The sequence below is a fragment of the Mycena indigotica genome (assembly GCF_014461135.1).
Source record: "Mycena indigotica strain 171206Taipei chromosome Unknown Mind.scaff0005, whole genome shotgun sequence".
Classification (NCBI taxonomy): Eukaryota; Fungi; Basidiomycota; class Agaricomycetes; order Agaricales; family Mycenaceae; genus Mycena; species Mycena indigotica.
In genome coordinates, this window is record NW_023503004.1 from 199,674 (window position 1) to 269,801 (window position 70,128).

General features: G+C 55.3%; 7 protein-coding genes across 7 annotated transcripts; 3 read left to right on the top strand and 4 right to left on the bottom strand.

Moving 5' to 3' along the window:
- Positions 1 to 1,048: 1,048 nt before the first annotated feature.
- Positions 1,049 to 4,242, bottom strand: MIND_00563800 (uncharacterized protein; the record flags this gene model as incomplete). Its single annotated transcript, XM_037362411.1, has 9 exons — positions 1,049 to 1,701; positions 1,747 to 2,302; positions 2,347 to 2,443; positions 2,498 to 2,673; positions 2,717 to 2,846; positions 2,894 to 3,122; positions 3,171 to 3,372; positions 3,424 to 3,923; positions 3,984 to 4,242. The coding sequence occupies 9 exons, from the start codon at positions 4,240 to 4,242 to the stop codon at positions 1,049 to 1,051; spliced, it is 2,802 nt and encodes a 933-aa protein (XP_037220332.1).
- A 5,745-nt stretch (positions 4,243 to 9,987) lies between these two features.
- Positions 9,988 to 11,084, bottom strand: MIND_00563900 (uncharacterized protein; the record flags this gene model as incomplete). Its single annotated transcript, XM_037362412.1, has 2 exons — positions 9,988 to 10,810; positions 10,858 to 11,084. The coding sequence occupies 2 exons, from the start codon at positions 11,082 to 11,084 to the stop codon at positions 9,988 to 9,990; spliced, it is 1,050 nt and encodes a 349-aa protein (XP_037220333.1).
- A 7,270-nt stretch (positions 11,085 to 18,354) lies between these two features.
- On the bottom strand, positions 18,355 to 21,919 carry MIND_00564000 (CxC2 domain-containing protein; the record flags this gene model as incomplete). The annotated part of the gene is made up of 5 exons (XM_037362413.1): positions 18,355 to 20,260; positions 20,313 to 20,458; positions 20,509 to 20,874; positions 20,932 to 21,583; positions 21,639 to 21,919. The coding sequence occupies 5 exons, from the start codon at positions 21,917 to 21,919 to the stop codon at positions 18,355 to 18,357; spliced, it is 3,351 nt and encodes a 1,116-aa protein (XP_037220334.1).
- A 17,906-nt stretch (positions 21,920 to 39,825) lies between these two features.
- On the top strand, positions 39,826 to 43,068 carry MIND_00564100 (C2H2-type domain-containing protein; the record flags this gene model as incomplete). Its single annotated transcript, XM_037362414.1, has 8 exons — positions 39,826 to 40,695; positions 40,744 to 40,785; positions 41,045 to 41,223; positions 41,278 to 41,416; positions 41,461 to 41,636; positions 41,685 to 41,781; positions 41,830 to 42,361; positions 42,407 to 43,068. The coding sequence occupies 8 exons, from the start codon at positions 39,826 to 39,828 to the stop codon at positions 43,066 to 43,068; spliced, it is 2,697 nt and encodes an 898-aa protein (XP_037220335.1).
- Positions 43,069 to 50,242: 7,174 nt separating this feature from the next.
- Positions 50,243 to 53,851, top strand: MIND_00564200 (CxC2 domain-containing protein; the record flags this gene model as incomplete). Its single annotated transcript, XM_037362415.1, has 8 exons — positions 50,243 to 50,566; positions 50,616 to 50,828; positions 50,877 to 51,275; positions 51,333 to 51,634; positions 51,684 to 51,698; positions 51,751 to 51,826; positions 51,872 to 51,896; positions 51,948 to 53,851. The coding sequence occupies 8 exons, from the start codon at positions 50,243 to 50,245 to the stop codon at positions 53,849 to 53,851; spliced, it is 3,258 nt and encodes a 1,085-aa protein (XP_037220336.1).
- Positions 53,852 to 54,758: 907 nt separating this feature from the next.
- On the bottom strand, positions 54,759 to 56,051 carry MIND_00564300 (uncharacterized protein; the record flags this gene model as incomplete). Its single annotated transcript, XM_037362416.1, has 3 exons — positions 54,759 to 55,299; positions 55,345 to 55,951; positions 56,006 to 56,051. 3 exons carry the CDS (start codon positions 56,049 to 56,051, stop codon positions 54,759 to 54,761), a joined length of 1,194 nt encoding a protein of 397 aa, XP_037220337.1.
- Positions 56,052 to 65,935: 9,884 nt separating this feature from the next.
- MIND_00564400 (uncharacterized protein) lies at positions 65,936 to 67,494 on the top strand (the record flags this gene model as incomplete). Its single annotated transcript, XM_037362417.1, has 3 exons — positions 65,936 to 66,185; positions 66,229 to 67,109; positions 67,162 to 67,494. 3 exons carry the CDS (start codon positions 65,936 to 65,938, stop codon positions 67,492 to 67,494), a joined length of 1,464 nt encoding a protein of 487 aa, XP_037220338.1.
- Between the last annotated feature and the right edge of the window lie 2,634 nt (positions 67,495 to 70,128).

Below are 70,128 nucleotides of genomic sequence, written 5' to 3' on the forward strand. Positions count from 1 at the left end.
TATAAAGCCAAGAAACAGCACCAGAAGTACCAGCCCATAGATCGCAAAGGCTGCAGTGTTGTAGATAAGATGATAAGGGTTATTGAAAATAACCCTTATTTTCAAGGTAATGATATACCCTTATCTTGTGGCTAGTCCAAGATAAGGCCCTTAATATGCTTATTGATTGCATCAAGTAACAGGTCACAGCTGCACAGCCGCCTGTCAGCATGGGTGCTGGGCCACATGGGTTGGCTAATGGAGCTGTTGCTGGCAGAATACAGTGGTAAGGAACTTGATGATGGTGCAATGGAGGGCTCAGGCAATGATTACAACCTTTAAATGAGCTTCAAACCTTAGTGTCCCAAAAAGGAAATTCCCTTAATAAGACCCTTATTATCAGGACCCTTAATAAGGGCAAATTCCACAATAAGCCCTTATCTTGGAGACTGACCCTTATTAAGACCCTTATCTACAACACTGAAAGGCTGCCACGTTGACATGGGCTGCAAGCAAAGTGAGCCACGCAGACGCCGTGGAAGCAATGTCAGAGGCGTGATATAGGCCTAGGATGATGACGAGTAGGGCGTTGGAGGCGCCCAGAAGCCACACAATGGTGTTCTCCATCTCGCAGATGGATGTCGAAGGCAAGATGCGTGTGGCTGTGTTGTGTCAGGTGACGCTTTCGTAACAACGCCGTCGCCGACTCAAGGGAGAAGTCACCTTCAGCGCGCGGCAGTGCTCCTAGCGGTAACTGTGTGTGTAGCGGCAGTGTACATGTGTGTAGCGGCAGTGTGACGGTCCCGCTGGGGTGCCGCACCACTGCCGCACCACTGCATCAGTAAAAGTGCACAAAAGTCTTTCAGATCTTTAGTCTTTGGGGAGGGTCTTTGATCTTTATGGCAGGGTCTTTCTGATCTTAGGTCTTTGGTAGATGATCTTTGAGCTTTCCTGGTCAATCTTTGGTCTTTCCAGCTGGTCTTGGATCTTATTTATAAATTGTCTTAGTAATTTGGAAAAACAGGGTGATAAATTAAATATGAAAAGGAACTTGAGTATAGAAAATAAGCTAGTATGCAATTTCATGTGAGTGATGATCTGCATACTTATTTACATAATAAGCATTGAAACTGTCAAGTGACAGAGAAAAATGAAAATCAGTAGGTAGAGGATCTTGACCAAATATTGGAATGAGATGTGCTGCACGCACAATGGTGTCAAGATGGATGATGTCCATGATGCGGTCCCCAGCATCATCAAGGTCAGGTTGAACCATCCACATACCCACATCTGGACAAGGCATATCATCTGTTGGTGAGAACCAAGTGACCAGAGCGCAGGGGTATTCGACATGGCGGTGGGTGAAGGACATGAAAAGTAGCACCCGGGCAGCAAGCAGACCACGGAAGCCCTCCTCATCGCTACCAGAGGCATAAACACAGTCAAATCGGGGTTTGGCACCACGCCATGACCGCACCGCCCGGATACGTTCCCGGAGAAGGCCTGCCGAGTTACAGACATCACTGGGTGCATGGAATGCAGCAATTGCTGAGGGAAAGACTTTGATGCGAGCCGGGACGTCTGGATAGGAAAGGGGATCAACAAGATCAAGGTCGTCATCCGGAAATGTCTGGCCATGCAGAAAACGACGGATAAGGGATGGGAGCGTGGGAAAGCCAAGGAATTCGGAAAGGTGAAACGGGTCCTTGGGATATGTTCGGACTGCCCAGATGTCAGTTGAGTGTATATTACCAAAATGGTACGCACAATGACGCTTAGCCAATACAACAGTCGCCTCGACAGTATTTTCCATCTCTGGATTATCGTCATCATCTTCTGCTAGAAGATCAGGGCGAGTGGGGTTAAGGGTAGGAAGAACTGGATCGGGATCGGTCGGTCGGAGAAGTCCACGTTCCTCGAAATCGACTCGGGTTGCGGCAAGAGCGTCAAGGCGATTATTAATGGTGAGGATTTGCTCGATTGCTTCGAACTTGCTCGACCGGCGCCAGGGCTCCTTGACTGCCTTGATATGTTTCGACTCCGTAATTGAAGAGCACAGTCCATTTGGGGCCGCAAACTCGGTGATCAAATAGGGATAGTGACTAAGCGAGTGCTGGCGTGGAAGTGAGAATCCATTGGGACAAACACCACTTTCCTCGAAAATAGTGCGCTCCTGATGATACCGGGCCAGGGCTGCCTCGATTTCGGCGAGCGTTTTTGTGGTAATAGTGTTGCGACGGACAAGATAGCAAAAGTCAAGGAACGCGCTCAGCGCTCGAAGCATCTGCGCAGGGACATACCCCTCGACAGCAGGCAGGTAGACCTAATCTCATTCAGTAACTAAGCTGGATCAATACTGCAAATTACCTTCATTAGAGCCTTTGAGTCATCTCCAGTCCACTGCTTGAATCCCCGTCCCTCGGGAAAACGACGAAGTCCAGGGAATGGTGGCACTGCTGCGATTCTATAATTTTATTTACTTAATTTCAAAAATAAATTCTGCAAAAAGAACACAGACCGCCGGTCAATATCAGCCATAATTTTACTTGCATATGCTTTGCCATGTTGAGCATCCAGATATTCGCCGACCCATGTCACGAGATGGTCCTTAAATGTCCCCTTGATGACTTGGTGAAGAAGGTCCGGTGAGAGCAGTTCATAGATGTCTGCACGTGGAAAGTCCCACGTATATGGCTAATCATAAGCGAGTAAATGAATGGGAAGGGAGAGGGCATACCAGCACATCCGGAATGATTCCGTAGTCATTCCAAAGTGTTTTGTGGTCAAAAGCGTCGAAAAGCGCTTCCGTATGTGCCTGTGTTCGTCTTCCACCAATACCGTCAAGATTCTTATTTGACGCGGTACATCTGCAAATATCTTGGTATCTAGATTGGCTGTAAACTGCGAGACACACCGAGCACACCACCCCTGGACAACACACGCCAGCAAAACTTGCTCAGGATAGTCTGCAATATACGGACCAAGACAGTAAATAACCCATCGATAGTGACCATCACCGAAGAGCACGAGTTCGGGCGATATCATAGCTGGCTTTAGCGAGCTGAATATATGGTTCAGCGACGCATGAAACAACTGCCGTCGGAACGTCCGAAACTCTTTGCTCTGGTCATGCTCGCGGTCGGCTGCCAGACGATGAGAACTGAGAAGACGAGTTATGAAGTCAGTCTTACTTTTCGGAATAGCCAAGAATCCCAGAAGCGACATCGCATTCCGATGGGCTCGTCTCACTGTGTTCGGGGTCAGGCCATTACCCTCATAGAGCGGATAGAAGTCGTTCTGGCCCGTTGCGACCGAGGTCGTTGTCTTGTCACTCCCCCCAATGACGGGTACGATCACAGCGCCATGGTTTTGAGGATCTTTGGCCAATTCGTCCTAAACGCAAAGAATCAGAAGAGCAAGATAGGAAGATAAGGACCAACGAACCGCCTGCCGCCATGCCCACTGCCCCGACATAAAGTCTTGATATACCCGCCCTCCATCCGCATCGTAGACCTGTTTCGGCGCGTAGTCTAACTCGTTTTTGAAGTCGGGATTCCCCAGTTGACGATGCATAATCTTGCGGGCATCATGGTGGTAAACTCGATATGACTTTCGCTTCCATGATGGCGCGCCGGGTTCGTTTGCATCAGGTCCATCGTAAGAGACGTCGAAGGCGAGCCACGGAATGTGGCCGGTCTCTGTCGCGTCGATTGTGTCGTACAAATCATCGTGGTCACGGAAATGCGAGAATCCCCCATCCTCGCGAGAAATCTCCATGAGCTCGTCAATCTCGCCTGCGGACATTTGGACCTTGCGATAGACGAAGTCCGCCATTCGAAATGCGCCGACTGTCTCATACGGCGATGTGTTATTCCTCGGAGGGAACTGTTTGTGCGGCTTGGTGGTGGGATCAACGAAGTTCCCCTCCTTATCGCATGGACGTCCTGCAGACATCGAGTCAACGACGGCAGGGAAATGAAGGGGGGGGAATATGATTCACATACCATTGAGATGAGGATGATAATCGACGCGTACACCAGGCTTGTGACTCGCATCGGCATTCGCGTTGAGCTGGGCGTCGTCTAGCGATTCGAATGGCACTCCTGCTTCTGGTAGCTCGGAGCCAAAGCGTAGAGGCGTAGGTGGAGAAGGCGATCGAGGCTTGCGGACACCCAGATGGATTGCGTTAACATGGTTGGTTCGCCCAGATGATTTTTTGAAGAGCTGCTTGCAGCCTTGCTGCCAGTAAGGGCACCGAAGCATCGGAGGAGATGACGGTGCTGAGTGAGCGAAGAGACAATTTCGTCCAAGTCAATCCGGGGATAGTCGCCCCGAATGCCCGGTCTCCGTAACTTCACGGATGAGCTGTGCACTCGCCAAGCTTGAGCCACGGCCTCCAATCACCGCAAGCAGAATGCGTCATTCGGAGGTCGATGTCTAGCCAGCTGCCGCCGCCGCGCCGTCAACAACGTTAAGCGTTCATAGTAGCGCTCACTGTGAAGACACAGGACACGGCACAATGAACGCTTCATGGCTGAACGAGCGAGCAAACGGGTGAGCCTGCGCACGACTGCGGATGATCGCCAGCACCATGCTGATGGGCCCCTGCAGACTTGTTAGAATGCTCATCCCTTCGCCCTTTTGCCGCCACTTTCTTCCTCTCCTCCATGCTGAACGTCCCACCGCCTGGACGGCGCTATGGCACGCGCACAACCAACCAGGAAACCCGCCCAGCTATCAAGGCCGGGCTCGTTCGCGAAAATCCGACCCCTCGTCGTACAAGGGAGGAGATCGATGCGGCGGAGGCCGCCGCCGACGCGCAGCAAGAGGCAAAGGAGCGAGAGCAACAGGCCAACGTCGACCGGGTTGCAGCCTTGGAGGACAGCATCCGGCTAGAAGACACAGTAAGCAGCATGATATATGGAACCAGACCACTTACCGATATGAAGGCCCGCCGTACTGCTGCGAGAAACCCTGCCGGTCCAAAGACCGCTCCACGAAAACCCAAGACGACCACTTCTTCTGTCGAATCTATTCCTCCGTCTCCTGCGATTGAAACGACGGAGTTTCTGGTTGAGAATCAAGGTGCGAATGCTGTTTTTACGGAGCACTGCCTGACTTCAGCGTAGATGTCGATATGCTGTCAGACGGACTACCCAGCGACGAAGAGGATGTCTACACAGAGGAGAGTCAGCCGGAATCCGAGGAAGAGCTGCCTCGCGACTTACCTGCGCGCAAACCCAAGAAAAAACTCTCCAAGGCCCGCCGCACGGACGTCAACACAGCGCGTCGCGTTTCGGACGCAAGCGGCACACCCATCGTTGCTGGCAGCGCAAAGCGCAAAGCTAGTACTGCAGAGTGAGTCGCATTACCTCTGTCGTCGCCCAATTACGCACCTGAATACCATACAGCGAGCAACCCCGCAAGAAGACCAAAGCAAAGCTCAGTGGGCTTGCTACTGCACCGAAAAAGGTCCCCGCGCTTGCTGTCCCCGAGCCGGGTAGTCGTCCGGGCGGCCCCGCGCTAGACGACGACGAAAATGAGGTCGTCGAGCAGCCTGCTGGCGGCGTTGTAAAGAGAGGCGTGCCGCGTGTCATTGTACGTGATCATCGCCGTCATTGTCCACTCATGTACGCTATGAGTAGGCCGCGCGAATAACTCAGGAAGCTCGTCGCGGGGGAACGAAGAAGTGGGTTAATGCTGACACCCATGCTGATGAGCGCGCAATCAAGAACGAGCTCGTGCCGCTCATCAAGGAGCGATTGGGGGAGCTTCATCCCTGGGATAACCTGTCCCTCTCAGACGTGCAGCATGCTCTTGATGCCGTCTTTGGTCGCGGGGTTCATAAGGCTGTCCAAGGCGAGGTTTGGTATGGCTTGGTATGTGTTTCTTCAGTTATTTTCGGCCAAATGCTGACATTGGAGTCGAGATGGGATATAGGGCGAGCGACTGGCGCCGTGGCTTTATGGACCAAGCCAAGAAGGCGGTTTTGAGCATCATCGACTATCTCGTTGGCATAAATACGAGCATCAAGGAATCTAACGCGGAAATTCGCGCTGCAAGGGCTGCAAGAGATTTGCGTCAAGCAAATGGTATGGCACCTATTCTTGCATGCAGTAACTCACTTCGATCGCAGGCGAACCCCCATTTGAGGGTGACGAGGACGAGGGCAACTTCATCGAAGACCCCGAATTAGAATTCGACTTGTCGACCAAGGAGGGTATGGCAGGCTTTGTCAAGCTATGGCTCTCAGATGCGGACACGAAGCAGCGCACAAAACGATTTCACTGGAACAAGTATCAAGAAACCGAGGATGGCATTCGGAAATCGGTGAGTTTATCCTTTCTATTAACTTTCTCTCATGGCATTCCAGGGCTTCCTCCGCTCCAGCCTCATTATGTCGACATTCTCTTACCATCTTACCACCCTAGACGCCATTCCGAGCCAATATGCGCGGTCAACAAAACGTCCTTATGGGGCCATGCTCCTTTCGGTACAAGCTGTAAGTCCCGCTTTCTTAGGAGCCAAAACTGATGATACCGACATGTCGAGTGTGTCCTCCGGGCCTGGTCTACCGGCGAGTTTGTTACCCCCGACAAGCCAGAAGCCTTCTCATACGACAACTGGGGTGATATCCCGAACACCGAGCATGCCAACCGAGCTTCAAAATTCCTTCCTACGATCCGGGACTGGTCTGACGAGGCGTGGGCAACCTTGATCAAGGATGCAGCTGAATGGAAGGAGGAGCCTCGGAGGCGGCGTGGTTGTGCTAGCTCGGCTTCGAGTGCAGCTGAGTCAGAAGGCGAGCGTATCTCTATTCCTGAGTTCATTGTCAGCGAGGATGAGGATGTGTAGTAAAATATACGCATTTGGAAATATATTACTATTTTGGGAAGTCTTTATAATTATATAAGAAAAGCTTTTTGGGTCTTAAACTTGGTCTTTGAGTATCTTAACACTGTCTTTGGGAAAGATGAGTAGGTCTTGTAGAAGACACTTGGTCTTTTTCAAGACCAGGACGCTGCTGGAATAAGACCTATGGTCTTTTGGGTCTTTCAAATCTTTTAGATCTTTCTGGTCTTGGGGCAAGACCAGAAAGATCTAAAAGACTTTTGAGCACTTTTACTGATGCCGCAGCACGACCGCCTCATGACCGCTGCACTGCCGCTGCACGACCGCTGCACTGCCGCTGAAGGTCCGATGTCAGCAGCGGCAGTGGGATGCGGCAGTCAGCATCTGCCGCTGCAAAGTGCCGCTGCGGCCGCGTCAGAGCCGTCTGCGGCTGTTTACTATTGTTTGTACCAAGTTTGATGAGGCATTTTTCTAAGGTTTAAACACAAGTGTACTCTATTCTAGCTGTTCATACAAGTGTAGATTGAATCATTTTATTCAAAATGTAGCGAAGTATAAGGATTCAATGTATATCAACAGCCTACTTGAGTTGCCGCTCACCGTGGCTGTGCAAAGTGCCGCTACAGCGGCTGCTGCGGCAGTGCTGCGGCCGATTCGCGTACCCCCCCGACAACGTATGGGATCTAGAAGATGACTATGTGAAATGGCTGCTGCGCACTCATTGCCGTTGCCCTAGAGTCTGGTGCGCCTATAAGTTGGGGAGAGGCAAAGTGGCCAAGCCGATAATCTGACACGCTAAGACGGGAGCAGCACAATCCGCATCAGACCGCCATCCGGCTCGCTCATGCATATCATTCTCCGCGGTATCTAGAGTACAATTGTCCAATACACACGGGACAGTGCGCCGAGTCAGCGCCATACCCTTTGTTATGCAGTCTGCCCGACCTGCGCACGGGTGCTTGACTTTGTGGCCGCCGGAGAGTCTGCCCACAGTCTGAGTCGTTGGGCGTCCGGGAATCGCCCTGGGGCAGTTACAGTGACAAAGTCTAGCAGGGGGATGCGACACGAGCCTTCAGAAAGGCGTAAAGGGGGCGCGGGACGCAGCGGCATACAGGCTCGAATTGACGGTCGACACAGAGACTGAAGAGGGAGGAGAGCATCGAGCGTTGCCTGGGAGGCACTGCCAGTGGGGCCAGGATGTCGCCGACGAGCTGCCTGGAAATGGAGCCTTCCACGCGCGCTGGCTGTGGACATTGTTTTCCAAGAGCGCTATGGAGTGGGTATATTGCGGAGCTACTGAAGCCAGCGTGTGCTATTGTCGTCGCCTACTATCTGCCTCATTGGACGCTAGCCTTGGTGTTTTCCGCACCGACGGCGGTCCTTGAGCGAAAACGGCAAAGCCGGTGGGCGTCAGCAAGTGCGAAATAGAGGTCGTAGTAACGCACCTAGTTTGGCGCATCTGTCCTCCACGCAACTCGTCCCGAATGGGCCCGTCGGCCTTCCCGCTTCCAGTCCCTTCCGTCCGAGCAAAAAAAGATGGCGGCTTGCATCCATGATTAGGGACGGCAGCGCTGGCAATGGGGCGGGCGCACACATGTAGACTTGAAGGGACTGGCCAGTAGACCGGGAGTGGGGGCAGAGTGGGTGCGGGCAAGAAGAGGACGGAGATTTGCCCGTGATTGACGTGGCGCGCACGGACCATGCCGTGTTGCACGTGCCACGTCAATCACGTCTTGGTCTTGACTTCCATCTTCTTCCCGGCCCACGACCCTTCTCCAAGTGCGGCGCCGCGTGCTGGGACGACACGGCGTCCCCGAGATCGGAGGTATTCGACTAAGGCTGCTGTCTCGGGCATGACGCCGCCAGTACTTACTCCGCCTGGAATCTGAAGACGCGACGCGCTGGCAGGATGGAAAGTGCAGAGGGCAATGAGGAACGATGACATGTTTGCGGAATGGTGTGTCTGCGATTTCTCAGCAGTTTTAGCCTTCTTACTATGGTAACAGCCGAGGGCGATGAGTGTGGATTCTGGTGCCGACGAGAAGGCTATCCGGAGAAGGGAGAGAGGTGCGTCTAATTCGCCACTATACATCTTAAAATTGGCCTTACCAAGGACGACAGATTCCTCTGGCTGTACTTCCCCACAAAACCCCCAGGCGGATCCAGCGGATCCAGGCGCCAACGCGTCGTGGAGCGGAACAGAGAAGGTGTCCGCGCGGCAGCTGCGCTCGCCTCCGGAGACGAGCACGCGCGGGATGGGGCTTGCGAAACGCAAATGGCGCCGGCGTTGCTGCTCCTTGCGAGCAATTCGGCGAGAATGAGATGGTATGGTGGTGAAGATTGGGTAGGAGAGGGTTGTGGTAGCTCGAGGTGGGCCGCGCTCAAAGCCTATTTCACCGCAGCTTATCTCTTTATCGTTACTCGCAGATTACGCTATGAGATGTACCCAAGAACCAGGCGCAAGATGGTGAAAGGGTCGGCACACGTCTTATGTCCAACGACACGTACAATGGCACACGTGTAACCGCCCTTCATTCTGCGCCGCGTTGTCTGGCTCTCTCACGCACTCGTCCCCCGCTGCCAGTCCGTTGCATCCAGTTGGTCGTCCTGTGGGGCGTTCACCCGCGTTTGGTACCTGTCGCTCCTCCGTGTCACCTCGAAAGAGCGCGCCAGTTGAACAGGGATGGATCCTAGCCTGTCCGGAGCCCGCCCATGTTTGCCTTCCATTCACCACACCTGATGAATGCCTGTGTCATTCTCTCACAAACCACATTGGCTCGGCCTCCGCCCGAAGGCAAACGAGCAGCGAAGAGGGCACGACGCGGCTCGAGTCATGAGCCGGGGAAAACTGACGAGATTCACGGCGTTGGGACGTTCGATATCGGACGGCCGCGGCGCGTGAGCGTAAGCCCGATTTCACGTTGTAGGGCGCGGGACGTCGCGCGGAAGCTTGCGAAGGATCAAGTGTTCGGCGAGATACGGGGAGCAGGAATGAGAACACTGGCAAACGCGAAGGATTTGAGATATTAATAGTATTAGGAATCTCATTTTTGTTTTTCTATTCAAGGGACATTATATTGAGAGCACTCCAGTCGGAGTATGCAAGCTAGAGAGGAACCAACAGTATGAACGGCCATTGTTGATATATGCCTTCAATCAATCTTCGCCGACGTAGGCGTATTCCGACCGCCAGATTGCTTCCAATTCGTCCACTGTCTCCTCACTCGCATCGACCCAGCCCTCCTTCTCCGTTTGCTCAAGCCATTCCGCCCCCACTATGTCAAAACGATGCCCCGCCCAAGGACCTTGATGAATCTTCTCATACCGCATGCTTACCGAGGGGTCAAGCGACCAGCAGATCTGGCAATAGAGCAGGTCTCCGAGGTGGGTCTCCCACAATAGCACCGATGCCTTTGTGTAGAACGGGGCGCGTAGCTCTTCGGACTCGCGGTAGCGGGCCTGCATCTCCTCGAGCGCTGCCTGGCGCACGTATTGACATGTTGTGAGATTTCGGAGGACGGCAGTACGCGGTTGGAATGGAGGATCAAATTGCACCGCGACATTGGTGAGCATCCCCGGCCCATGGTGAAACAACCAGAGTGCATCGCCGCGGAAGCCAACACGGTCGAGGAGGGGGAGTCGCACGCGGGACTCGATGTTGAGCAAATCCCAAAAGTCCATACAGTATTGGACATCCAGTGCACCCTCTTCGTATTTAGCCAGGCCATTGGGGAAGAAGTATTCGGGCAGTTCGTTGAGCTCGGTGTACTCCCCGACGACAGCCAGACGGTCGCCCGCCCATGAGCACATCAGCAAGCCTTCGTCGGCACAGAGTAGCGCATATACTTGGCGGCGGCCGACGTCCCACAGAAGTTGGCACGTCATGCCGAGCACGAGCGCGTCAATGAGATCGTCGACGAAGCCGAAGATCAGGTCGAGAAGCTCCAGCGGGAGTGCGACAATTCCCGTGGCCGTTTCCCTGTCTTGGAAGTGAGTAATATATGGCTAAGAGTGCGTGCCACACACCGCGCGTTGCGTTTTGGCAGCCTCCGACGTGTGGTGCCAACCTTCACATATTGCCCAGGAGTGTATGGCCCAACACAGACGTCGAGCGGTGGCAAATGGACCTTGCGCAAGTAAGAGAGCAGCTTGCCCCCGGGATGCCCCCAGAAGAGGATCTCCCCCAGCTTGAGTGGATCTGTATAGGCATCACAGTGTTTCGAAAAGTTTTTCAGCTTCCAGTTTTGGCCCATGGTGGTTGAGAAGAAAGGAGAGAAGTGTCACGCCACTGTGACGACAATGGCAAATCAAGGTGGCAACCAATCGGGTAGGTCGCGTTGAGCTATCTGGCGGCGAGGGGTTTCTAGAAAATTATGCATTCAACGCTGCCAAATACAGAGTGGTAGCCCCCATCCTCCTGCTGTTGTTCCATCGCACATTGTTTAACAACCACTATCCAAGGTCAGTAAGAGTGAAGAAAGACGATTGTGGCTGCGCGCTTGGAATCGGCAACCCTCTCTCCTTATGTCTCGCCGTGCGCCGCGCCTAAGAACGGCTGAGCAGAGCATGTAGCTCCGAGTCGACTGGCCGGACTAGTGGCGAAACATCAGCGGCAGCACGGAACAGAAGATTGTAGCGCACCTGTTTGGAGGCCTATATCTCAGTCGCAGCTGTTTCCCTCGTTGACGAGCTTCCATCTCACTCACTGGGAGTTCGACCCAGCCAACCAAGTACATCGAACGAGGGATGCCGCAGCCGATTATTTGGCAGGCCATGCTATGACACTCGGGCTGGCAGCAGCAACGCGAACTAATAGCAAAACATCAGCGGCAGCATGGTACAAAAGATCGTAGCGCACACGTTTGGATGCATTCCACAGCCTACAGCCGCGTTCGTTACCCTCGTCGTCAAGGCATGTCCGACCGCGGCGATCTCAGTCAACCCCTTCCAGCAGGAGAAGAATATGGAGCGGGTAAGTAGCGGCGCACGGGTAGGCGTTACACGTAGAGAAGAAGTACAAGTCAGATGCTAGCGCTCGGAGCAGTCAGTCGTAAAAGAATAGTCCACAACAGTGACGGGGACGCACATGCGGAGGATTGCAGACAACGACCAGAGAGGATCGCCAGAGGGAGAAGGGGGCAAAAGGAAGGGAGAGGGACGGGATCTGCCCGTGATTGACGTGGCGCGCACGGACCATGCCGTGTTGCACGTGCCACGTCAATCGCTTCTTCCTTCCCGACTCCCATCTGCCCGTGGCGCAAGTGTCTGGAAACTGCCCCCGACGTCTGTATACTGGCTTCTTAACGAGCCGCGGCTCATACGTCCGCCATTTGCATCCAGGTCCGACTATAAACGTCATCGTTGCTATCGGGGTAGAAGATTTCACGACTTCCGCTGCCTGACTCGCGAAAAGACGAGATGGAAGGGAATTTGGACGATGGGGGCGGGGCTTCAGGGCCGCGGGCGCAAGGTGCGTCCGCTACAATTTCTGTCCAGAAATTTGTACTTACACACGCGGCTTGCTCTCTCTCAGATTGGCTGCAGGCTCCAGCTATGCGAGAAAGTCAACGACAACGAGCATGTGGCGTTGATTCTTCTGGCACGTATCAGAGAGGCATGATGAGTTGTGCGTCTGCCGTCTTGCTATTGCTTTTCCTCTGCGCTGACCAACGACGACAGCTGAGTCGGACCATCTACAAGGGAGGTGCGCTACATAGTGCATTTTTGGCAAAGACAGGGAAGGTAACTAGCTCATGCCCCGCGCATGTTTGGGCTCATCAGCCCGTTCTTCTTTGTGCCTAGGATGTACGCGAGCGTGCTGCGTCGACCAGCGTGCGTCTACCGTCTTATCATTCGTCTTCCCTCCTTCTTACAAGCCGCGAATAGCATTAGGTGGAAGGGGGAGATATCCGCGCCGGCATGGCGCTAGGTAACCACAGATTTAGCACGCGCGAATAAGCAAAGCATGGGCACCACGCACCAGTTTAATCAAGAACTTCCGGCGCGTCTGCACTCGCAAGTGCCCATGCCTCCCGCCCTGTAGCCTATTGTCGCCAGCTCGTGCTCTACATCGACCTAGAGGAGCTCTTCAGCCATCTCGTACACCGCCTGCACGCGCGCGTCGAACGCATGCGGCAGGGCACGCCAAACCCATTGCCACATGGAAGTCGGGAGGAAAGAAGCGGATGACGTGGCACGTGCGGCCGGCGTGGTCCGTGCGCGCCACCTCAATCACGCGGATCTCTTCGCTTCTTTTCCTCCTTCGCACTTCATGCCCCGCAACGAGGACTGCGACAGGGCCCAGCGACGGACAAGGACGCCTGGTGTTTGTGCCATGGGCCATTAGCGATGGCTGCTGGAGGTGTTTCGCCGGCGCTAGCTGTGGAGACGGCACGGATTAGGCTGCGGCAAGGGTGCAGGTGCGTTTCCCAGTGCAGCATACTAATATACCTCTTCTCCAGTGGCGGGATACTCTTTGCTGCCCACAGCGCGCTACTCTCCTTGTCAAAGCCGACGCCGACCGTCGAAAAACAAATGCAGGATGACAGGACGGCGGGCGGATGAGGGCTTGCCCCTCGCACCCAGTCACCCACAGTCACCCATTGCCTGCGCTGATGGGCTTTTCGTCGATGACCTCAAGCTTGAGGCAAAGGAGTTTCATTGGCGCATGGGGTTGTTGCGTTGCGTAATTCTGCGCGGGCCGAACTGGGGTGGGACAGGCTGCGGGGACTCGAGTTATGGTTGGGAAGGTGCGTGCGCTCCCTCGCGTTTCGTCTTGGCACATTAATATACCCTCGCCTTTGCTAGCGGGATACCTGTTGCTGCCCGCGACGCGCTACTGGGCTGCCGACGCTGACATTCAACGACAACCACTTATCCAGCGTAAGGCGCGGTGGACTAGCGCGCGGAGCGCTGTGGTTTTGACATGGGGTGCGGCAAGGCGAGGGGGGCTGCGGAGGTGGGGAATGCTGGTGGAAGCGGAATAATGGCGACGAACGGTGCGTCTCCTCTCCTGTGTGGCGGGACTTTCAACGTCTAATTTGCCGCTCGACCACATCAGTCATTCATCTACACGATACTCTTCGCGCTCCGGGGCTTCGCCGCCCCCCGTTGCGTACATCTCCGCCGAGCTCAGCGACGTGCGTTCCCGTTTCCCTCCGACACAACACAGGAGCTCGCTGTCTGGAGCTCTGCCAACGCTGGCGTCGCCGCCCGGGTCCCCGTCGCCACCGCCTGTGTCGCTGCCGAGCGCCAGGCCAACGGCAGCACGAACGGCTGCAAACAGGCGCATCGTGGCCCTCCCCGTTTAAATTCGTCCAGGTTGGGGACGTCGTGGTCGTGGTAAGCAGAGCTCACACAGTCGTGACGACACCATAACAAGACTCGGCTGCTCTACCCGCTCCACTCAAAATATGCATGTATCTCATGGTACATACATGATATCGAAAACTAGACAATAAATCGAACGTCAAACTCCTGTCCATTCGCCGCTTGCAACGCCTGAAGCTCGTTCAATCGGCGAGCGAAGTCTGACGTCCCCACTCGGATCTCCTCCCAGCGACGGATACCAGCAGCCACACTCCGAACCGACTCCGCTGCTGTCCGGCGGGCCCGCGTCCAGGAGAAGACATAGCCTGCCGTTCCGGGGTCTGTGAACATCGTTATCGGAGTCCATGTGTTGTCTGCTAATCGCCACCAGCGCGCAGCGGGAAGCGTGCAGACACCGAGAACGGGAGATGCAGCGCCCCAGCGGTGGACCCATGCCGCTTCGGAGTCCAGTTGCTGCATGTGCTGCTGGAGCCGCACAGTGCTGTCTCCGGCACGGGATGAACCGACATCAACCGCCGTGTGGAGTGCGTGGTCAATATCAAGATGGAACAGATGTCCCATCGTCGGGAGCGCAGAGGCCACCGACTCCACGAACGCCTGCAGCACGTGGCGTCGTAGAAATGGAGGAGGGAAAGAAGTTACGCTGGAACACGCACCTCTCTCGTCCTGATATCGTCCGAGGACCCGTCCAGCACCGCGTCAGATGGCCAATCCCGCACTTCCACGGCGAGAGACACCAAGTTCGGTGCCGCGCGTGAAAGCAGGCGTAGACGTAGTTTTGTTTAAAAAGTGGGGTTCTAATCAAACATTGACAGTTTTTAAAAAGTCCAAGCAACTACGACTTGGCCCCCAGCGCATGACCTCGCCTGGCTGCCGGGACGGTCAGGCGCCTGCGCATCCCGCCTGGCGCATCCCGCCTGGCGCATCCCGCCTGGCGCATCCCGCCTGGCGCATCACTGTTGACGGTGGTCAGATCACTCGATGCCATCAATGAATTCCCCCGCCCATATGTACCGCTCGGAGCTCCCGGAGCTCCGCTCGGTCGGTCCTGCCCGCCCCGCCCCACCGCCTTTCCCGGTCCCGCCCGCCTGCCCATCGCCTTCCCGGTCGGTCCTGCCCGCCGCCTTTCCCGGTCCCGCCCGCCTGCCCACCGCCTTCCCGCCCGTTCCCGCCCATTGCGCATCCACCCGCCCGCCTTCCCGCCCTGGCCTTGCAGTGCTCCCCCCATCCCCTTCTGCCTACACCTGACGCTTACACCCACCCGCCTTCCTTGGCCGGCTCACGGTAGCCGGGTCCCGGTCGGTCACCGCCTTCCTTGGCGCCGGCTCACGGTAGCCGGGTCCCGGTCCCGGTCACCGCCTTCCTTGGCGCCGGCTCACAGTGGCGCAGTCCCGGTCCCGGTCCGGTCACCGCCTTCTGGCTCACGGTGGCGTGGTCCCCCCCCCGCCGCCGCCGCCGCCGCCTTCCTTCCTGCTTGCTCCTGCTTTGCACGTCTTCCGCCAAGGTATCCTGCCTTTCGCCTTGGTCATCTCCCAGGCACCAGCTTTCCCATCGTTCCAGACCACGGGCGATCACGTCTAGGCCGCCAAGTAATTCCAGACCAGGGGGCCATCAGATCCAGTCGAGGCACAAGGAAGACCTTCATTGCAGTAAAGAAATATCAGCAGTACTGTAGATACACCAATAGTGAAGTTAAAACTAGGATTTAGAAGGGCCCGCTTTCTTTCCTCGTGTCAATTGGCGCACAAGTTCTCGATCCTCATTTTCACGAGCAACATCGGCGGGAGTTCGGCTAGTTCGGGCAACATCGGAGACAAGCATGGGTTCCCGGCTTGGCGCTCCACAGGATCGCTTGGCGCGAGGTGCTGGGGCGGCGTCTAACAGCGGTCGTTTGCCATTGGCGTTTGCGAAAGCCTGGGCTCCACTAGGGACGAAGCCTTTGGGCAATGGAATCACCACCAAGTCACTTGGACCATCGGGATTGTGCAGTGGATTTCGTCGAGGTGATTTTGGTTTTGGATCAGCGCCTTCTTTTGACAAGATGACAGATTGTCGGCCGACCGGAAGTAAAGTATCCAGAGGAAGGGGAATCGGATTCCCCTCGTCGTCGTAAGTCTGAAGGAACTTCATTCCTTGGTCTGCTGCGCTGACGAACCCTCGGCGACCATTACCACGACCTCGGGCTCATATATTTCGCCGCGCACCGCCGCGCACCTACCGCGCACCGCCGCGTCATCGCCGCGCACCGCTGTCACGCTGCCGCGCCAGTCACAGCGGTGGGTGCGCGGCGAACTTCGAAGTACTTGATCTGACATCATCATGTACTTCGCCGCGCACCCTTGTCGAAGCCGTTGCGTCTAACCGCGTTGGAGATGCCGCGACAAGTATGGATATGCATGATAGGGACCCCGACCAAGAGCTGAATCTCTCCCACAGTCTGTAGCACGCTCCAGCGCTGTCATCGCGCGTCCAGCGCCGCCGCCCAAGGGTGCGCGGCGATGTACTCAATTTTTATCATTTGAGGTTTTAGTGTGGGATGATAGCCTTTGGTGTACTGTATGCACTACTGAAAGCCTCAGTGCAAAATTTCAAGTTGTTCTTTCTTAGTTGCCATTCTAAGTCATCATATATTTTTGAGGGATTGTTCAATGTTGCCATATAACTCCAAATTTTATATGGATAGTGTCACAGGGGGCTAGATGGGGTTCATGAGGCTGCATTATGGTCATTGCACTTTGTGCATAGGGCAAGTAAAGCATCACAGTTGAACAAGGGTAATGTACCCCTGTCTACATCACTATGCCAGTGGGGCCTTCGAACAGCGCCGCAAACACATCCATATAGGCTGCCAGTATCAGTAACAAGTATCCTTCATTTGTGGTGCCATTGCTCAGCGCTGCGGACTTGCCACGTCGCCGATATTCACAGCTGCGTTGGGGTGAGCGGCGAAGTCCTTGTTCATGTTAGATTTTTGGGATTTTCATGAATATTGTTAGCTAGAAGTATGGTATACACAACAGTAGAAACAGAAGTCAACAGTGCGGTCACACGGGTGCAGGGCGTCTCCAATAGCAGCACCACACTCCCTGGCCGACCGGGCCTGACCCTCTTCTGCCTTCAATGTTGCCGTCTGCGCAGGACGAGCACGGCCGCGCCTGCTCACCGAGCGATGCACCATCCTCTAAAACAGCTTTGCAACCCCCAAGTCGTCGTCATTTCTGGGAAAGAGCGTAAGCACAGAGTCATGGCAGTCGCCAAATGGACCTCCCATTGGATCTGAATGGCGCCACATTACAGGAGCTAGTCGAGGGAAGGCTCTTGCCGTTGCCATGGGAGAGAGACCACACTCGATGCAGGGGGTCTTTTTAAAAAACCCGTCACACTGCCATCGCGAACTCTTTTAAAAAAACGCAGTAGTTTGTCACCCACCCTTTTTAAAAAAGCCTGGCAGCCTACCTGCACTCAGTACCTGGGGCCAGCATCGACAGCGGCGTTGGCCAGCAACGCTGCTCATCGTCAGAGGCAGTGTGGAGACGAAGCATCACTAGGCCTGTTGTTGCGATCACCAGGATCAAGTTGGCGGACCAGGGTCCAGATACCGACCACGTGGCTGCCCGGTTACCCAACTCCGGCCCTTGAATACCCGACTCCGGCCCTTGAATACCCGCTCCCCGCCCGCCGCCGCCGCCCCCAGCTCTCCCTGCGATCCCGTGACTGCCCGCGATCCCAGCGACCGCTGCTGGCTGACGTCATTTTCGCCGCCCGCCCGCTGTGCTTGGCCGCTCACTCACCCATGCGGGCACCCCTGCCCTTGAAGCTGCTGACGTCACCTTCGCCGCCGCCGCCGCCGCCAGCTCTCCCTGCGATCCCGTGACTGCCCGCGATCCCAGCGGCCGCTCCCCGCGCTCTGAAATTACCCGCTGCTGGCTGACGTCACCCTCGCCGCCGCCCGCTGTGCTTGGCCGCTCAGTCACCTATGCGGCGCTCCGGCCCTTGAATACCCGCTCCCCGGTTGCTGCTGACGCATTCCTAGCGATTGCAATTGTCCGCTGCGCCCACTGCTGTGAGTGGTTCCGGCATGGCTACGTCAGCCATTGCCGCTTGCTTGCGTGGCGGATGGCACAAGTCGCTGCCTTTCATCGGTCACAGGGAAGAAAGAGTCATTACATATGCGTAATTACATGACATCGGAAATCAATTTTGGTCCGGACGTTCTGGAACAGCCTGGAACGCCGCGTCATCATCAACAGTCATCGAGAGCATCCCCTCCAATTGGCTCTGCGCATCGATATGGATTTGCTTCACCTGCTTCAGGCCAAGCTCGAGAAAGGTGGGGATGTCCCGCCAATTGCCTTCAAATTGAGTGCGCAAGGCCACTTGAATGTGTGCCTGACGATCAGCGTAGGCCCGAAGACCCGATGTGATCGCACTATCCAAGCCTTGGCCTTCGCGACGGTTTCGTCTCTCCTTCCACCACCCAGCCCTCCATGAGCAGAATACGAGCACCCTTCTCATCTCCTCCTGCAACAACTCTACCTCCTCTGCCCACCGCTTTGCTCGGGCGCGCGTTTTTGCCCATTCAACACGGAGCCCTTCATTAGTGGCCGCAACGGCAGCCTCCGCGCTTGACGCAGCTGCAGCACTCAACGAATCCACCGCTACCTCGACGGGGACACTCCCAATGCCCATCCTCCAAATCCACGACATTTCCTTCGGCGTGTCATCGTCCCCTCGCTTGCGCTTGCGATGGTCAGGGTCTGCAAAGAGAGCACGAGGCATGGCTCGCACATCGGCTTGCTTGAGGTCCTTCAAGACCGCTTTCCATGTTGTGTTGCCCACGACTTCTGTTAGGCTCAACAAAGCGGTGCGCGTTCTTCTATAATCCTCGGCAATGTGCCTGATCCTCCCATCGATAGCTTGGATCGCCTTTCCTGCTCGCGTGTGCCCGGCAACCCCAGAGGCATGCTTGTCTTTGGCCTTGTACTTTTGGGTTCTAACCAGCAGCAGCCGTCGCAGTTCCTCGAGAAGATGAAGAGCTCGGCCCTTCCTCAGTTGGAACTCGTACCAAGCGTGGCTTGGCCGGACAAGAACACCCGAACGCGATATGAGGGAGGAGGGCAAGAGTAGTTGCATGTCGTAGAGCGTTGAACCCCGGGTAGTTTCGACATCGCCTGAGTTAGCGAGGCGGCTGTCGTCTCCTGCGCGTACAGCGGCGACTTCAGGTGCGAAATTGATCTGGATATCGAACCAGCTAACGAATTTCCGTTGCAGTTTGGCCTCGCGTTCCGAAATGGAAGCCTTCTGGATGGTCGTTGCGTGGATTCCAAGCTCGGCTGCATCGCTGGCTAATGTGTGGCGCTGCTCCTCCAGCGTCAGCGCCATTGCGATCAGGTCAGCGGCATGGAGGTCGTCATGGATGTCGTCGAGGGTGTTGAATGCTGGAGGGGCTTCATAAAATGCCGACGGCGAGGGATCTTTCAATCTGGCGCGTATGTCCTGTACAGACTCCACTTTTGACGTAACGCTGAATGGATTTGGTTGTGTCGCGTCTTCTTCCCACTTTTCCATCGCCTCGTGCCAGCTTTGAACGACACCCATGGGCAGAACCGCCTCTAACTCCGCCAGCTCCATCCTCGTTTCCACCATCTCTGTTATCGCCGTCTTCATCTTCTCCAAGAGCGATTTCCCTATGCCAAGAATTTTCTTGTGGTTCCAATCATTGAAGTGGTCGTCAATGGTGTCGCGGCGAGCTCCAGGTCCCATCTCTCTCGTGCTCGATGCAAGGGGATTTGCATTCGCCCAACCACGCTCCGGAGCTTCTCCATCCGTACGGCCAACGTTGGGTGTCAGATCAAATGAGTAGTCGACGTTGCAGCGCTCAATGTGGGCCGGAAGATGGAATTTGGGGATGAGGAATACGAAACGACGGGTGGGATTTCGCAAGGCTGCGTCGCGTAAGGGGTCGTCGTACTTGGCAATGCGGAGCCACACATTTTTGCTCCACTGACATGCAATGTCGTAGGAGACGATGATATCGACCAAGTCGTTATATTGCGCGGGGTTAAGGCTTTTCCAAAGCATGTAATCCATATTGATGTATCTGTACAAGCAATTAGGTATGCTCAATAAAAGTGGAACATCAAAGAACAGACCGTTCGCCTTTTTGAAGGTCTCCGACTGCGTTTGGCCGCTTCATGTTGTGGCGGGCGCAATCAACAGTTCCGATTCCGGATGATGCTGTCCCGCGCGATTCGCGGTCGGGCTCGTTGACCGCATCGTGCGAAACGCAAGTGCTCTTCTAAGTATTGATCAGTTCTTGTACTGAGAGAAGCAGACCGTAGAGCTTACCTCTTGCTCGAGACCCCAATGTTTGCGGACATGATCCATATAAGTAGAGACATCACTAAAGAATGCCGAGCCTTGGTTGAGGCCAGGATCGACACCTTCTGACGAGACTTGTTTTCGTTTCATTTTGAAGTTCGCGTCAATTGCAAGAAACAGCGAGTAGCGAAATCTTTCGTGAGGAGGACCATTCTTCCAGCTGCCGTCGGCGGGCAAATTCTTCCCGGGCTGTGGGCAAGCAGGACAGAGGAGAGCGCAAGCGCCGGCGGGAATATTGCGACACCCGCCAGTCTCGTGTCCCTGCCCGGCGCGCTTGACCATCTGGATGAAGCGCCATTCACGAGTCATGGTGACAAACTCGCGATAACGATCCTTGGAATAGTGTCAGAAAATGGCCGTTCACGCAATTGCGGCAGGACATAGACTTACTCGAGGCTGAAAAGTGCCGTTGTTGTTGGTAAGCCGGGCCAAGGCATTGTAGAATTCGAATGGCGAGCATTTCGCTTCAAAAGAGACAAGATGGAAGAGGCGAAGCACTTGAAAGCTCGCCGCAGTCCGCGGTCTAGTAGACGTCGCCGGGAATAGGCGGGCACGAAGCAATTGAGTAGCTCGCTCGGGGGCTGAGGGACAAGTACATATGTCGAGAGCAACTTCGTGTATGCCATTGCAGTCGATAATACAGAAATCGTCGTGTTGTGGAGGCCCTCCCAATGTACCACGAGCGAGAGTGCCGGGACATTTTTGACCTGGAGGGTGGCCGAGTTGGATGCGGAGGCCGAGCTGTTTGAGGGGTTTGAGTTCAAAGAACGACCCGTTCCAGAGCTTATGCCAATGAGTCAAAAGCTCAATCAGAAGAAGAAGAAGAAAAGCGTACCTCGGGGCGATGGAGCGGTAGGTTTTGATGATAGTGTAGTAGGCATTGTTTGCAGAATACACAGTCCATGAAGCAATCTCGACAGCGGAAGGGGGCATTTGGCGATTGACATAGATAGCAGGATGAGCCTGAAATACCCTCCAAGCGCAATGACTCGTCCAGATAGGTTGGGAGGTCACGCTCATGCCAAAGGGTAAGAGGTCGGTCCTATCGAAACCTGTAAGTCTGCGGGAAGTGCTAATAATGAACAAAACCTACAGACGGACGTGAGGGTAGTTTTTCTTGAGGGTGCCCTTCGTCAAACTGGAATCCTCCTTCTGCCCACGGGTCGTCCCCGGCCTCTAACATCCTCATGATGGTGGCCGACTCGAGTGGTATGGTAGGCAGAAGAAAGGACTCCTGTTGATGAGTGGCGGAACGCTTGCGAGGAGAGCCTTTCGTTTGATTGTGTGCGTTTTGACCGCAGTTGACCGTCAGCAACAACGGTGACGTCGTGGCGAAGGTGAACAGTCCGTGCTTGTGGCGCTCGATGGCTGTTGTCATCGCTGTCGCTGTCGTCGAAAACCGTTTGGCTTGAGCGAAAATGAAGAGGCGGCATGGGTAGCTGGATGAAACCAAAACCAAGCTGGCGGTATAATTATTGTCTTTTCCTTGCAGCCAACCTTCTTCTGCTTCTTTTTTAAAAAAGAGCTACAGCTCAACGCACATTGAAGAGTTTAGGTGGGTCATTGTCACCAGTTCCGGTAGATCAGTCGGAAAAGCAGATCATGTGCCATCACATTTTTTAAAAATCGGTCTTGACCTACAGCAGAACTGTTTACGCTGAGCGCATCGCCTTCTCTTATCAAGGGGCTCATGTGGGGTCTGTACATGTGGCGACCCATCCCTAATCTTGCCTAGACTGTGGTTTCCCGGTATATTTGTACCGTCAACCAGACCGACAAGCTCAAGCACTCACTATGGCCGACCTCCAAAAGGGAGAATCTTATATAAACGTGGACTACCACACACTTCAGCTGCTGGGTCCAGACACTCATTTTCGGTATATTTCCGGATCTTGTACCGTCATTCTGTTACTGACAATCCTGTTGATGTTCATATGATTCTTCGACCAGAGCTAACAACCCCTCTCCTGCACCAGATCCAGCCGAGGTCGTGGTTATCGACTATGACGAAATCCCGGACCTGGTCAGCAGTGATGTCGAAGGAGATGGGTCGATTTCGGCAGTTAGTAGCCTTTCAGTCCAGCCTTGCCAGTGGTACTTGTCTTCGGAAGCTGTGCTGAGCACCGATACGTGAGTCTTTGTTTGCATAGCTTCCACTTCTAATGGTTGCATCGTTCAGGAAAGCTATCCAACATCCTACATTCGTTGCAGCTAGCTGGGATATGGTTGTGGCATATCTGCCTTTGCTGCCCCAATTCTGCGACCATTACCAACAATCCGATGGGTTATATACCCGCGTCAAGCGCCTCTTCTTCGTGGTGCAAGGAGAGAACAGGATTTTCACTGGGAGGTGAGTCGTAGCCACTATAACATTCGCCTGCTTATCAGTATCTAGCTTCGCACCTTTCTCCCCCGTCCAAATGAAGAGTCTTATTCACATCTTCCCAACACAGGAAGAGGCAGAGCAGCTGGTCAACGAATGGAGGGACCACGCTTGAGAGGAGACCTTAGTTCGCTGTACTGTATGGACAAAAGAAGAATCTTTCGCATCTTAAGGCTACTGTCAGGGGAAACCCTGATGCCGTCACTTGATCCCATCAAGCGCCGCGTCTCCGCTCGCGTCTCCGCGTCTCCGCTCGTGTCTCCGCGTCTCCGCACCCTGACGCTCTCCCTCCACTGCCCGCACCACATCCCACATCCAGTGATCCCCAGTCTTCGACTTCCCTGGCCACCCCTTTCCGGGAGTCTCTCCGCCGGCGGAGTCACCATCAGGGATCACTAATGCCATCGGAGACCTCTCCGGATGTGGACGCACCACTTCCCTCCGAGACCTTGAGCCTATGGCCTTCTAGCCTCTCTGGGCTGTCACTTATCAAGGTCTCCCTACGATCTCTACCTGCTGGACCTCTTGGGTGTCCCCAACCCATGTCAGCGTTCGGGCTTATGTTCGGATGGCTGAGCCTTGCCATGGCTCCGCTCTCCACTCCGCCACCACGGCCCCCGTCATCGGGCCTTCCCCTGGGTGAGGCCTACTGCCGTTAAGGCTCGTGCCTACTGCAGCGCCCCAGGCTGCACGCCCTCACACCTCCACCTCTCTGGAGACGTCCGGGGACGTCTCCGAGTGACCCCCTGTCGCTACCCTCCAGTGGTCATGGCTGGCCGCCATTCCCATTGGTCCTCTTCGACACTCCCCGGCCCTTGGGCTAGACCAGACTCCTTCCCTTTCCGCTCCACGCCTTCCCTCTCCGTTTCCGGCCGTCACGTCACGGTCACACACCCGGAGTCGATTCCGATTCCGATTCCGATTCCGGTTGTCACGGTCACGGTCACAAGCGGAGACGCCCAGAGGCAGCCTGGACCTCCCGAAGCCCTTCTTAGGCCTTCTAGGGATGCCTGGGCCCCTCCCTTGGCATCACGGTCCCAAACCTGCCTCTCCGGAGCTTCAAGGGCTACTCGACACTCACCTAGGGTCCATTAGCGATGCCTGACTTCTCCCATCCGTCATCCGTCGCTATGCAGTCACTCTATCATTACTCCAGTCACTGGTATATAGTAGTGCACCTGGGCAGAGGGCTCCTTGGCTTGTTCTCTAAGGATTCCCCCTCTGCTCAGGTGAGTCTGTAGCGTCCCTTCCTGTTGTAGTAGTTCACTAAGGATTCCCCCTCTGCTCAGGACTCTGATTTCGAGCCTCGCGAGGTTGCCCTTACAGCTACATTAAGTGTACGACTTAGTCTAACAGCAGGCAAAGCAACATAGTGATCGAGTAACAGAGATATTGGAAGAGAAGGGGAGATAGGAGCACAAAGTAGTTGGAAATGAGGGTAATATTGTCCGATTGGAAGAGCAGGTGGGAGCACGAAAGTAGTCGGAAAGGAGCAAGGAGCAGAGATGGAATGACGTGTAGGGAGAAGAGTGGAAAGGGAGGACATTGAGGAAAATGAGTCGAGCCAGCCAGTGTTGTTTCATCCCCCCGCCGTTACCAGCATGTCGCTTCATCTCCTACAGGACTGGACCGTTGCGAAGTCGTTTGTTATCGAGGAATGTCGCCAAAGAGGAGGCGGCGAAGTACGATGTGATACTAGAGAGTACGAGTCATTAGGGTATCACTTTCATGTAAGGAATTTACATACCTTTGAAAGATGAACGAGGATACCGCCAATGAGCAGGAGACGCAAGGACAGATCGACGACATCATCGAATCGACTGCAAGAGGACTCTCGGCATAAATCAATAACTTCTTCGAAAGAGGGTACATGGATAGCGCACCAGGATCAGAGAGTGTCGCCTCCTGGCGAGTCCACAAAGCCACAAAGGAGAGTGTTGTTCGCTGGCTGCCTGGTCGGTTGGTCGGTGAGGCCAAGGCAAGATATGTAGACGAGAAAGCCTACCAAGGCTGTTGCTTCCTTCTACAGCTTCCAATGGCGGCCACTTCGCATTGCGGTGACAGGTCTCCCTTGCTGGGTGGAGACAGAAGAGGAGATGAGGGGGAAGGAAATCGATGAGCTGGCAGTGACCATGTGTGACAGTCTGCTTGGCTAAGCACAATCTTCGGCGCCGATACCGATACACGGGCACTTATGCAGCGCTTATGACGTAGCTGCCATTTGTGGTAGAAACTAATTATCTCGAGTATGTGCAATTGAGCACGCCGGATACTTCACAAACACACAGAGAAGCTTTATAACAAGACACTGCAACTATTCCCACCAAATTAGAGAAAAACGGAGGGAAAATCAAGGTCACTGACAAAATTATACACATTTATCTCAAGGACTACACTATCACTGGACCTGAAAATGTGATATTCATGATGGGAAGCAACAGCGCAGTCGATGTACGCAAAAATCCCCGGCTAAATACAGCATCTGGTGAACAATATTGAGTTGGCTAAACGCGAAGTGTGTGTGTGACAGTGCTCGCTACCGTAATAGTCATACCCTTCTCTGTGCATTTTCATCTGCCCCTGCGAATGGCAAAACGCAAACGCCCTAAGAGCACATCAGGTATCCGATTGTTGGACCTCCTAGTTACTAACTCATCTCTTCACAGCGCCCAGCAAACAGCGGCTGGGTACAGGAAAGCCCACAAAGCAGGAAGCCTACCGCCTCCGGTATGTTGTCAGTTGCATGGCCTCGATTGGTTCCCCATTGTCTTCTTTAGCAACCGCGAAGAGATTCGAAGACGCGAGAAAGTTCAAGCTGCTCAACGACGGTACAACCTCTGGCATACAAGTCTATTTTCTCATCCGGATGATCGTCTAGTGCCCAAACCAAAAGCGCTCGGAATCTGCGCAAACTCCCCTTGCTCCGGCGTCAGGCTCAGGCACTATTATCCGAGTCCCTGCCACCCTCAAGCATTTCCAGCTCGAGCCACAACTGTCTGGATTCACAAGATACTGTCATGGCTCAACGCCAACAGAGATTGCAGATGGCTGCTTTTCGGTGCGTGTAATAACTATGCCGCATATTACCCACTGACACTTTCTAGATATCGGACTGCTTCAATTGGTAGCTACCATGAAGCAGTTCCTATTGCCGATTCAGCCTGCTACGACGACATCAGCGTTCTTCTACCATCCGATATTGTGTCTGATGGCCGGTGGGTGCCCTCCCCACTGTTCCGCTCTCACGGAACAAGCTTAACAGTGGCGAGAGTTTAAACGACACAACAGTAGAGTCTTTCGATGGCCTGGCACTGCGTCTCGAGTGCTGTTGCCCACTTGGAGATGGTGTTGGTCTTGACGTGGTTCCGAGACACAGATCATTATTGGCAGAAGAGTGCGATTGCCCTTTGCAAATTACGATAGTCACTGACACGCAATAGCTATCGGGAAGCCCGTCACCGTTGGCGCAATCTCCGACCTCGTTCTCGTGCATATTGGGCAAAATCGTTTACTCCCAAACTGGTATACCAGCTGATGGTTAACTTCCATCAGCTTCCCCCAGGTATTTCACCACTGACATCATGCCAACGACAGAAATGGATCCGTGACCACGAGCTCACATTGAGCGCAGTCCAGTTCATCCAAATGCGGGTCTGGGTGCTCAACAATGTGTGGATCAAGGGTGTGGATCCGACGCGCGACGACATGATATCATGGACCAGGCCCCCAGTATTCTCGCCATCATTCCTTGGCACTCAACGGGGCAAGCAAGTCTGGGAGTGGCGGAAAAATTTAGAGTTGTAACCTTCTCTGGTCAATCAATCACGCAGATCTTAGTGTAACACATGTATTCAATCACCACCGCTTATCGTACACGATCTACATCGAGCGACTAGTCAAAGCCTTGAGGACATGGACCCATTGCAGCTTTGAGGTGCAGTCTGCGCAGAGGATGTCGGGCAGCTCGAGGTGGATGGTGAGTGGACCATGACCGGGGCTGACAACGAGTCACGAAGTATTACAAATCAAAAGGAAGACAAACATACGTTGGGGCCTTCTCGAATACACGGGCGCTACCCTGTGCGACTGGTGCGGTGCTCGGCCCTGGCTGCGAGGTGCTCGGCCCTGGCCTACGCACAATCAGAAAGGGAGATGGCATTATACAATCAGAAAGGGAGATGGCATTATTCGACTAGGGTACTCACACTGCCGGGGCCGGGTCCGCCTCCACCGTATGGGCCTCAATCACCTTCTTGACATGGCCTCCTTTGAAAGCCGCCTTGTAAACAGCTAACGCGGCGGCAAACCCTTTGACCTTGGTGCGAGCATTGCCGGGAATGCCCTCGACAAGTCGCGTTGCGTCGCTTCTACACATTGGCTGTATTAGAAATAGCATTCAAAAGCAAGAGCAGCAGCACGCGCTGGCGTAAATGCCTGGTTCGCGGCCGACAGTGACAACTTGGTAGGACACATCAGCCGGCGTCGCAAAGCCCGCTGCGACTTGTTCGGGAGAAAGGGCGGGCAGGGTTGTAAAGCCCTCGACAGAGTCTGCGTAGCGTTAGCCCATGAACTGATAGGGTAGATCGGGCACTTACCGGAGGTCGTCGCATAGTCAGATACTAAGTAAAGCACGATCAACAACTGCGCGGGCTGAATACGATAAAGCCTACCGTCAATGGTGCCCAAGCTAGATTGATCTCCCGGGCCATCGAGGATCTCGGAGAGAGCGCTGGCGACTATGTCGTCGACCTTCATCGGGAGAGATCCTGCCGAATGAATCAGTGAGCTGGATACCAAGAATGACAAACTACCTTTGACGACATCGATACGCTGAACGAGGTCGAGAGCTATATGGGCCAGAGTTTCCAGCTCCGCGACTACAGCAGCCACGTCGTTGGGTGCTGCACTCGCCGAGATAGAATTCATCTGCGCCATGATGATGCTGGGGTACTTTTGGGGGGAGAAGGCAAGAAAGAAACGGTAGATCAGCTGCCGTTTTGAGGAGCACGATTCACCTGGATTAACTTGCGTCCGCATGACCTTTCTCTGATTGCAGAGATGCTGCACCCGCACGCGCCCTACATCCCCTAATTTAGTCTGATATGTGTGCACTGAGGAAAAAAAATTTGCTCCGCACCACCAATTCGATTATCCAGCCCACTCCCGTATCAATGCCTCGTCGAGGACGTCAAAGCGTGTTTAACACCGAGCAAGTCGACTGGCTTCAGGAGGGAGTCCCAGGGTTTCTCGCAAGCCAGCGAAGCCCAACAGGCAGTCCAGGGACATATGTCCGCGAAAAGTGGCATGAATGGTCGAAAATATGGCCTATTGCAGTCAGCAGCGATCTCACACCAGGCTCAGCTGAGTACAAAACCGAGTTAGGGACTCTAGAGAACAAGGAACTGAGCGTACGTGTTGTCCCATCGTGTCTGCTGGAAGCTTACCTAGATATACCAGCGAATCTATAGCTGGTTCTATAACAACTCGTCAAAAACCCAGAAAAAGCAAGAAAAAGTCACCTCACGAACCAATTCTGGTGTCCTTGCGCTCTCTCTCTTCCGCGCCCTGGGGAAGCACCGAAAGCTGAAAGAAATCGAGGTTTATCATCGTCGCAACAAGGACAAACTCGAGCCCCTTATAAAAGCCGCCGTAGAAGCCGCCGCCAAGCAACGCAAGCTTGACCGTCTCAGTCGCGGCGCCAGCAAGGATAAAGACGACGATGAGATCAGTAACCCCGAGACGGATGACGAAGACACCAACTCTCAAGAGCCCGAGTCAGCGAAAGAGGCAGGTCATTGCATCTGGACCATCGCTTATATATCTGACGTCGAGTTATTCAGGCTTCCGCTGCAAGAATGCGTATTCGTCACGAGGTCATCCAGGCCAGCTTTGACGAAGAAGATGAGGAGGAGGTCGACGCCGTCAGAGAAGAGTACCTCTCACAGTTAGCCGCCAAGCAAGAGAAACCCACAAAAACAGTCGAGACGATGACCCCCGAAGAAATTCAATTGTGAGTGTGACATGCACCTTGGAGCCGACCACAAGCTGACCAGTTTGTTGCAGCGCGATTTACCAGCTAAAGGGTGTAATCAAAGAAGTCCACGAGTGTGCCTCTTCCCTTACTGGTTTCAAGGGAGTAACGATCCTGGGTGGGTCGATGCCGGAGGAAGGAGGAAAGATTGTAGTCCAGACGTACGTGACATTCTCTCACGACAGAGAGCTTTTTCTCATCCACTGTCATGAAGATTCTGCAGCGGTGTATGCCCTGCCGGCGCCTCTCTGGCTGAATCTCTCCCAATCTGGGATACAGTCGTTAAAGGCACAAACGAGTGGTTGAAGCGATCGATTCGTGCGTGTCCAGCATATTGAATCGTACTGATTCATTAACCATTGTCCAGCGAGCGACGTCCGTGAAAAACGAGCTCTCCCGACGAGCTGGAAGATCCCCGAAGGCTCTATAACTACACACTCACGAAAAGCGCCCACTAAACGAGGCAAAACAACCCCACCCACGAGCATTCCTCCTCCTTCCCCTGCGATTCCTCCTCCTTCCCCTGCGATTCCTCCTCCCCCGGCACTCGACCCTCCCACTGCCCTCGATAATTCATCCGACATATGCTTTGGCAACCTCTACAATGGGGCCGACACCGCAAATCCGATGCTGAGCAACGAACGACTTGCATCAGTAACCAGCATGGACAACTACTCCCTGCCACTCATACCCGACATACACACCGCACCAAAGATGCCAAATGTCATGCCGTCCTCGCCAATACTCCGCTTTTCTGGATCCCCTGAGCCGCAGACTCTGGAAACGAGCGGCACAGGCAACGCGGAAATAGATGCTTTCTTGGCTCGTCTCGAGAGTGCAGAAGGCGGTTTTCCTTTTACATTCGACAACAACTCCGCGATAACCACTAAAACGCCTGCTCCACCATTCGACAATAACTCCACGATAACCAGTGAAATGCCCGCTCCACCATTCGACAATAACTCCACGATAACCAGTGAAACACCCGCTCCACCGTTTATTCCGAGCTCTGGAGCTCTTTCTTCCCCCACGCATAACGAAGGTCGCAGTAATAGCCTATTCCCGTCGTCTATATCAACAGACACTGCGAACGACACTGCGAACGACGAACCCTTGTCACTGACTCTTCGACCTTCACCCGTCCCTGCATATACTCCACCCAGCCCCAAGGCATCAGCAGCGACACATCCTCCGGTTCCTCCTCTGAACCATATGCTGCACTATCCCAACATGTTCAACACTTGCCCGGACTTTCGCTTTTGCGAGAAACTTCATGACAGGTCGTCATGCCCAAGAGGAGGAACGGCCACAAGACGATGGATCGCTTGCCGTTAACGTGGAGCCCATTAACGCCCCGCTGTCAAGCGTTCCTGTTTCTCGACCACCGGTCAATATTCCGGCCACAACCAGTGGTAGCCGGGGGGGTCTAGCGAAGAGAGGGGGAAGGGAAGGTCATCGTCGCAAAGGTCGTGGGCCCAGCCAATCACGGGACCGGTGGTGGGCCTGGACCCGGAACTATGGCGACAGCCGCGTCTCAGGGAATGACGTATTTGCAGACTTACGATGACGCCGGCAATCCGATCCCATTGCCGCTTGACACTCTCCTTCCCCTTGGCCGACAATCATTCGTCATCTCGAGGACCAAAGCACCTGGCGCGAACTCGAGCCAAGGAAACAATTACTTCAGTCCGCTCTACAACCCAGACGGACCAAGCCCGTTAGTAATCGTACCCCGCCCGAAGCCGAAGCGCAAACGCGAGGAGTCGCACGAGACGGTGAAGGCGACAGAGGAAAGCAGAGAAGGCCGAGAAAAGCGTCAAAAGAAGGTGCCAAACCGTGAGCCTGTCTTGCTGTCAAGTGCTGCAAGAAGCGCTGCAGATCTTCGGGCAGAGGCTGAGGACCGACAGCTGCTTAAGGAGTTGAATCGTACGCGCAAGAAAAGTACCCAGTAGTGTAGTTTGATCCTGACAAACTTTGCATACTCGTAAAATTACAAGTGAAAATTACAAGTGATAACATCTTGTACAGTGAAAATCTGACTCGGGAGATATCGGGAGCTCCTGCCAAGCCGGGTCGTGTGGCAGTGAGTGGGAATCTGGTCATCAGGCTGACCAACGTTACCGGGCCGGGCAACCGAAGCTGGAGGGCGTGAGGACTGTGAGCGGAGGACATCAGGCAGCATGCGTGTTGGCTTCTTACAGGAGGGACCATCGTGCAGTGGCAGTGGCGGAGGGGATGTGCCGGAGGGCGGGCATGCGCCGGAGGGCGGGCATGCGCCGGAGGGCGGGCAAGCGCCGGAGGGGCGGGCAAGCGCCGGAGGGCGGGCAAGCGCCGGAGGGCAGGCAAGCAAGCGCGGTGGTACACATTGGGCAGCATGTGTAGCATCGCCGAAGGGATCAGACTCCTCGAAGGAGAAAGTTTCGGGCAGCGGCGGCCGCGGCGGGAACGGGCGAAAGGGGAGCGCCGGAGGGAGGGACGGCGGTGGACGGGCCGCTGAGCTGAGTCATCAGACTGACCCGGTCAATGGATCAGGAGCATCAGTGAGGCTGATCTGGGACTGATGCGCCATGCAAGGGCGGAGACGCGCACCGCCCGCCCAAGGCCTGCCGCGCGCGCCAACGGTCCAGTGGTGGCTAAGCGAGCGGGTCTTGTAGGCCGCCACCATTTTTTAAAAACCTTCTCCGTGGTACTGGGACCATCTTTTTTAAATAAAACCCCGTATACGCCTGGAGACCATGCGCCGCGCGATGTTGCTTTGCGACGAGACAACCGGAGCCGAACCTGCACCTGGCTCCGACATCGCCCTAGAGCCGATTCCCATTAGCGCGGCGCCAACGCAGTCGTTGCGAGACGTGGAGATCATGATGTTGGACACTGCATTGAGTCTACGGCGCAGGCAAAGCCACCCAGATAGGTGAAGCGATTCAACCGAAAGCGTGTCTCGTCCGATGACGAGCCTCGGAGCTGATACCCGTCGAACGCCTGTTGCGCTTGCGGATCGGGGAGTTTCACAAAGGTGGGCGACGCGCGGCGGCGGAATGGCGTACTAGTAGCCATCGCACCCGCCGCTTACCTAGAAGGTATGCTCGCCGAGCCGCTCCGAGTCACTGCTAGACTGGGCCGCGCACCATTCACCGCTATAGATTATGGCGAGAGCCACCAAGTCAGCTTTCTCAGTGCCCGTGCGCCTCGAGTTTCGCGCGACAGAGGTCGGCGAGCGCAGAGACAGCCGCCGGCCGGATTCCCTTCAAAGTTTCAGGATTTGGAGCGGGAATAGGTCCCCTGAGGTCGTTCGGACGTGGCCGGGGCACGTCGGGGCCTGCGATAATCGTTGTGCAAATAGCGCTCAATCGGCCGAAAGAACATGTGCTGGTGATCATGGATAGAATCTACTGTAGTGATGCAATTTACTCACGGCAGCTTGAGAAATTCAGCGCGAAAAAGCGCACAGATCGACAGACCCCATATCTCTGCTGCGGGTTGCCCGGCGACTAGCGCGGGAGAGAGCCGGCACGTCTTGGACTTGGACTATGTATGCACGTGGGCCTCTGCCAGTGCAGCACTGGCTGGTCTGCTGCCGCGAAGTGTTGGGCAGTTCTGGCAGGAAATCAGTCGGGATGTTGTTAAGAGAGAAGCCGCGAACCCAGTCAGATGCTGAAAGAGGTGTAGGTTGCCGTGTGCGAGCGCCGACCGTGTTGAACGCGGCACGCGGCAGTGTCATGTCGAGCGCAGGATGGGCGAGCGGTAAGTATACAGGCCACGTCGCAGAACAGCAGCCAAGGCGGTAGCGGAGGGGCAAAAAGATTTCGCCGCTTTTGGGGTGGGCGGCTCGGAAGCGGCAGGTGGGCGGCTCTACCAACATTTTAGTAGACGATATCTCTGTGAATACTTGTCGTAATAACAACATCCCTGAGCCATTCCATAGCCCCCGATGAGCTCTTTCGAACGTACCAGTGGGCGGCCTGAGCGGTCGCCTCGTTGTCGAGCACTGGCCTTGTACTTTTTTGGGTGGGCGGCTCGACGCGGCGGTGGGCGGCCTTTTGCCTGGTTTTCGCCGCCCTCTTTTCGCGGTGGGCGGCCGGTGGCAGTGTTGCCGCCGGCGGTGGGCGGCTCTCACACAACTGGAAGCGGCTCTCGTGTGACAGAGGGCGGCTCCCAGCGACACCCGGAGGGCGGCGATAAACACTGCCGCTAACCCCAGTAAGCGGCTGCTGTGGCGTCGCTCTGTTCCATCGACCTCACTCCTTGTCATCGCAACACCGCTGCCTTCGTCGCTGGCTACTTCTCCGTGTCGTGAACGCATGTTGCGTTGCTCGCGCCGTCGTCGTCGCCATCAACGTTCGCCGGCGGCGTTGACACTGACAGATGGTGAGTCATCCCCATCACCCCATCTTGTCTTCGCTCCACCACCACCATACAGACATGCCCTTGGTTGCTGTGCCTTATACTTGGGCTCGATGAACATCGACCTTGCCACCAGTGCCCGCAGCACAGGGCCGCCCCCCGCCGCCGCCGCTTGGTGAGCGGCTCAGTGAATTGACGCTTCTCGGTGACTCAACCCTTCTCGTGTCAACAACGCTACTAGCCATAAGCCGCTTGCCTTGGACTTCTCGGGCGTCAAGCTGTGCTCAAGCCCAAGCCCCGCCGCCACACACTCTTCTTTCTCCCTCAACGGAACCACCTATCTGAGACTGTGTTAACGCGTTCGCTCCAGTGTCTAACCACACCTGACTGCCGCGCTGTTTCAAAGCGCTCGTTCTCGCTGTTTCGCTGCACTACTGTTCCACAACGACTCAACCACTGGCAACGTTATCTCGGGCTCTTTGACCCATGACTCTTGGTTGGGCCGGGCACGAACCTGAAGGCGGCCCTGGTCAGTGAACCGGACAGTCGTGATCGTCAAGCTGGGGCGGGATGGAATTGAGCATGTGGCTCGGCGCAGTGGTGAGCGGCTTGGTTACGGTACGGGCTCGGTGAGCGGTTAGTCATATCTGATTCACTGCGCTGACTTGAGGTTGGCGGATAAGTAGATAGCGAACAATATAATACTGTTCTGCTCTAATACTCGGCACTGGGCACCATAGGCCGAGACAGTCCCACTCCACCTCATATCCGACAGTTGCTGTTCGCGTCGCTGTGCCACTATGGCAAACATCTTTCACGATGACGACGACGCCGGCCCGGGTGCTCGAGTTGCGCAGCCCGCGGCTTGCCTCGCCCTTCAGCACTCCGAGTATGGCTGCCGCGCCGCGCTCGCCTTCTTCCGAGTCACAGCAATATTATGCCTGTCTTCGCTGTGCGCGGCTCAGTGAGCGGCTCGGCAAGCATACGGCAAGCATACTTTCCAGTTGAGCGTCGGTGCGGCGGCGGCGGTGCGGGGAGGGCAACAATGTATGTTGCTGCTATGCCACTAAGCGGCGGCTGGGCTCCCTTGCATCAACGTACCTCGTCATCGCACAACGTGGTGCCCAGCGCAAATGACCGCCGCGCCCGTATGCGCGTTCCGCCGATGGTACTGCGAATGACAGCAGCAGGCCCACCCGGACGACGCCCGGCGAGCCCCATGGTTACGCTACATAGTACAGGGGGGACGGCGGAAGAGGCGGCACCGAGGAGGAGGTTTGGGTTACCGTGAGCCCAGGTGACGACCCGGGTACTTGTCAGATGTCGCTGCTGTAGATTGTAAACCACCGGATTTCCATGCTTATCTAGTTGCTGGACACTGCAATTCTCAAAGATGAGGGTTGTTCATCTGATGTAATATGTCAATTTAACAATCCCTAAAAAATTATCATTACTTAGAATGTAAATAGCAGCACAATGACTACAAATTATGCATTGGGGTCTTCACTACTGTGTACAGAACACCCAAGAGTATGTAATTCAACAAAAATCCCGAAACCTTAAAATTGAGTACTTCGCCGCCCACCCCTGGGCGGCGCTCTGGGCGGCGCGTTGACATGGCCGCCACGGCCCTGAAGGCAACGGAGACGACGCCAGCCATCAGCATGAGTGTTTATCACACAGATCTATCGTCCAGCACCCAACCATGGCACCCACCACCAACTTTTGGAGTCCTTGTGACGTTGCTCGACGAGGGTGGGCGGCGAAGTACATGATTACGTCAGATCATGTACTTCGCCGCCCACCCCGCCGCCCACCCACTGGTGTGACTGCCGCGGCAGCGTGACAAAGGTGGGCGGCGATGGGGCTAGGTGATGCGGCGGTGGGCGGCTGGTGGGCGGCGGTGGGCGGCGAAATATATCTGCCCGTAGCGGAGGCGGCGATGTTGTTGAGGAAGGGGGGAAAACAGTCAGGTTTACATAGAGCTCAATACTGGGAAGCAGCTGCAGTAATCGGCACTCGAAAGTCAGAGGGGTCGGTGTCAAAGGTGTGATGTGGATGTTGCGGCCGGCTGTTGTAGCAGGGACACATAACGGAGACTACAATCGAGACCAAAACTGGCACTGCTATTTCGTATGTAAGCACTGTTTACCTGGATAAGCAGACATCCGACTCGGAATGAAACTGAGGAGGTACAGACAAGCACGGCCACCAGCGGCTTCAAGCAATCTTCTCCTCTGCAGTCGTACAGCTGGCGGAGCTCCTGCGCCGCCTCCCTCCGGACCGGTGTAAGCACGTTGACCAGCCAGAAGCGAGCAAGAGCGCAGTCAAGACAGCGCAGTGCGGCGGCCAGCTCTGAATGGCACGTCACGCGATGACGAGGTAGGTCGATGCAAGCTGCTACTTGGACCTTGCTCGCCGAGCCGCGCCGAGTCACTGCGCCGCGCACCATTCGCCGCCACAGGTTATGATGAGAGCAAGGCCCGGGCGCGGCGTGGCGGCAATAGTGCTGCGGGCAAGCTGCAAGCTAGCCGCTATACAACTTGAGGCTCCCGGCGTCGTGGTTAGAGATGTTGGTGAAGTTCCAGGAAGACATCAACGCACGCGGGCCCGGCATGCCCGGTGACACTACCCAGGTGTTCCGTGTGTTGGTCGTGGTGGAGCAGAGACAAGATGTACTGTAAGATTTTATTCAATTCGTATGTCACATGTCACACGACCGATTTTATACGAAATTTTTTCGTATGTCACAGCAAAAAGTGGATTTTGGCTTCCCAAAATGGTAATTTTTCACAATTCCGGCGCCTTTGGCGCGCGAAATTGCCAAATGGGGAACATCATACGAATGTTTTCGGACATCAATGTGTCACAGCCCCCCGGGCCATTCGAATTGAATAAAATCTTACAGTAGAGTCTCGAGATCTCAATCACCGATCATCTGTCAACCTCGACGCCGGCGGCCAACGCTGATGGCGATGACGACGACGGCGCGGGCAACGCAGCATGCGTTCAAGAGGAGATGGTGGGAAGGAACGCAATGGGCTCGGTTGGCAACCCGGTAACAAGAGGACGGAGGTCAACAGACTGCATACTCAGCCTCAGCTGCCGCTTACTTGGGAAGCGGCTGTACCACATTACCGCTCTCCTCGTTTGGCTGGGAGCCGCGCCCTGTCACACGAGCGCCGCGTAGGAGCCGCGCCGCGCCGCGCAAAAACTGCCACCCGCCGCGCACCACCAAAAGTACGCGGCGAAATACAGGTTGCAAGCCGCTCACCGCCGCATCGAGCCGCGCACCCCAAGAAGTCGAAGGCTGGTGCTCGACGACGAGAGCACCGTTCGAGCCGCGCAGTAGCACGTTCGGAAGGACTCGACGGGGGCTACCGAGCGGCCCAAAGACAATGGCATTAGCTTAAGAATAAACAAAGATATTGTCTACACAATATTTCACAGAGCCGCGCACCTGCCGATTCCGAGCCTTGCCCCACGGCTACCGTTGCTACCTGCAGCCTTCTTCTTGGCCTTTTGTGCGGCACCCGGTATATTCACTGGCGGTCGTGAGATGGGAAGTGTCGATGAGGATGCATTGGGCAGAGAACGTGGGGAAGGGGATGGATTATTGACCGCAGTTGTCGTTGTCGCACTCGTTTGGGGTGAATCTGCGTCTGACGCAGCATTACCAGTGATGAATTGGCGTGCAAAGGTGAATTTGGGTTGTCGCCGGTAGAGCTCCGGATTCTGTAGCATGTCTTTGAGTCGGGGAAGGGGTGTCGTAGCCGTTGGCTGGTTTTCCGTTGATATTGTTTGCACAACAAGCCCACGCAACTCGTTAGCTTCGGGTACCGCGGGTGGCGCTGGCCTAGCATCAGGAAGAGGCGGTGGAGAGCGATGAGGGACCAAATCTGCGAATGAATCGACAGACCCCATATTTGGGGTTGGAACAACTGGTGAAAAGTCGGCCAGCTGCAATTCGTCATCTATTTGCGACAAATCCACATCAGGAAAACTCAATCTTCCTGGGAGCCCTGGTGCTATGACATCCAGGGCATTAACAGGTATCCCAGCCTGCCAGAATCTCTCTGGCCCCATTAATGACATAGCAAGCTCCAATCTTCATTCTGGCCCCAGAATCTTGCCAGGTCATTGTCTAGGCTGCATCCAGACAGTTGTCCAGGTAACGACAATATTTCTTCCATCATACCAATGAATATTAAATCGAATTTATTTGTACTTAGGTAGTTAAATTGTGGAATATTACTCGGAGCTGGTGGTCATCTCGTCGTCAGTTTGCACTGGTGTAGTTTGAGGTACATCATCATCATCATCCACCTCTTCTTCATCATCGGAGATGACGATGTCGGAACGGGCATTGGGACCACTGTCGGCAGGTGAAGACGTCGACGCAGAGGGAGTCTTGCGAAGTATATGATGAGCAAGGGTCCAGATCTCCCCCCACTTCTGGTTGGAGAGGCCACGGATACCCTCAAGGTATGCTTTGGCGTGGTCGGCCCACGGGTCCTCGATAAAGCTGGCGGCTTTTGGTTTGCCCTCGCGGGTGACACCGTCTGTCTTTCGGAGACTCCCTGTCGACCAGAGTTTGAGAGCGCGCTCAGCCTGTCAAGTATCAATAATATGCCTGACACAAGCAGATTCACTCACTGCTGCTGCTGCGAGAGACAGGGCTCCAATTGGCTGCCCGTATGAGACATGTGCCTTCCGAGTTTGTCGGCAGTGGACAGCGAAGGTTGCAATTATGAAGTCCGAGCGGTATACCCCAGTCTCGCGACAATATGAGTATAATGTTCACCCATATAGCGAGCACGCACCTTCTTTTTCGGATCTTTGTAGAGAAACGAGTTCCCCGCCAATGCCGAATTGACGTAGTCGATACGCTCCGCATGTGTTTTGTTTTGAAGCTCACGATTGAGCCAGTGGAGGGCAGCCTTGCCGACATCGCTCCGGTACGAGAATACGTGGCTGTTAAGCTAAAGTAGGATATGAGCCCGGATTATCGATATCCAGAATGACACACCAAGAATTGGGTGATCTCATTGTACGCATATGGCGAGTCTTCATCGCTCGAAAAGTGGTCGTGGTAGAGTTTGATGACAGTCGGCCAGAAGGTGGGCAAGTGGTGAACAGTAAAGATGTCGGCCTTGGAGCCTACGTAGTCGATGACCGAATGCTTGACCTCTTCGAAGACCACAAGGTCGTTGCGAGAGAAGCCAACAAGATCCCCGTAGTTGTATGTGGGCTTTGCGGTCCTGCGATTAGCTTTGGGTTTTGCGGCCCGTGGAAACTGTCGACGACGCGCGTGTAAAGCTGATGCCCATCTGAAGTCCCATCATTAAGCTTCACACGTTTCTTCACTTGACACTCACCTTCGTCGTCATCTCGTCCTCGTCCTGCGTCCCCATCGATTCAACCTCGCTATGGCGGCCATCTTCTTCAATATCGGAAGCTTGTGGGGTAGAAGAGGCAGAGCTGCGGGAGAGCGACCGTGTCCAAGATTGGGCTTGCGACTTTGTGGTGGTCGGCTTTGGAGCGCCGACTTTGTCTCTCCAATCCGGATTGAGCCCACCCATGGCTGCTTTGGGTCGCTTTGAGGCTCTAATACATGGGTGATTTGCCTGCAAACACGGTAGCGCGGAAAGACATACGTGGTGGGCTCATCCTCAAGTCGTGTTTTGCGTTTTGCTTGTGGTGCCGTCTGGGGGTTGGTCATGGGCAGCGACGCCAGATGAACTTCGCGGCGGACACTCCCCTGGTGTCGTATAAATGGTAAGTATATGCAAAACCACCGTGACAACGCTCACCTTTACCTTTTTTCTCTTCGCAGCCTTTTTCGCCTCCAATGCCTGGATTTGCTCATCAATATCGTTGCTGGAGTCCTCGTCTGGGTCCGACTCGGCGTCGACAGCCATTTCCACATAGCTGGGGTCCTTGTCAGAGTCGTCGCCATCGCCATCGCCGTCAGCCTCTCATTCTAAAAACTCGGATGGCCGGTCCAAAGCCTCCTCGCTGTTGGTGGAGACGACAAGCGTTGCCTATAATGGAGCAAGTGGTGGTTCAGAAAGGCGAGGGGAAGAGTTACTCACCTTGTCCGCTGCTGCAACGGCAGCTTTGTTCAAGGCTGTCGCAACGAAGTCAGGGCGGTCACTGGCAGCATGAGCAGCAGCATCCTCCGCGCGAGCTCTCTTTTCGGCTTCGGCTGCTCGGCGGACAAGTGCCTGGTGCTTGTCCTCCTTCGCCTTCTCTTTGGCTGCTTTCTTGGCTGCCTTTTCCTGTCGTTCAGCGGCCACCACATCTGAAGAACGACGGGGTTGTTGTGCCGCTTTTAGGATGTCGCCTGGCCTTGCACCAGACGTCTCCCGGCGGTTGCGCTTGTCCATGGCGGCAAGGGGAGGCAAACGAGACGAGAGGAGGAGAGGGAAGGATGCAAAGAAGTTTTTTTGCTTGTCGATCCCGTCGACTGCGCCCGGCGGTGATGCTAGGCCGTTCTTCCGAAACACGTGGCACCCCTTCCCCAATGCCTCCATCCACTCTGCCGCAAGACACTCTAAGACGCCGAGTTTGCCCGCACCCTGGGTGCAATGCACGCCCCAGAACCGCCCGTGCGCTAACCTACCACCTCCGCTCAATCCACGGCGATACTATCATTCAGCGCACATCGACGATCGACCATCGATCGACACCCAGCCCCGAACCCAATGAAGTCTTTGACTTCGGTGAACCAGATACTATACCAGCCTCCCCGCCTCCGCCCCCCGCACCCTTCTTTGGCGACAAATGCAGGTGCAGGTCATCAACAAGGTCAACGACTGAGGCATCCATTCCTCACAGGTGTGTCCTTTGCTGTGAGATTTGCCACGACACTGATTATCCAGCAGGGCGCCCGTGCAATGCAAACGGCGACTATCTTCCGCCTGGGACACCGCCTCCACCTCGCACAGCGGCAGAACCTAATGATTGGTCTCCATACAACGACGAAGTACGCTTCGAGCTGGCCGACTTACTCTTTCGAAAGCAGCAGTCCTCCCAAAAGCATATCACGGAGCTTTTGCGGATTTGGGCCATCGATCGACAAAGACTGGGAGCAGAGCTGGGTCCCTTCCGCGACTACCAGGAGATCTATGACACAATTGATTCTACACTTCTCGGCGATGCACCATGGAAGTGTCTTGTGATGGACCCGCTTACCGACGACGCCAGTGCCCCCACATGGGCCCGACGGTCTTACGAGGTCTGGTATCGCGACCCGGCGACCATCATCAAGAATATGCTCGACAATCCCGCATTCGATGGGGCTTTCGATACTGCTCCCTATATCCACCTCGATGCTGATGGTAAACGACGCTGGCACGATTTTATGTCTGCCAATTTCGCATATCGCCACTCTGTGCGTATACGATGCTCAGGGAACAGCAGCGACTAACTGTTTGGCTAGACTACCATCTATGAAAGCGACCCATCGACGGAGGGGGGCGATGTACGTGCCGTTATTCTTCGGCGCGGATAAAACAACTGTCTCGGTTGGGACGGGCAATGTCGAATATCATCCGGGGTATCTTTCCTTGGGGAACTTTCATAGTAGTATGCGCCCGCGCACATCGAGATTCAATTATTCCCTTCGTCTTCCTCGCTATTCCCAAAAGTACGACTTAGTATTTGTAATTCATGATCTCAAAACTTTCTCAGGTGAACGAAAGGACGACAATGACCCACAGTTTCGATTATTCAAAAAACAGTTGTACCATGCATCGTTGGCCAAGGTCCTTGAGTCATTGAAGCCAGGGATGACAACCCCGATTGTTCTTCGTTGCCCTGATGGCCACTACCGTCGTGCGATATATGACTTCGGCCTGTTTATTGCGGATTATCCCGAGCAGGTAATGCTTGCGTGTATTGTCCAGAATTGGTGTGCAAAGTGAGTTTTCTCTGTTCCGTTTTGTAATCCTTGAAATCTTCCGTTCTGCCATAGATGTAGCGCTTTGGCTACAGAGCTTGATGGTGATATCGGTGTTCGCCGAACTAAGGCCCGGAATCGTGAACTGATTAGCATATACGATGGAGACCAAAAAACGCTGTGGGACTCATATGGTATGAACATCGATGTCATTGTATGTACAATCCTCCGATCGTCTTCCGACTAATGCTTGGGTAGCCTTTTACGCAGGACTTCCCCCGAGCGGACATTCATGAGATGCTCTCTCCCGATCTTCTTCACCAAATGATCAAAGGTACATTCAAAGACCACCTGGTGACTTGGGTCGGCGAATACCTTTATCTTACGCATCCTCCTGCTGTTGCCGATGGTATCATGGATGAAATTGACCGACGGTCAGACACATTAGCACAGGAATACGGACTTGACTGAATTCTAGACAGCATCGCTGCAGTGCCTGGTTTCCCAGGTCTGCGTCGGTTTAAAGATGGTCGCCGTTTCAGCCAGTGGACTGGCGATGACTCAAAAGCGCTCATGAAGGTCTGCTGCGTTACATATTCAAGCATCATCATCATATTGATTATTTAGGTGTATCTGCCTGCGATCAAGGGTCTTGTACCTGACCCAATTGTGCTGGCGCTACGTCACTTTCTCGATTTCTGCTACTTAGTTCGTCGCTCCGACTTCAACGAGGACAGCCTAGCAGCAATTGAGCAGACGGTCATCGAGTTTCATCGCTGTTGCGAGGTCTTTCGTCAGCTTGGAGTGCGAGAGGAGTTTTCCCTTCCACGTCAACACTCAATGAAGCATTATGGGGCAGATATCCGTGAGTTTGGAGCACCAAATGGTGTTTGTTCTTCAATGACGGAGTCTCGCCACATCACTGCTGTGAAGGAGCCTTGGCGCCGTTCGAGCCGCTTTGAGGCGCTCGGTCAAATGCTGTTGACAAATCAGCGGCTGGATAAACTCACGGCTTCAAGGGCCGACTTTGTCGAACGTGGAATGCTGGTCTCCGAGGTGAAGGATTTGCCCGACAATCGAACCTTGGAGGATGACAAGGAGGAGGATGTCTCAGATGAGCTGCGCGTTGATGCTCATGTTCTTCTTGCTCGTACAAGAGGTAATGTCTACAAGAAATGTCGTTAGACACTGACTTTGCTCTTAGATCGCTCATACCCTCAGAGAATCCATTCTCTGGCTGAGCATACTGGCTGGCGGCAGCTTCCGCAGCTTGTCCAAGCATTTCTTGAAGACCAACTCTACGATGGCCGACCACCTACTGCCTACAACTCGGATTCTGATGATGACATTGATGTCAAGGACCTGACAATCTCCGTCTTCCATTCCGCTGTCGCTTCATTCTATGCACCCAGTGACATTTCCGGTATTCGAGGTATGCGACGCGAGTGGATTCGGTCCACTCCACGTTGGCGAGGATCTGGTCAACGCCGAGATTGTGTGTATGTGGTTGAAGATGAAGCGTCGAGTGGGTTCCGCGGAATGAGCGTGGTGAGAGTGCAACTACTCTTTTCATTCATTTTTGATGCTGTCACCTATCCATGTGCCCTGGTGGAATGGTTCAAGAAGGTCGGCCGCTCCCCCGATCCAACAACCGGCATGTGGCTGGTTGAGCCCGAGCAACAGGGCAATTCACGTTTGGTCACTGTTGTGCATCTTGACAGTGTGCTTCGTGGCGCGCATCTGATCCCAGTCTTTGGAGAGCGGCGTCTTCCCATCGATTTCCAACACACATACTCCTTAGATTCCTTTCAAAGCTTTCATGTAAACAAGTATATAGATCATCATGCAAATGAGATTCTATTTTAACTAGATACACTCTGGGAAATTAGATATTCTGTGGGAGGCCTGGAGATATTCTGGAATTCAGATAAACTCTGGACAGTTCTGGGATACCTGTCAACAGATCTCCCAGGGTGCCAGACCTCCCAGACCGGCCCAGGTCGATGGAGTTTTGCTGATGCACGCGGGGGCTCGTAACAGACATGTCGTCAGTATCGGAGCGCGTTGAGGGAGTTTGAGGTGGGTACTCCGATGTCAGAGCGTCCATCGAAGATGTCCCATCGTCACGTCCCACATGCGGAAGTCGAATTCTGCCATGTCGTTAAATTCTGCCATGTCGTTAAATTCTGCCATGTCGTTATGCTCCCACCCATTGTAGTGTTGCTTGTTGAGCAGGTCATCGGGCAACCGAAGTCGTAGTGGGGGAGGAGATGTGTTGAGAGGGAAGCGAGTGAGGAAGTCACCGTCGTTGTCGTCCATTGAGGGAGGAACAGTGATTGGGGGTATCGCCGCCGTTTCAGCGATATAAGGACGATGGAAGGATAAGGGAGGGGGGACATTTGGGGACATCGTTTCCATTTGAGTCAAAGAAGGATGAAGAAACGGGGTGGGGATAATTGGGGAATCATTTGCGTGTGGTTGCTTGCTGGCGGTGGTGGGGGGGGACGGGCTGCTGCTTGGAGACGAGTATACGATGGTGTCGAGCCAGTTGTTGGCGGTTTCGAGGGTGGGAAGTGCCCGTGCCCTTCTTCGCATTTCGCTCGCTAAAGCAACCAAGTCAGAAAATGTGCGAGCTTTCAGCCCAAAGCACGCACAGTATTTCAGTTTGAGCCACTCGTTTGTTACTTGAATGACGCTAGGCCATATGTCAATCGCCTCGGCGAGCGATACACCAGCGAGGGGTGATGGACCCGCAGGAGTGACTCCACTGCAGAAGCTGCATGAAAGTGTTTTAGAGAAAGAAAGAGTTGTGACATTATGGAGTAACAGACGTTTCGACAACTATCTTGCCTCCTTCCTCTGGCATCGGACCCCCCAGAAGCGTGACCCCCATCCAGCCCGTGGCACGAAAGATGGCCTCGTGGAATTTCTTGAGTACCCCTCGCATCTGGTTGATTCCACTGATACAAGGGTCAACAAAGAGCGAATCTAAATGAGCTTGGCGGACTTACATCTGAATCTCCTCTGGCGCCATTGTCTCGCTACTCGTGCTTTCTCCATCGTCTAACTCGGGCTGCGCCAAGTACTCCTCTTGAACAGAGGCCTTTTCGGCGTCAGATTGGGCGTCATAGCAGTCTTGAATCACTTTGCGTCTGGTCGCAATCATGATAGCTGCCAACTAGAACGACGACTATGTCAGTAAGTGGATGAAGAAGAGATTATCGCTAACCGTGTCGGTTTTCTTTTCCGAGGCGCCCTCATTGTCGTCGTCATTGTCGTCCAAATCAACAGTTTTTGGTCCACCACTTGTCATCTCTGCCTGCTGTCGCGCTCGATATGCTTCACGAGCGGCGTCGATAGCAATCTTCACGAGCGGCTCGAGCTTGGCCTTATGACGACGACCATATACCTCTATCTCCTGCAGTCGTCGCCCGCGCTTTCCCAGCAAACGCAAGACAGTCTGGCCCAAGGGCCCTTTAACTGTTGCCGTAGTGGTAGGTTCGCTGTTTTGTTTCTTGCGCGCGCGGGAAGCTGCGTTATTGAACCAATCGTTAAACTTCTAATAGGCGTGTCAGTCTTCGAAGGCCAAAAGACATCTCGTTTAACAAACTTTCTGTGTCGCGCGCTCGAGGAGACCGACACGGGTCAGCTCCTCGTCGACAATTTTGCGCTGCTCCGGTGAGAGTGCTTGCATCCCCTCCTCGTTCTGTGGTATATCGATGTTGGGTTGTTTCGGGACAGGCCAAGCAGCCGCGAAGCTGCTGTACTTCTTCTGCAAGAAGTTTCCGGGCTTGAGATTCCGTTGCGCAGCTTGGAAGGCAGGGAGCTCTTGCTTGAGCCACTTGAGTTGCTGGGGAGTAAAGCTGCTCTGCCGTCCGCGCAGACCAGAGGATGAAGAGGAGGAAGACATTTTCGCAAGTCGATTATGGATGAGAGGGATTAGAAAACCTCAAGGCAAGCACGCATTTTTTCTCTCTTTTTTTTATTTCCGGAAAATCCATCTTTCCTCGTTGATCTATCTCTAGCCTTCGTGTTCCACAAACGCACAAACACACAAACGCCCGATCGGGCTAGCGTGAAGGTCGGTCATCTGTTGCCTTCCATCATCCGATGTGACCGAAATCATGTGGCAGGTAAAGCCAAGTACAAATTCGAAAGCTGAAAGCTCGACCGCTTACCACTTTCCCCCACTATCTTGCTCCTGATGACGACCCAGACACCCACCTCGGCCACTACACCATCCAATTACAACTTGGTTGCTGTAGTTGCCGAGCTGGCGGACATCGCGGAAGTCGCTATTGGCCTTGCCAAACGTTTGGACATCGTCAAAGGTCTGCGCTGCAGCTGTCATAGTCATTTCCTGACCACACCGTCCAGTTGTTCTCCCAGAAAAAGTCGACAGTTTCGTGGCAAATGCGCTATCGGAGGCGCTCGACAGCAACATCTTGGTCAGCAGCATGGGCAGCACCATCGACGGTAAGATTCGATTGTTTTCCTTCACGATTGGTGATTTACCCGATCCCAGTCTCCGAGGCAGCCGCCAACACGTCAAGCTCCATTGGCGACTTCGAGCCTGTCGATGCGGCGGACCTCGCGCCGCCGCGATCCTTCGTCCAGACTCTGACCGCCTCGTAGGCCTGATGAAGTTGCTCGTGATTTCCAAGGCCCCAACCCTCCCCCCGACATCTGGTACCAAGTCGTCACTGTGGGCCGTGAACCCGGTGTCTATATAAGCGCGTAAGTCCTTATTGGCCGAGTATTGCGTGTTTTCATTATCCAATAATCCAGAGCTGAGGCAACTCGACTTGTCGAAGGCATCCCGGGCAACTCTCGTGCCAAGGCGAAGGGCTTTGCCGCAGCAATGGCGACCTACACAGCGGCATTCGAAAAAGGCCTTGTGGAGAAGCTTGTTCTAGCCCACGAGGCGTCGGTGGATGACTTGGTTTTGTGAGTGCTTGACAATGCCAAAGGGTATCTGTATGCTGATTTGCAGTAGGCCCGCGCCGGCCAACGAAACTACCACTTGGCCTCCCGTCCTTCCAGCTGCGCCAGGCCCCGCAATGACCCCAGCACCTGCACCCGCTGCTGCACCTGCGCCTGCACCCCCTGTGCCTGCCGCTGCACCCGCCGCTGCGCCAAGCCAAGCCAAAGCAAAGCGGTATGTGATCTCACCCATTGTCATCTCACTGTTTTGATACTCGGATAGTGACATTCTCTCGATTGAGGTTCGCCTCCCCAACGTTTTCTGTGCTGATTGCACGGCAAAGCTCGAGCGCTTGCATTCGCTGAAGGCCGAGTAAATAGTTCACATGTGTATCTGGTGTCGCTCGTATGCAAAAAATTGTTACAATGTTGGAACTCCGGGAGATCTACATATTATGCACATCTAAGATGGTATTGTTCCGCCACTCTTCGATGCTCACTGCCTTGCTCTCCTGCAAATATTTGACCGTAAATTGGGGCACATGATTCCAGCCATCAGTATCCTGCTTGGTGAGTGCAAAACCTCGAACACGGACATTGTTGAGAACCCACACTCGCATCTGATCATACTGAGTTCCTGTCAATGTGAGTTCACCAGAACGCTTCCACTCGTTGTGTTGTGTCGATGTGACCGGGGTGATTCCCGATGGAAGGCGATCGAGCCGGTGCATGATCTCGACAATGACCCGGGGCGTAAAAACTTTAGCCCAGTGTGCTTGGGAACGTCGTCCGAGATTGCGCCAGCGTCGTCGTGCAACAATGTATCTAATGTGAAGACCGATAAGTAAAATGACAGTCCCGGCGCTCGATGGGGACTCACTCGACAGGGTCTACGTCTGTTAAGCGTGGAATTACATCCAAGCCTACACTCCCAGATGGCTCGTGGGTCATGCGCAAGGCCAGGCCCTCGAACGAAGCGATAGAGGATGCGTTGGAGCCAGGATCCCTATTAACCTTGCAGAATAGATGAATGAACCATTAGAGCACCTACACATCGGACGCAGCTTGAGATGCTGGACATGAGAGGATGGTCTCATTGTCACAACATGCGGAGTCTGCAAGAGGTGCCAGCGGTCGAAAGCTACAGACAGTGGACTGTCTAATTCACGATGATAACCTGTTAGCATACTTGAAATATGTCGGAATGAACACTCACGAACTCGTATTGCTCGGTTTCGCCTCGTCTTCGCGCTGTGAATGCAGAGCACTGCTGGCTTCAGAGCTATCGACAGGACTGTCCATGGCATTTGCATGGGTACGGCGATGCCGAGGAAGCTTGCAAAGGATTTGAGTTGCTTTCATGGTCTGGCTGGAAAATCAGTCCATGTTGCGTGCATGGCCGGCGCCTCTGTTAAACGCTCACCGATATCTTCTCTTGTAAGCCTTGTCTCGACACTGAATAGCTGACTTGTGACTGAGAGCGGAGGATCATGAGCTAGGGTAATGGGTATGAATTGTAGAGCCGCACCGAGCACGGTAGACCGCATGCGCTTTGGCTTTCTGTTCCCCAAGATGCTTTGCCGGAGTCCACTCCGCTTTCTCGTACTCTGTGCTTGATTGGCTCAGCGTTTGAATGAGAACAGATAGAATGGTGTGACTTTGCTGCCGACTAGTTCTGTGAGCGGTCATGGTGATGGAGTATGGAAGTTTAAGGAAGAAGGCAAGTGTTACACTGCTAAATCAATTCTCATTACGACTCAATTGTGCACCCTCAAAACAGAGTCAACTCTTTAAACAGTGGATTGTCGCATAAATTTTTAGACCAATCGACTGCGCTATATCCTGGGAGCACGTCCCTGACAATTTTAGCACCACTGCACAATTTCAAACGGGTGAAATATAGGACCCATTTTGTCGGCGAGAAAAAAAGTCATTGGATTTGCTCAGTTTTTTTTCTGTGTGCGGCATATGTCCTCTGGGATGCTCGATATATGGCTATTTAGCTTATTTGTGGATTTACAAACGTGCTGAAGTGAAATCTCTCATATCTGAAAAGGGAAACGCCGCGATAAGCGCTCTGGTCACACCGGGTCACACGGCCTCGTCACCTTCCTCTTGCCAGCTCATCGTCATCGATTCCTCCTCCCATCTTTCTGTCTCCCGTGCGCAGCCCGCATGGGTCGTTGAAACTCAAGGTGCTTCCAGCCATGTATTTCGTGACTTCTGCTCACCCTTTCCCCCCCAGCTTGTTGTCTTTCGACTCTGCTTTGCACGTCTTCCCCTCTGTCGGCCTCCTTCTCTGTTTATAAGGTGTGTCCAGCCACGTATTTCGTGACTTCCGCTCACCGTTTTCCTCAGCTCGACTTTGCTTTGCACGTCTTCCCCTCTGTCGGGCCTCCTTCTGTGTTTATAAGGTGTGTCCAGCCACGTATTTCGTGACTTCCGCTCACCGTTTTCCTCAGCTCGACTTTGCTTTGCATGTCTTCCCCTCTGTGGCCTCCTTCTGTGTTTACAAGGTGTGTCCAGCCGCAGATTTCATAACTCTCGCTCACCGTTTCACCCAGCTCATTGTTTTTCGACTCCCGCTCACCGTTTCCCCCCAGCTCGTTGTTTTTCGACTCTGCTTTGCACGTCTTCCCCTCTGTCGGGCCTCCTTCTGTGTTTACAAGGTGTGTCCAGCCACATATTTCATGACTCCCGCTCACCTTTTTCCCTCAGCTCGTTGCTTCTCGATTCCGCTTGACCTACTCGATATATGGTCGTGTCTCCCCGGTCCAGCGGCTAGTATGGTGGTTACAACCTGAAGTGCGTCTACCGCTTCTACTCACGGACCTACTCTGATTGTTTTCAAGCTCGTCCTGTCTTCCCCGAACCCAGAACGACCTTTGCTGCGGAACAACCTTTAACTTCTTTCCTCCCGCTGCCGCCTACATCGTTACATGCTTCCCACACGCTGTGTCTTACATATCGAAGCCCAACGCTACTCATCCACGTACTTCGCTGACATTGTCGTCTAAACGTCGTTGATTACAATCTACATGTTACTTTGCTCCATAGCTAGTGCTGCTATGTGCCACGCTGTCTCAACTGCCTCATAGCTCCTCGAGCATGCCAATGCCACCACTGCCTCTGCCTGCTCCCTATTAGGATGGACACGGATCGTGTGCGACGAAGACGGACTAAAGCTTGGCATTTGTCAGCGCCATTACACCAGACATCGAATGCTTACTGGCTGACGAAGACTTCATTCTGTCCGTCGACAGAGAAGTAGATCGGCTTCGTCCCATGGAAAGCACCTCCAACGTCTATGAAATGACCGCGAAATTGAGGGAGTAGAGGCAGATAGGCCAGGACCGAATTCCAGTTCGCTGCAACATATATAGGATGGCGAGTAAGCTGCGATAGGCCCTGATCGTCAATGTCGATACCAATAGCACTCTGTTGCAGCGCTATATGTCTATGCATGGAAATGAGCAACGAATGAAAAATCCATAGATGAAACAAAGATACATATTCGGGCTAAGTACCCCGCTCGATGACAGATACCAAGGTTGGTCGGAGTCGTGGCGGTTACATGCTGTTGCCCCCATCCTATCCACAGGCTCCAGTGCTGGAATCTCATCGTCAGAACCGGTGCTGGTGTCAATGGTATCCGCGTTCGAGCTGTCGCCGCCCAGGCAACCCAGGGGAATGGTGCCATTTACAGCGTCGTAAGAGTATCTGAAAAACAATGTCAATGCAGTCCATTCGAGAGGAGAAAAGTCGAGAGACACACCCCACATGAAGACCAGCCTGAGCAGCAAATATGTAGTCATGATTCACGTAGCGCTCGCCGATTTGGAGATCGAATCCCATGTGTTGTGGCACGGTCATTTGAGGGGGGGTGAGTCACTCGGGTTCTCCAGAATTTAATCCCCCCCAGTCACAGCATGCCGACTGGGTCATGGGGCGGCAGTATACCGAGCATCCGAGAAAAATCAAACAAGCATGCAGCAGTCTGAGGTCGTTTTTTAAAAAGACGCGACACTTGTGACATCTACATGTGATCGTGCCACTGACCGCCATGCCATGATCATCGTACCAAGACTCGAATGCCTCTTGACGACGCCTCACCACCATGCCTCCCATCCAGTTCCGAGCCTCCCGAGCGGTCTTCGACAGTGACAGCGACGAGGAGATGGCAGCAGCTCCTCGTATGGGCAGTTTCCGCCACAATATTTCCATTGCTACTGGTGGCCAGCTGAAAACTAGAACGGAGAAAGTTCCCGCAATGGTCTCACCTCAAAAGCGACAGCCCCGGATTCACGAGCCCCTGCAACCGGATGAGCTGACATCTCGCAGCATTTTTGCTGCTCTTGAGGCTGGCGAAAACCCGTGGATGAACGAGGGTTTCGAGTTTGATGAAGGGCATCCAATCGAAAAGCGACTGATGCGCCCCTCGGTATGATTCTTTGCACTGACAGTAGTAAGTGCTGATTGATATTCTCTAGGAACGGCCACTGGCTGTATGGGCACAAACCGACGTTGACTCGTATCTCGACGAGATAATGATTCTGGAGGGAATACCACCAGCACATGTGTGCTTTCGCTGCGGGAAGGAGGCCATTTTGCGATGCCGCGACTGCTTTATTCCTCTGAATGCGGTTTGCTGCACCGACTGCATGCTCCACCAGCATCGCAACTTGCCATTTCATCGCCCTGAGGTGTGTATTTCAGGTTTCTCATCGTGTTGGTGCTCAAGAGAATCTTAGCGATGGGGTGGCTCTTTCTTCGAGCCAATTACTCTCAAATCCCTCGGTTTACGCGTCCAGCTCGGCCATGCAAGTGGTGTCAAATGCCCGGGGACCCTCGCTCGCCTGGCAGCTGGTGCAGACATCTCTGCTACCGATGACGACTTCTTCATCGTCGATTGCAATGGTATTCATACCATTTCAGTCGACTTCTGCACTTGTCCCTCTGCTCGGGAGAGAACGATACAGCTTCTTCAGGCACGTTTGTTCCCTGCAACCTCGACCCGACCTCGTACGGCCGCAACATTCCAAGTTCTTCGCCTATTTCACCTCATCTCGTTCGAGGCGAAGTCCTCCGCTTACGAGTTTTACAATGGACTCGCTCGATTGACTAATAACAATGGTATCTTTGTACCCCGGGTGCGTATTTTCACAAAATCGATGAATCCAGAGTGACTGACGCTTGCTGCTTTCCAGGATAGATATCGCGAATTTCTTCATATGACTCGCGAATGGCGATACCTTCAAATGCTCAAGCGGGCTGGACGGGGACACGAGCCGAATGGAACCCAAAATATACCCGCCGGCGCCTGTGCATTACTTTGCCCTGCCTGTCCCCAGCCTGGGATGAACCTGCCCAACGATGATAGTTGGCGGAACGGCCCCGTCAACAAACGCTTCCGGTACTCGCTGTTTCTCGCCATCGACGCTAACTTCAAAATGAAGAGAAAGCAAGTCTTGACCGAAGAAGCCGATCCAGGCCTCAATCAGGGATCAGCGTTCTTCGGAGACGTCAAGAGCTATATGGACCATGTCCACGAGCATTAGGGTCTTGAGCAAGAGGTGTGTCGCTTCGTTCCACGAGCCTTGTGCGCCGTACTGACTACCTACTCAGAAAAGTACTTGTGTCTCGCATGACGCGGTCAATGAGCCCGACCGCGAGTCGCGCGGCACGGCTTCATCAGGGATCGGTACTGTGGACTGTGCTCGGCATAACATGAAGCGGCCGAATGCAGTGGGCGATTTGCAAAAAGGAGAACGGTATGTTTTTTTCATCGCATTTCAACGACTGTGTATTCACTCATATTCTAGTTATATCAACATGGACTACATGCTCTGGAAGAGCATTACGCCGGTCCACGTACGCCAATCTTGTGGACATTATTGTCTCCTATGACATTGTCTGTCAATGGAGCAAAAACATTTGGTTTCGGCTTGCGAAGTATAAGTCTGAACTTCAAGACGCGGCGAGGGGTTCTCGCCGTCGCTATGTATTCCTCATCCCTAAATTCCACCTCCCCGCCCACATCGAACGCTGTAATATCGACTATTCATTCGATCTTACTCCGAACGTCGGGCGAACAGATGGAGAAGCGCCAGAGCGCGGATGGGCAAATGTGAATCCCCTTGCGGCAAGCACCAAGGAGATGGGCCCGGGCTCTCGACGTGACACTATCGACGATCATTTCAATGACTGGAACCACAAGAAGATATTGGGGATGGGCAAGTCGCTGTTGGAGAAAATGAAGGACGCTGTTACGGAGATGGTCGAGACGAGGATCGAATTGGCGGAGCTGGAAGCTGTGCTGCCCGTGGAGGTCATAGAGACGTGGGAGGAGGTGATGAAGAAATGGGAGGAGGATTCGAGCCAACCCAACCCGTTCAGCATTACATCCAAAGTGGAATCGCTACAGGACATACGTGCACGACTAAAAGACCCATCGTCGCCGACATTTGTGCCGCTACCACCTGACTTCGCTCCCGACGACGATATTCATAACGACCTTCATGCGGCTGACCTTATCGCCATGGGCCTTACTCTCGAAGAGCAGCGACAAGCTCTTGCGAATGATGCAGCCAATTTGGGGGCCCATGCGACGGCTCTCCAGAGGTCGTCGATTGCAGAGCGAGAAGTGAAGCTGCAACGCAAATTCGTCAGCTGGTTCGACACGCAAAGAGAGTTCGCGCCTGAGATTACAGCACTACGCTCTGCTGAAGAAGCCCGCCAGGCAAACAGCGGCCAGGTTCAGCCCACGCGAGGATCCCCTCTTTATCGCCTCGCTCTCCTTCTGCCATCCGAGGCTGTCGGATGGCCCCAGTGTCGAATGCGCTCAAGCCACGCATGGTACGAGTTCCATTTGCGCCACGGGCGGGCTCTCCATCTTCTCGAGGAGTTGCGCCGATTGCTACTCTTGCGAACGCAAAAGTATAAAGCCAAGGACAAGCATGCGAGCGGCGTCGCTGGGCATACGCGAGCGGCGAAAGGGATACAGGCAGTGGATGAGAGGATAAGGCGAGTTGCCGATGAGTATCGACGAATGCGGCTCGCGATGGGGAACCTAAAAGACATTGTGGGTGACGACAAGTGGATGAGGGTCCTCAAAGACCTGAAGCCCGCTGACGTACGAGCAATGCCTCGAGCTTTATTCTCCGACCCCGACCGACGCAAACGCAGACGTGAGGACGATGAAGCCCCAAAGGAAATGTCGTGGATATGGCGTATGGGTATCGGCTCCCTCCCGACGGAACTCGCAATTGATTCGCTTAGCGCGACCGCAGCATTGAGCGAAGAGGCAGCGATTGCTGCAACAAACGAAAGTCTTCGGGTCGAATGGGCTAAGGCTCGGGCTCGTGCGAAGAGATGGGCAGAAGAAGTGGAGTTATTGGAGGAAGAAATGCGGCGAGTACTCGAGTTTTGCTCTTGGAAAGCTGCCTGGTGGATGGATCTGAGCAACCGTCGTCAAGGGGCGACAGAATCACTGATGGCGGGTCTCCGGGCCTACGCCGAGCGCCAAGCCCACATCCACTCCGCGCGTCAACTTCAGTTTGCAGCAAACTGGCGAGACGTTCCAACATTTTCGGACTTGGGACTACAGCAGGTAGACGAAATTCACCGGGCGTCAGCTGAGCCTCGAGGGCCACTATCATTAACGGTCGACGACCATGCGGCTTTCCTCCCCGTGCCGGACAGAATAGTGCTTGGCACCAACGACTGATGCTTCTTTTCCAATCTAACACAATGTACCTGATTGACCACTAAATAATGATCATCCATCCCTTCCCTGCCTCGATGTAAGCCCTCAGCACTTGGATGTTTGTGTCCACTCACTTCCGAGGCAGCTCCTCTCTCCTCCCACACATAAGCACCTTACTATGGACCAGGCCGGGCCATCTCGGTCATATCAAGCCATCTGTCATGTCGATGAGTCATGTCAAGCCATCTGTCACCATGAATCAAATCATGGGGTCGGAATTGTCTGATCGCTGTCGACGACCGCACCAAAAGAGCAGCCAAAGACCACTGGGGGAAGAAAATGGCGGGTGGACGTTCATCTCCCCGCGCTTGGGCCAGCAGGGGCCGAGGGTAGGACGTGAGCTGTCGGGCCGCGGCGCGGAGAAGGTGGCAGAGTAGCCGGGCGGGTGGAATAACCGGGCGGGGATCGCTATAGCGGGGTGGGAAGTAAGGCGGGGTAGTAAGACGCGGAAGGGAGGCGGCAACGGTGGGGCAGAGAGCGCTACGGCAGGGTGGGACGGGAGGCGGAACTGGCGGGGCGGAGAGAGCTACGGCGGGCGGGAGAGGCGGGAATAGCCGGTCCGGGGTGCGGAGCTATAACGCAATAGCAAATCGACGGTCGGGCGGGGGGAATAGCCGGGCGGTCAGGGAGGTCGGAAATAGCCGGGCGGCCGGGTGCCGGGCGGAGAGCTATCCCACAACCGCCATCAACGGCCACAAGTGATTGAATCAATTATGTTGATGGGACTAGTGATGGTGGTGCTCGTCGTCGGGCACCACATTGAGCAACCCTGGTTGTCGTGGTGGGGGGTAGCGCTGGGATCTTCTTGTCGTCGCGGACGCTGACTGGCATTTTTTAAAAAGGTTGGAGTCTAAACCACTTGGATTTTTTAAAAATGATGGCGGTGGTAGTAGGAACACGTTTTTTTAAAAGACCCTCCGTCATCTGGTGGTGAAAGCGCATCCATCAGGCCATGGTGCCATGAAAACCAGTCGATTTCGACAGCCCGGAGGGTGGACACAGCGTCGAACGAGGCGAATACGCGAGAGGCGCCATGCCTGTCATCCTCTTCGGTGAGTCGAAGACGCGTCAGCGGCTGCGTGGGTTGACAAATGCGGGCCGCGAGCGAACACGCCCCGCGGAAGACGCTAAGATTGGCAAGGAAGGGGAGAGGAAGATCCTGGGGGTGTCGCGGCGTGTAATCCGCATCTAACGTCTCGAGTTGCGTGTGAAGAGCTATGAATGCGGCCGCGCGGGGACCGAACTTGTCGAGATGAACAGCGCGGAGGAGGGGGAACCGTATGGTGGCGAGTCCAAGAAGCAGGTCATCGCAGCCGTGTGCCACGTGGAGCGTGCGGACGAGGGTGAGCTTCGCAAAGGCCTCGAGAAGACGTTTTTCGAAATCGTCGCCGTGCCCGGGAACGACATCGCTGGGTACCATTAGTCGGTGGCAATAAAGAGAACTGACGACGCACCGCTGCGGCGCGAAGAACCAAACTGAGCGCACTCGTCTGGCATAGTCAACGTTGGCTGCGAGTGTTTCGAGGATTGGGGCGGGGGTATAAGCCCCAATGTAGATGGCACGGTACAGAGTGCGCGTGCCGGCGGCATGACAGACGCGGCTGGCTTTGATGAGCGCCAGCAGCGAGCTGAAGCGGACGTGAGGGACGGAATCGATGGTATAGTTCGCAATGCGTTCAACGACTTCGAGTGGCACGCGCTGGAAAGAGGAGAGCCCCATTGTTGACTGTGATGTCACGGTGGCATAGTTTATAGGTGTCGAGTGACGCCTGGTCCGCAACAATGCGTTGGACCGCTTGCTAAGCGCTGGCGGGCCCGTCGCGGAATGACGGCCCGACCGGTTTGAATCCCAGATGTAAAGATTGCGGGGCGAGCAAGAAGTCTGCCGTCCGAGAAGTATTGGTCCGCCGTATTCGCCGTCAGCATCCCGCCGAAGCAGGGGTGTTGTCAGCGATCCCGATCGGGAGGCAAAGAGTTGGAGGAGTTTCGTCGTTGCCTCTGCGGAGGGAGCGCACGACGAGAGCGGGAAATATGTGACGAGCACCGTGCTATAGGGTGCGTCTGAGAGGCAGGTGTTGAAGGGGCAGGGTGGTGGGCACTCAAGTGACGGCGTACCATTGTGCCTAGTCGCTCCTTGTATCATCACCGGTACCCCACGCATGCGTCACCCTATGTTTTTGCGACCTCCGCCACGCGGCCAGTGCCGGCGCCGTGTTGCCGTAGTACCCAGCTCCTCCGACCTGAACAGCAACGAGTTGCCCGTGCCAGAACTCTTCAGCCTCTTCCCCGGTGTCCAAAGCTCCATCTGCACTAAGATCAGCCAGGGCCCAGCTCCGCGGGTGCCATCGCCCCAGATCGTACATCGTCAACGGCGAGACCGCACAATCTTGTCTGGCATGTGAGAAACGTCTGTGCGGCATGTGAGGGCATGTGAAGACACACCGCCGGCGACAATGATTGACTCCCTGGCTATCGTTATTGCCCCCGCCCCCAGTACCGTGGGAGGTGTCGACGCCGGGGAGAGCACGATTCCGAGCGCGTCTGAAGCTTCTACACGGGCAGGCCTGGGTGCACAAGCCCGGCGTCGTCGTGGAGCAGAAGAGAGAAGGGCGATGCCGGCAGCAGAGATTGATGTCAGCGCCTTCGGGCCCGATCGCCGGTGCCACGTAACCAGGCACGGCTTGCCTTCGTCCTCCATGCACGCGCCAGCAGACACGTTCTTGCCCAGGTATGCGCACGCGGGTGGCTCGTGCTGCTCATCGGACGTCTTGCACAAGCTTCTGCCGCGGCCCGTGTCGCAGTTCCTGGACACGCTGCGTGGTGGAGGTCGCAACGATGCATGGGAGGCCGTTATGCAGGGCGGGCTGGTGGCTAGCAGAGAATCTCCTTGTGCGCCGTCCCCTTTGTCTACGCCCCCTTCCACCCAAACTAATGAATCACTACAGACCTTGTGTTCGGTACTTTCGTCAGAACCCATCACGTAGCATTCCCTGCCCATTTTGCTAGGCTCCTCGATACCCAAATCCCCTTCACGCAGCCCCTCACTGGGCAATTCGGGCTCGTCGCACTTGAATACTGGCCCGGGCCCCAAATACGCCCACACGGGCTGGTCCCTCCCCGAGCGCGCGCGTGCACGCTGGCTTCCCTACGGCTGATACCCGCGCACCCGAAGCACCCCCCACGTCACGGTTAGCCACGCCCCGCCTCCCCGACGCGGCCACGCCGGCCCCCGGCCTCCCCCGCAGCCAAAAAAGCTTCACGTTCTAGACTTCAGCGTTGCATCGCGCCGCCGGGGGTCGAACCCGCGTCTCGCGCGGACCAGGCGTCGCGCAGACTCGCGCTGTGAGCCCGCCTCCGAGCAGTGGCCTCGGACGCCCAACAACTCACAGACAGCTCATAAGAGTAATCTGAGTACGTGACAGCAGTCTCAGCACCGACGCCGAGCATGCTACCCCGCGCCAAAGCCCCCAAGGAATACGCCAGCGCTCCGAAAATGAGCTTCGCGTGCGCCGCGCAACGGGCCCTGGATTGCCGTGGTCCTAGGGAATGCACCGTGAACGAACGCCAGCGCGTGGTCAATCAGGCGCAGACTGGCGTCGCCCGTGCCTTGGCGCAGCGCGTGCAGGGGGCGCCGGGTATCTCTGCAAGCAACGACACGTCGTGCGCGGCGACCGCGGGACGAAGCAGCGGCACGATCCGGGTGAGCAGCGCCGAGAGCCGCGCGTCGCCGCGGAGACCGGCTGCAAGAGAGACGACCTCGAGCGAGAAGACAGGGACTGCGGGAGCATCATGATGATGTCGGCGCAGTCGGGATGATCGAAGCGGCCTGCTGATGGCGCACTGCTTAGCACCACTATGCTGCGGCATCACGGACAAGACTCCAGTTGATCAAGATTCCCGGCTGCGGCCCCACAGAGGCGCCGCGCGTCAGAAAACCCAGTACCGTGGCTTACGGGGACAATGAGCTTGCGCAGTTGCTGCATGCATGGCCGGAATTCGGGCTCCGTGAACCGAAGTTGCACCCGGGGACTGGCTTGGCAGTGCAGTGCGAACGGCGGCATCGTGTATGGAGACCGCTCAAGACTTGTCATTTCGAACTGGACTCGCGCACGAACGAAAAGGACACGTGTCAAAACGTGCCGCGGGGAATGTCCGCAAACATGCCATCCTATGTTATTGGAGGCGGCAGGATCTGCTCTAGAAGTTCGCGACGGAAGGGCGGGCAAATGGTGAGCTCCGAGTAATCGGGACCCGCCGCCACCGATCCTGTTGACCACGCAACACAGCAAGAGAGAGGAGCGGCCTAGCGGTTTGCGGCGCTGAACTGGGAGGGGCAAATATGCAGTCAGAATGCGTGTAGGAGCAACAGACGCACTTCATTCTGAAGGTCCACCGCCTTTCGTTGTCGAGCCTCCAGTTTTGCTATGCGTCGGCGCAGAATCCGTGAGCGGGATGGAGGCAGAGAAGGGAAGTGCAAGAACCGTTAGAGTTTGAGCGGTCGATTGGCAATTGCAAGGACGATTAGGTTTTCCGCCTCACCATACCCGCGCCTTGAGCTTTGGTGGGGAGAAGGGAATGTCGACCCGGGATCGCGCTGAGCACAAGGACCATCGTATAAGACTGTCGATCAGTGGGCGGGTGAAAAAGAGATGGGGGGGGTGAAACACAAAGGAAGGCGCACAACAAGCCATGTAGAATCCCTCGTCGCAGCGAGACCTCCGTCCACCGGCGCCGTTGCTCATGTGTGCCCAACGCCGGCCAGCGGTGTCGAGGATAGGACATTCTGGGAGCTTGGAACTCCGGCCTTGACGTCACAGGGAGCAATGTGCTCATATGCAAGGCGGGAGCGTGTCTGCGGCGCGGACATGGAGGGAGAAGACAAGCCGGGGGTGCTTACGTGGCACCAGTGATCGGCGATCAGGAACGCGGCCGTGATATCAATCTATCACCTCTTTCCTTCGCTCCACAACGACACGATATGATGTCCTGTGCGCCTGCGAGCCGCCCTGCGCACGGACGACGCTGACGTCAACGAGAGTGCAGACAAGGCGAAGGAGCAGGCCCAGTTTCTTTGGTGCGTGGCCAGACTTTGCCCGGCCCCCGCTTGTTCTCACAACTCACTGGCAGACGGAGTTACGGACCAGCGTACAATGGGCCGCGCTCTATCCCGCTTGGGACCAGAGAACATCCTGGACGTAAGCGCAAATCCTGCCTACAACGCGCTGTGTCCACTCGCACTCAAGCATCATCGCCCGTGCGACCCACACGCTCCACGCTCCACGCCTACCTCCCCGAGCACCCGAACCACTCCCATGCCGCGCGCCCCCCGCCTCCCACGCCTGACACCCTGACGATGCCAAGCCGCCGCCACAAAAGCCTCGCTTTCTTGACTTTATTGCAACATCGCGCGGCCGGGGGTCGACCCCGCGGACTCAGCGTGCGCCGTGCGGTGCGCACTGCGCAGCCTCCATGCCGCCAGCGGGCCTCCGCCAGCTGCATACGAGCACGGTGCCCCCGCCAAATGCCCGGCGCTCCGCGCAAAAAGACTTTTGTGCGTTCTCATCATACGCCGGGCGGCCCGGGGGCCGACCTGGCGCTTGCGCTCGTGTCTGTGTCGGCTCTGTGCGCCGCTATATGCAGTAGACGTGGTCTACCTTCGTTGCCACTTGCGCGGGAATCTGCCCCGACGGGCCGCCGCAGGAACGCCTCCATCGGGTACGCCTCCGCGGCGCTCGGGACCGCAGCGCGCGGGATGACACAGGCACGGGCGCGTTAAAGAGACTGTGTGGCCCTCGTCAGTGCCGCCAGCAGGAGCGCGACGGCGCACCTGGCTCAGTCCCGCGCCGAGTCGGTGTCGGACATGACGGGCAGAAGAAAGTTGACCATTACTCAGCACCTCACTTTTTCACCACGACGACCGGATGGCTTATTGCGTGTCCGCGGGCCCTGGGGCCGCACAGGCGGTAGTACAGGGGCAGTAGTCCAGGGCGGCCTTTGCCTATGCGGGGTATCGCCGGGGTTTTCCACGAAGGACGGTCCGAGTCGCTGGGGATGGTGAAAACTTGAAGGGCTGTATAAGGTGCGTTGACAACGCATCCGTCTTCGGCCATATCCAAACTTTGTTTACAGCGGATGTACCACGACGCCCCACATTCACAAAATGCGTTGCGCGGCCCCTCCACAGGCATACAAGCGCGTTCGCCGCCTCCCTCGAGCTCGCACTCTTCGTCCCACGACTACCCGGTGTCGCCAGCCCGGTTCCTCGCCTTTCCACGCTATATCCAGACCGTATCACCATCGACACCACACGCTTGATCTCCAATCCTCCAATCACTCTCCTTACCTCGCCGGTCTCGCTCTTCTTCCCGCCCATCCGCCAGCAGCAACAGAAGGCTGGCGAAAGGCTGTGAGCGCGCCCGCATCGAGCGCCGAGGCTCGTCGAACTTGAATACCGGCCCGAATACGACCACACGCGCTGATCACGCCCCCGCGCGCGCGGCCGCGGCGTACGCCAGGCCGCCCGCCTCTGGCTCGTGTTGACGTTCGCGCCGGACTTCCCCACCCGAAACACTCCCACGGCCCGTCTGCCTGACAGATCTCCGACGATGCCAAGCCGCGGCCGCCTCCGTCCACCCCAGCCAAAAAAGCTTCACTCTTACGACTTTACCGTCGCATCGCGGGGCCGGGGGTCGAACCCGCGTCGCGCGCAGACCACGCGTCGCGCAGACTGGCGCTGTGAGCGCGCCTCCGAGCAGTGGCCTCATACAAGCTTCAGCCAAATGGAACCCTGCCGGGGCCCGCCCCGTCCCTGGGCCTTGCGCGCGCTCCCCTGGCCTGGCATAGCCCACCGCGCCGGAGTCAAACCGGCGCCTCCGCCCCCGTCCACCCCCAGCCAAAAAAGGCTTCGCTTTTTCGACTTGAGCGTCGCATCGCATCCCGTCGCCGGGGGTCGAACCCGCGTCGCGCAGACTGGCGCTGTGAGCCCGCGCCCGAGCAGCGGCCTCCGAGGCTCCGCCATCCCACATACGAGCCGCAGCCAAATGGAACCCCGCCCCATCCCCGTCCCTGGCCTGGCATAGCCCACCGCGCCTCCTTGGCGCCTCCGCGCCTCCGCGCCCGCGCAAAAAATACTTGGGTTAACGTTGTGGGCATTGCAATACGCTGCCCATACGTCTATGTCCACCGTGTGCGCCGCCAGATCTATCTAGACGCGGTCTCCGTGGACACTGGACGCTCGCAGCCCCAAAAATTTCAAAATGAACGCTTTTCTATCCGATCTATCATTATAGGCGCCGCGCGGGGCTCGAACCGCGTCGACTGTAGCGCTACGCATGCAGCCCCACCGCGGAAGTGGGTACATACATACAAGCCCTCAGCTAGATGGAACCTGGCGCGCGGCGAGAACCGGCGCCGACGGACGCGTCGGCTTCGTGCGCCGCTAGAAGGAGACGTGGTCCCAACCTGTACTACGTACGCCCAGGATCCGCGTGACACCACCCGACATTTCATCTCCTGCCTGCCGGGCCGGACAGCCGTCGATATCTCTGACGCTGCCAACTTGGGTCCCCGCCGGCGCCGGCGCCGGCCACGCCCCGGGCCCCGCGTCTGCGTCGGCCTCCGCTGCGCCCGCGCCAAAAGCAAGAGACGCGCATCCAAGAACGCCACATGCGGGTCGATCACGGCGCCAGTTGCGCCGTTAGTGCCAGTGCCTGCCCGGCCCTCCACTGCCAGCAGGACGCACTAGGCCCGCAGTCAGATGGAACCCCGCACCAGCCCCCGACGCCATCGTAATCGTGATATGGCTCGCGCCAACACCCCCGGAAACAGACTGCTCGCGTTCTTGTTCTTGTAATACGCCGAACCGGCGCCTCCGTCCATGTCGGCCGCGTATGAAGACGGGGTCTACGGCGCTCGTTGCCGCCAGTGGCTGTACATGTTCATGCCCCGAGACACACTTCGGGCAGCGGCACGCGGCAAAAGCAAGTATCATTTGCTCTCCGGCGAAAAGTCAACATGTACTCACGCTATGTGCGCGCCGGGGCGTCGAACCGCGGGCCGCGTCATGTTCGGCGTTGCGCCCTGGTCCTGACGGGGCTGGCGGGACTGCGCGAGGAATGGTCCGTACCCCCGCCAGGCACGCACCGGAGCTCCGGCCAGCAAAAGCCTGGGATTGAAGTACATCAATGTGCCCCGCGGGGGTCGAACCCGCGTCGGTTCATGTGGGAGTCTAGACATCGCCCGGGCTCGTTGACGCATGCGGCAGCAGCAGTGCGCACACCACCCAGCTCATAGGAGTGATCTGAGTACGTGATAGCATTTCCAGCTCATCCACATTAAGCCCCCAGTGATTGCCCAGGGTTCAAAAATCTACAACGACGTCGCGCATGCCATCCCGCGCCAAACCCTTTAACGGATGTCCTAGATCCCGGAAAATGAGCTCCCCGTGCGCCGCACAACGGGCTCTGGATTGCTGTGATCCCGGGAAATGCACCGTGAGTTGTAGCGCCAATCGGACGCGCCGGCCCGGGCCCGCCAGCGCGTCGTCGATTAGGTGCAGGCTGGCGTCGTGCACGATGGAGCGCGGGATGTCCCAGACGAACGAAAAGGACATGTGTCGAAACGTGCCCCGGGGAATGCCCGCAAACCAACGTGCGAGAGCATCGGCCAATATAGGAGAGACATATTTCCATGAGCCATTGTCGCCAAAGACGGCCAATGAGGTGACCCTTGTGAGGCGCGAAAAGAGGCCGGCGATGGCCTCCCCCGCGCCGACGGCGCCGGCCCACTTGGCAGGGAGCCTACCGACGACGAGATAGACCTTGGCGACGAGCGGAGCAAAGTGGGGCCAAGATTCGAAGCGCGCTGCTGCCTCCAGAAAGCCCTTTTTGCCCCCCCGCGGCGGCGTCACCGAGCCAGAGCGTGCTGAAGAGGCGCTGCTGGCAGGCGAAGCGGAAGCGGCGGGCCGCGAGGGCGCACGACGCCAGGTCCTCCGTGCTGTCAACGTTGCCGACGATCGCGATTGTAAGCTCGGGTGGGAGGTCCATGAGGGCGGAGCCAAGAAGTGCGGCGTGACATCGCGCCACGTGTCGTTTCATGTATGGGGGCGTTCCAAATTGGGAATTTGCACCCAATTTCGGCCTTATTCCGAGCCTCGGGTAAAAAGGCTCGTCACATCTTTTTCACGCGCCCGCGCCGAAAAAGGGATTCAGGTTTGCATGTACAAGGGCTAGGTTAGGCAAGACTCGGAAGTGCGCGCGTTGCGCAGGACAGTGGCCGCCCCCATGCAGTGGCGACCGTTCTTTGACCGGCGCCTGCAGACGCGTGTGTGTCGGCGTTGTGCGGGCGTCATGGGAACACCATCGCGAGCGGCGACCGAGAAAGCCTGAGCATGCTCAGCTTGCGTAATGCGGGAATGTCGCCGCGATGTCGGAGGTCCAGGGAATGAGCTCGGAGCAGAGGACGAGCTCCGACATGCCATGCTATGTTATTGTGTAGGAGTTCGCGACGGAAGGGCGGACCAATGGTGAACTCCGAGTAATCGGGACCCGCCGCCACCGATCCTGTTGACCACGCAACACAGCAAGAGAGAGGAGCGGCCTAGCGGTTTGCGGCTCAGAACTGGGCGGGGCGATATATGCGGTCAGAATGCGTGTAGGAGCAACAGACGCACTTCATTCTGAAGGTCCACCGCCTTTCGTTGTCGAGCGTCCAGTTTTGCTATCCGTGGGCGCAGAATCCGTGAGAGGGAAGGAGGCAGAGTACGCAAGTACGCGAGCTGCCAGAGTTTGAGCGGTTGATTGGCAATTGTAAGGACGATTATGCATAGATTCCGCCTCGCCATAACCGCGAGCTTTGGTGTGGAGAAAAGGGAATGTCGACCCGGGATCACGCTGAGCACAAGGACCATCGTATAAGACTGTCGATCAGTGGGCGGGTGAAAAAGAGATGGGGGGGCGAAACACAAAGGAAGGCGCACAACAAGCCATGTAGAATCCCTCGTCGCAACGAGACCTCCTTCCACCGGCGCCGTTGCTCAAGCATAGCATTTGTGCCCAACGCCGGCCAGCGGCATCGAGGACAGGACATTCTGGGGGGTTGGAACTCAGGCCTTGACGTCACATGGAGCACTGTGCGCCCCGTGTGTGCTCATATGCGCGGCGGGAGCGTGTCTGCGGCGCGGACATGGAGGGAGAAGACAAGCCGGGGGTGCTTACGTGGCACCAGTGATCGGCGATCAGGAACGCGGCCGTGATATCAATCTATCACCTCTTTCCTTCGCTCCACAACGACACGCTTTCACGATATGATGTCCTGTGCGCCTGCGAGCCGCCCTGCGCACGGACGACGCTGACGTCAACGAGAGTGCAGACAAGGCGAAGGAGCAGGCCCCGTTGCTTTGGTGCGTGGCCAGACAGTAGACTTTGCCCGGCTCCCGCTCGTCCTCACAACTCAGACGGAGTTACGGGACAGCGTACAATGGGCCGCGCTCTATCCAGCTCGGGACTTGCTCGGGACCAGAGGATATCATCGACGTAAGCAATTGTCGGGTACCCAACACGGCACCCATTCCGCTGGGCGCCCTCTCTGTTGCGGTTAAAACCCTTGTTCATGCTTTCTTCCCTCATGTCCCTCTCATCTTTTTCCTCGGAGCTCGCCGCCCGCATCGTGTACTTCCTCCCCAATTCCGCTGGCCTCTCCATCGCGGCACTGGTGCACCCTTCCTTCACCCACTGGGTGCGTGCCGCCCGATCGCAGCCCTATGCGGCGCTTGGCATGAACGGGGTGTGTCAACGGTGCAAGGCCCTCCACCCCGCGAACCTGCCCGGGCACAGCATGCGGCAAAAGAATGGAAACGCAAATTGCCATAGGCTCGCCCCGGGCGTCGAACCGCAGGACGCGTCAGCGCCGCGGCGGCGGCGGGAGGTTCACAGCCGAAGGTGGAGTGGTGAGCTGGACCTAGCCCAAAGGCTGTGCCAAGCTGCCCCCAAAAACCGGAAGGAAGGATACCACGCGTGCGCGGCGGGGGGTCGAACCCTCGGCCGGCGCCGCACACGGGCGCCGCCGCCAGTGCGGACGGAACACCACTAGGGCTCGGGCGTCGCCAAGCCGGAATGCCCAACACTCCACTCTAACATCGTGCCTGCGCGCTGAGGGGTATAGCACGCCGGGGGTGTCGGCAATCTCCGCCTATTAGCACCGCAGCAGGGGCACCCGGGCCAAAAAGGTGCAGTAATTCTAACAAAGTGCAAGATCGCGCCGCGCGGGGTCGAACCCGCGTCTCGGGTTAAAGGTTTGTGGGTGACCCTGTGTCATGTAAGCACGCCCGCTGTACTGCTTCCTAGCTTCCCCACCGGCCCGCCCCGCGTCAAGCTGTGGCCCGCCCGCGTACGCCAAAAGAACGCGCCATCGAAGAATGACACACGGGCGGCGTCTCTCGCGCCGGCGTGCGCACAGCCTACGCCGCAGCGGATGGCACCGGACCCGAAGTACTGCGACGCCTCTGCCAAGCCGTCCCGAAGAAAGCGGAAGGTTCCCCATCGTCCTGGCCCCCACGCGGCCAAAGAAAGGCCATGCACGCTCACAGCTACCCCCCGCGCCTGCCTGCGCCAAAAAAGAGAACCAACCCTGATCCATCAAACATTGCGCACGCCCGTGAACTTGAAGGGTAGCAGGCCAGGCGCTGCGTCTTCTATATGCCCCACCCAGCACAACGCATGTCTGCGGCGAGGCACCCCACGGTGACGACATAGCCCTTGGGTTCAAATTCGCACCATTGCGGCGTGTCTTCTCCTTTCCATTGGTCCAGCGCCTGCTAGCCGTCCTCTACACACGCACGCACGCGACACCGACCCCGCCCAAGGATACGCCATTGGTAGCCTCCGCGCTATCCCCCACGGCCCAGAACCGCCGTCCTTTCCGACCTTGAGCCGTCAACGGAGGAAGATGGGAGCAGAAGGAAAAGAAGAAAAACGTGGCGTTACGGCATCATTGGCCAGGGCCGATCATTATCGCTGTCACGGTGTGACTCACCCACGCTTGACCGTCATGTCCACCGCCACGTTTTGCACCGACGACGTGCCCGACGAGCTGTGGCTCGAAATCGCCTCCCATCTTCGGTGCGCACAGCTCCAAACACTTCACCAGCTAGACAAGCGCTTGAGCCGGCTCACCCGCCCCTTGCTCTTCGCCGAGCTCACCTTTTCGCGGACGTTTTGCGCGTCGCCGACGCCGCCGATCGTTCGAGAGCGGGCAGAAGCGTCTGGGCTTCTGGCTGTCGGAAGATATGGCCCAGCTAGTGCGATCGTGCCACCTGAGCGTCAGGGTGCTGAGCGAGCAAGAGATTACCACGCAGATACCGATCGGTACGGACTTTGTCCTCCCCAGGGCAGACGAACTCGACTTCCTATCTCGCCGCCTCGTCGAAAGCCTTTCCCACTTTACTGGACTGCGGCGCCTGGAAGTTGACGATGAAACTCTATCGATGGCCGCGATTATTGGCATACATGGGTTGCCACTGCTGGAGCGCTTGGACCTTACGCGCTGCCATGTTGAAGACGACGCAATTGATCTATCCCTGGCTGTGACACAAGCGCCGCTTTCCGTCGTGGAGTTGTCCGCGTTCCAGTCCGTTGCCCCAGAGAAGGAGCGGTTCTGGAGCGCGTTTTTCAATGCCGATAGCCTGCGTGCTGTCACTCTGAACATCCAACTTGCTTTCTGGCTCCAGGATTCGCAAGTGGCACCAGTATTCCGGCGCACGACTAAACTCACATTGCTCTATCTCGCAACCGCCCCCGCTGCATCGCTGCCCCACGTTCTCGCGAAATCATTCCCCGCCCTGCAAGACCTCGGCCTCTTCCCTGCATCCCCCGCGCCGCGGCCTGAAGATGAACCAAACGAGTCGACACGGAATCCCCATGAATCCTTGTGTCCCATTCTACGCACCGCGCTCCTTCCAATTGCCGGCCAACTGGTGCACCTCCGTGGGTACTACAGCATCCTGGAACATTTTTCCATGGAACCGTGGCGGGTGAGCCACCTCGGCCTGTCGCCGCACCTCTTCTACGCGCTCGACGATCTTGCTGTGGCCCTCGACCCCTGCGCAACGCTCACGCATCTCTCGCTGAGTATATTCGACGTCGACACGCCGAGTCTGAACGCGACCCTGCGGCTCTATCCGCGGCTGGAGGCGCTCTACCTGCATGGCCTGGATCTCCCACTTGTAAATCCTCCTCCAGCCATGCCCTGCTCATGTCCATTGACTGAATTTCCAGCAAATGCCGATCTGGACAGAACTGGCCTCGGACCTCGCTCTGCCACCGACGCTGCGCGCACTGCTCGTCAATACGAAGCGCTGGCCAGACATCCCCGGAGAAGTGGCAGAAGCCGGCGTCCCGCCGACCGACACCGCGGCGCGTGCGCTGCTGGACGCGTTTGTGGGCCGGTACCCGCAGCTCACGCTCCTCTGGATCCGCGGACGGGACTTCTTCATCATGCGTAGCGGGGAGCGAGGGGCAGACGAGCGCGTCGTGGCCGTGTGCGACGATGTTGATGCGGTTAGCGACAAGTACATCGACTTGTGGAACCGGCAGTCAGAGTTTGTCTAGAGTAAGTACTCAATATATTTGTAGTGCAGTATAACCATATTCAGCAGCAAAATATGTGTTCTGAAGATATTCAAATATAATTTAGTATACATATTCCTGGAGATATTCAACATATCTGCTGCAGAAAAACTAAAAGCATAAGATATATGCTAGACTCTCAGGATAACTTCCTGTAGTATAACAGTTTGTGGGCATTATTTCAGATGAGTCAATCACATGATTCTGTGAAATGCCCAGTTGTCATGCATCTCATGGTCGGTCAGTCCCACAAACATTACTCTCACCTGTGGATAAGCACATAAAAGAAATATTTCCCTCTGAATCATAATTAAAGACTTAGAGTGCATGATTAAAGACTTAGAGTGCATGAGCTAGTGAACCATTCATAGGTTTCACCTAGGGTGCAGGATTGAATTATGGGGGGTTATTAAAACCGGTTTGAACTCCCAGCCGATTTAGAAACCGGTTTGCAAACAGGGATTGATTAAAATTGCCTAAAATGGCAATTTTTGACCTTTTGAATGATTTTTTGGGCTAGCATATGTATTCACTTGTTCTTTTACACCATTTCTCAAGCTTTCAGGGTACCCCCTGCTATCCTAAGTTATATTCTGTGTTGTCTGTATATGGTGTGACCCTATCACTGATGTGATGGTAACACTTAGAGCCTTTAAAAGACCTCCAGTAACATTAAATGGAGAGTAACAATAGTTGATTAGGATGTTACCTTTATAGCTGTAAGTATAGCTGCTACAGCAGGAGCCAAAGTCTGTCTAAAACCAGTGAATTGCCTAATTTTCCCACGGGTCATGTGTTTTGAAACAGCACTTTTTCTGGAAATAATTAAAAACAGCGGTTTGAAACAGCTGTTTCGAAACGCGGTTTGAAACACCACTTAAATCCTGCACCCTAGTTTCACCTTCATATTGGACCTAGTGTTCTTCTGCTTTCTATACAACTATACTCTCCCAAAACAGGCAATCACCAATAAACATCAGAAAGATCTAACAATACAATTAAAAAAAAATTAAAAACATTTTATACTGGTGGCAGGGATAGCTATATATAGTTCTGGTCAGTTCCAGCCAAATCCATTGAGAAATGCAGGGTAAATATCAGTCTATAAATGATGTTGTGTAACAGTTCTATAGAGTGAAAATTTGACTGCTGGCTTTTTCTTTTATAAATTGGAAATAGTTTTCAAAAACTACCAGTTACTCGATCAAGGTGAGATTCCATGCATTATTGGTCACCGGTTGGTGCAGGTGTTTGGGATGATTGTCGGCGGTGCGCGGAAGTTCTGACGATTATGTATACGTTTCTTGAATTCCACATTTTATGCAAGCTGCAATCTCCATGTGATGCAAAGCCTTACTGAAAGAGTACTGCAACAAGGTCAAACCAATCATCATTTCTTGACTGGCGGCCCTTAGCGAGCGCGGACATTATGTAAATTTGATCTAGGACCCCAAAGCCTCCTGTCGCGCCGGGAGGATGGGATGTCACGTGATTTGAGGCCGGAATATGTAAATAGCAACAGTTCAGTTCTGTTAGAATGATATATAATAACCCGAGTTGTTCCAGATGGAAGGTGCCTTGTCAGAATACTAAGTTGCCTACAAGTGACAATTGCTTGTTTAACAAAATTTTGAAGTTGTCTTAAAATTACTTATGTTTCTATTTCAAACTTGTTGTTTATTTATTAATGTTACAGTCTATTGCCCATACTGAAGCAGGGGTTCCCCTGACAAGTACATCAGGGGGGGAGTTCTGTAGCACGATATAGCCAGTGTAGCGCCCCCATTGGATTTGTAGTATAATATAGCACTATATATCGTTGGTGACATATGTTGTAGCTGCATGTTGTATCTGTAGTAGGGCATAAAATACATTGGCTTCAACTTCTGAATCTGACTCTACCAGTAATTACTCGACTCCCCGTAACAATACAAAATCAATATGCCAAAGATAAGGATTGAGATAAAAGGATTGCACCACATCCAGGACATTTTCTGATGTCAATCCCACTGGAATTTCCCGGGGTAATTTGAAAATAAGGTGACAGCTTCGATTGATTAGAGTGATTGGGATAATAGAGGCATGGCACCGATTTTGGTGAGTGAGCCCTACGCATGTCCGCGCTTTCCTGGGTTTGGTGCGTTTTGTCGCACAATTTCTGCCGAGGCTTGCAGAGCAGACGGAGATACTGGCACAGCTAACGACAAAAGCAGCGGAGTTGTGCTGGCCAGGTTGGCAGACCCACCACCAGGCTGCGTTTGATGCGATTAAACAGTCTGTTGCGAGCGCCGAATGTCTAGTGTCTATCGACCATCAAAACATGGGCGATAACCAGATTTTCGTTACCACTGATGCCAGCGACACCCGCTCGGGCGCTATCCTCTCGTATGGGCCGACATGGGAGTCAGCGCGACCGGTGGCTTTCGACTCTATGACCTTCAAAGGGGCAGAACTGAACTACCCTGTGCACGAGAAAGAGCTCCTCGCAATCATACGAGCCTTTCGAAAATGGCGGTCTGACTTGATTGGCTCAAGAATTCAAGTATTCACCGATCACCGCACCTTGGAAAAATTTTCCACACAACACGATCTCTCCCGCCGCCAGGCGCGATGGAT